The sequence below is a fragment of the Olea europaea genome, chromosome 3, assembly GCF_002742605.1.
Source record: "Olea europaea var. sylvestris chromosome 3, O_europaea_v1, whole genome shotgun sequence".
In the NCBI taxonomy this organism is placed as follows: domain Eukaryota; kingdom Viridiplantae; phylum Streptophyta; class Magnoliopsida; order Lamiales; family Oleaceae; genus Olea; species Olea europaea.
The window spans coordinates 2,856,078-2,927,995 of record NC_036239.1 but is presented as its reverse complement, the minus strand read 5'-3'; the positions used below and the strand labels follow the sequence as shown (position 1 = coordinate 2,927,995).

The 71,918-nt window shown below is 36.6% G+C and overlaps 5 protein-coding genes and 1 pseudogene across 9 annotated transcripts in view; 4 read left to right on the top strand and 2 right to left on the bottom strand.

The window, feature by feature from the left end:
- The first annotated feature begins 7,755 nt into the window (after positions 1–7,755).
- On the top strand, positions 7,756–10,997 carry LOC111382024 (annotated as a pseudogene).
- Positions 10,998–12,925: 1,928 nt separating this feature from the next.
- On the bottom strand, positions 12,926–17,184 carry LOC111382017. The gene is made up of 3 exons (XM_023005878.1): positions 16,681–17,184; positions 15,896–16,485; positions 12,926–13,782 (listed from the first exon to the last, which is right to left on the bottom strand). Exons 2-3 carry the CDS (start codon positions 16,436–16,438, stop codon positions 13,141–13,143), a joined length of 1,185 nt encoding a protein of 394 aa, XP_022861646.1. The 5' UTR covers positions 16,439–16,485; positions 16,681–17,184; the 3' UTR covers positions 12,926–13,140.
- A 1,619-nt stretch (positions 17,185–18,803) lies between these two features.
- On the top strand, positions 18,804–20,009 carry LOC111376946. The gene is made up of 3 exons (XM_022999964.1): positions 18,804–19,134; positions 19,228–19,503; positions 19,585–20,009. The coding sequence occupies exons 1-3, from the start codon at positions 18,804–18,806 to the stop codon at positions 20,007–20,009; spliced, it is 1,032 nt and encodes a 343-aa protein (XP_022855732.1).
- Positions 20,010–36,607: 16,598 nt separating this feature from the next.
- LOC111382003 (chloride channel protein CLC-c-like) lies at positions 36,608–45,159 on the top strand. Of its 2 annotated transcripts, XM_023005862.1 has the most exons (7): positions 36,608–37,040; positions 38,510–38,710; positions 40,355–40,532; positions 42,313–42,575; positions 42,909–43,178; positions 43,589–44,717; positions 44,879–45,159. In XM_023005862.1, the coding sequence occupies exons 1-7, from the start codon at positions 36,826–36,828 to the stop codon at positions 44,972–44,974; spliced, it is 2,352 nt and encodes a 783-aa protein (XP_022861630.1). In that variant the 5' UTR covers positions 36,608–36,825; the 3' UTR covers positions 44,975–45,159. The 2 variants fall into 2 exon arrangements, with proteins under 2 accessions (XP_022861630.1, XP_022861637.1); XM_023005869.1 differs by lacking the exon at positions 36,608–37,040 and having other exon boundaries at positions 38,635–38,710; positions 40,350–40,532.
- Positions 45,160–62,100: 16,941 nt separating this feature from the next.
- On the bottom strand, positions 62,101–66,733 carry LOC111381995 (NADPH-dependent pterin aldehyde reductase). Its single transcript, XM_023005852.1, has 5 exons — positions 66,388–66,733; positions 66,220–66,289; positions 64,204–64,397; positions 63,164–63,336; positions 62,101–62,375 (listed from the first exon to the last, which is right to left on the bottom strand). The coding sequence occupies exons 1-5, from the start codon at positions 66,667–66,669 to the stop codon at positions 62,306–62,308; spliced, it is 789 nt and encodes a 262-aa protein (XP_022861620.1). The 5' UTR covers positions 66,670–66,733; the 3' UTR covers positions 62,101–62,305.
- A 1,809-nt stretch (positions 66,734–68,542) lies between these two features.
- The window catches only part of LOC111381970 (zinc finger CCCH domain-containing protein 5), an 8,008-nt gene continuing 4,632 nt past the window's right edge, over positions 68,543–71,918 (top strand). For 2 of the 4 annotated variants that reach the window (XM_023005838.1, XM_023005814.1), the window contains exons 1-4: positions 68,543–69,097; positions 69,645–69,794; positions 69,884–70,027; positions 70,215–70,373. In XM_023005838.1, the coding sequence (XP_022861606.1) occupies positions 68,687–69,097; positions 69,645–69,794; positions 69,884–70,027; positions 70,215–70,373 (864 nt within the window). In that variant the 5' untranslated portion in view covers positions 68,543–68,686. The remainder of the gene's footprint in view (positions 69,098–69,644; positions 69,795–69,883; positions 70,028–70,214; positions 70,374–71,918) is intronic. The other 2 variants (XM_023005822.1, XM_023005828.1) reach the window with 2 other exon arrangements.

Genomic DNA, 71,918 nt, shown 5'->3' with positions numbered 1-71,918 from the left:
CCCTTCAGGTTCTTTGCTGTGTCTATATAGGCTACCTGTACATGGCTATTTATGTTCAAAGCTGACTTCAAGATTTGTTAATACCTATAAATTTCAAGTGAAGCAATTATAAGAAACCACAAGTAACAATTTTGAGACTATCTTAGCTAAAAGCTAGCCAATGTTAGCCATCGAAGCGCTACGATTATTGCTTCACTTTCCTTATATCTGAAATTTACTTGGTGCTATCAATGAGGGATCTAGGAAAAATGATACCTCAAGAATGAAACTCTTTGACTTGATAAACTAAAGAATATCAAAAAAATGGAGAAATAATAAACTACTTGAGTTTTACTTTTTTTTTTTCAACTTAATAACTTGCTCAAGCTAAGAACAAAATAAGCAGGTTCGAATGTGTTTTAAGGTTCTTTATGATTGCAATCTGTGCATGACTGGGTCTTGGTGATGCATTTAGTTTCCTAACTTGCAATTCCGTATATGTGATCGATATTTCTGGACTGGGCCACTATCTACTATGACTTCATTTTGTTCTTCACTCCCTCACTTTAATGTACATCAACTATAGTACTTACAAATTTCTTCTATGTGAGGTATATGTTCTATTAATCTCTAAATTGGCAATGCAGTTCCAATAATTTGTTAATTTCCGATTTAGATTCTGAAGACGATAGTTTTAGAAGATAATATGTATAATTTTGGTTAAGGGTTATGGATATTTTATATTCAAAGGACCAGTTCATATTTAAACTGAACAAGCTGGTCCATTTTTGTACTTGCTGCACTCCATCTTTATGAAGCCATAACCAAGTCCAAACATGAATGAATCAACTGAAAATTTCTTACATGTTTCTTTTTGCTATGTTACAGCATCGTTGACACAATCCAGAAATTTGTTCAAATTGAATTCAGCTTACCACCATTTCAAAAAAAGGGACCATTCTCAAAGGTGTAATTCCAAAATTTTCATCTGAATTCCACTTTTTAGGTAAGCAATAGCTTGCCCTAAGTAGCTATGTTAAAGATTGGAAATGTTTGAAGCCTTGCCGGCTTATATAATTGCAGCCTAATCGGCTTATATGATTGATTATTGTATGATAAATAATTGCACAAGCGCACATAGTAACTATATTGGAAACTATAATTGTGAGATGATTGAGATATTTTGTAATTGTTTTTTAGGTTAATCATTGGATATTAGAAATATATTCATACATTATGCCTCCTAAATATGAGTCTAGTGCTCAAAAGAGGAAAAGGAAACGAAATGAAATTGCATTAATTCAAAGTCAAGCAGGAGATATTAACAAGTACTTCAAAAGCAACAATGTGAATGCTTTGAATGAGGATGAAGTAGAGATTCAACATGCCAATGTTAATGAAGTAGATGATAAGGATGAAAAAGTGAGTCAACCTACCGATGTTCACGAAGTAGATAATAAGGTAGAAGAATTGATGAAGCCCGGCTCTAATAATGAAGAAGATGATAAGGAAGAAGAGGGTTGCTTTTCTCTAAATTTGGATGATCCTGAGAATTGGAAAATCATTGATCAAAGAACAAGCGATTACTTAGTTGAAAGGGGTCCAAAAAGAGTTGATGACATCTCGTTTTCGAAAAACTATGATTAAGATTATATGAAAGGTTAAGATTAACTTGCTTAGTATTAAAGATTTGGGACCTATTCACTATTGGAGCAATAAGATGGGGACTGATGGTGCAATTTTTGCAAACTATTAACCAGGGATTACTTACTAGAAAATAACCAAAATATGATATCAAAGGGGTTAAAAAAATAAAAAAAACACTAGATGTTGCAGGAATTTATTATTTCGAAGAATCAATCAAAGTTGGACATCAAAAGCTTGTTACATAAAGTTGGATATGTGAGAATTATATAACGATTTAATAAAAATTTGAATGAATTTTCATTATTTAAGTATTGATTGTGCAACTATAAAAAAATGTGTGAAACTAATACGTTAGAGACTGATGGTGAAATTTTTTAAAACTAATAATCAAAGATTAATATTAAATAGGAAATAAATGGGCATCAAGTTGAACGAACCCAATGGATAGGGACAGACCCAGACAACTTGGGCTAGAGAGTCAGAAATAAAAACTTTAGGTATCTTCTACTAAAAAAAAAATAAAAGCTTAAAAAATAAATAAAATTATAGCATTATGTGATATGGTGAACTGTTGTTTCAAAGCTGTATCCTTCTTCGGAGTGATACAACACATCTACAAATTATTTTCCTCTTCTACCAAGCGATGGAAAATTTTCAAAGATAATGTACAAAGGTTGACAGTGAAGCCATTATCACAAACACGTTGGGAAAGTCATGTTGAGAGTGTGAAGCCTATAATGGAGCAAACTGCACAGATAAGATATGCATTACTTGATTTGGCAGAAAGTAATGAAGATCCTAAAGTAAAGAGTGAAGCCGAGTCATTAGCAACACATGAACTTCAAAATTTTGAGTTTTTGCTTGGCATGATAATCTAGTACAGGTTGTTGCATGCTGTCAATATTGTGAGTAAATTTCTTCAAATCGAATCCATAGATATTGATCATGCTATTGACCTCTTACAAGGACTTGTTTCATTTCTTGAAGAATATAGAAAATTGGATTTGCTATTGCTAAGGATGAAGCGACAAAAAAGGCAAGCGAAATTGGAATTGAAATTGTATTTACAAAAAAACATATAATTCGAAGAAAAAAACAAATTGATGAAAACAGTAGTGATGAGGTAAAGCAATCAGCAGAAGAATCTTTTAGAGTTGAGTACTTTGTTTTTATAATTGATCAAGCTCTATCTTCTCTGAGAACCCGATTTGAACAATTCAAACAATATGATGACACTTTTGAATTTTTGTTTAATTTGAAGAGATTAAGGGGTGCAACTTTTTCAAGTTTGTTGAACTCTTGTATGAATCTTGAGAAATATTTTCAACATGATGGGCGTCCGGATATCAGTGGGGATGATTTATGTTCGGAGTTACAAATCTTGAGGTGTTATATACCAAGTGAAGCAACAAGAGCAATTGAAGTGCTACAATATTTGAAGACATTAAATGTTTGTTTTCCAAATACTTATATTGTTTACAAAATTTTGTTAACCATAATGGTTACAGTTACATCTGTAGAAATAAGTTTCTCGAAATTGAAGTTGATCAAGACCTATCTCCGATTCACTATGTCACAAGAAAGATTAAACGGGTTAGCTATGTTATCAATAGAGAAAGAAATGATTGAGCAGCTAATTTATTCAGATTTGATTGATATTTTTGCCTCTAAAACAGCAAGATGAATAGTATTTAACTAATTGTTTCAAACATTGTTAGTTTTGATAGTTTATAATATAAATATTTTGTACAATATATTTGGTTGTTGTTTTAATATTAGTTTTTCAAGTTAGTAATGGGTCGCATAATACATTGTTGAAGTTTGCATTTATGTTGATTTCGTCGGGGGGCCTAATTTTTAGACTTCGCCTCAGGCCTAGAGAATCACAGGACCGACTCTAAGTGGCCTTGGTGATGTTGGTGGTAGTGTTGGTGGTGTTGGTATGTGACCAACTATTTGGTTGATTTGTGACCTACCATTTAATTGTGACACAAAAATTCGATAATTTGTGACTGAAAATAATTTGTAACCAATTGATTTGAAGATCTGTGATCGACAAATAAATTGTGGCATAATTTTTTTTTTCGTTGTGATCGATGAAATAAATTGTGACCTTTCAAATTTTTTTATTGTGACTATAAAATAATATGCGATCAATTAATTTGATAATATATAATCAATAAATAAGTTGTAATCTATGTGACCATTGAATATATAACTTTCACCTTAATATATTTAATAATAAATATTTTCAATAAATTAATTAATACCTGAATTTTGAGTTTCAATACTTAAAACCTGGAAATTGAATTATAACATATTTAATGCCCGACTTTTGAATTTTTCCAATAATTTAAGTATCACTTTAGCACACTTCATTTCTAGCCCAAGTCCAATGTTAAAATTGTCCAAATTTAGTTAAATACCGGTGGAAATTACGTGAAATAATACATTTAGAGATCCCATTTCATAAATCAAATGTAAGGTTTACTATTTCAAAAATCAGATATTTTGTTAATTAATCAATATATTTTAAATATTAATAATTATATTACAAAATTTAATATACATATTCATCCTACCCAACCACATATACTAAAACACTAATCATTTTCATCCTCTCCATTCTTTCTTCTCTCTTTATCACTCGTCGTTGCCACCACATCGTCGTCACCACCATCACTAGCACCATCTCGCCATTACCACACTCAACCATCTCACCACACCCACCAAAAAATCTCCAATCCTGCAACTGCAATAGCAGTCGTCGCCTCCGTTGATGATATCATCACCACAAATCCACCATCTTCACCTCAACCATCAACACTGTACCAAACAAATCAAGAGAAACATATGAGATGGAAATATAGAAAATAGATCACCCCGCACCTCCAGCGACGTAGCAATTCACAGCATCGATGATGTCAAGATCTGGGAAAGTTCGTAGGAAATGATGAGATCTGGAGAAATGCCAGGATTTGCTGTAGCAGCGAACGATGGGATCTGGGAAAATTTGTGTCGCGTTGTGCACAGTAACATCTTGAGTTAGTAGCGATTTTTGTGAGGTTTTGGCGATGCTAAATACTTTTGTGGGTGGTTTTTGTTGGTTGTGTTTGTCGTTGGTAGTGGTGTGGTGGTGGTCGTCGCAGTGGTAGTGTTGGTGTCAGTGATGATGACGCCTGTGTTGTGTGGTGGTCGTGGGTGGCGATGTGGTAGTGTTTTCTGTGATGGGTTGATTTGTTTGAGGTGAAAGGTTGCTATCGGGAGGTGGTGGTGGTTCTAGCGACAACGGTGGCAGTGGTACTGCTAGACGTAGTGGTGAGATGGTGCTCGCAAGTATTGGTGGTGGTCACAAATTATTTGGTTGACTTTGACTATTAAATTTGTTAATCTGTGACTAATAAATAATATGTGATCAATGGAAAAGATAAATTGTGACCAATAAATAATGTGTGATCTAAAAAATTATTAATTTATAACCCATAATTTGAGAGTTTGTGACTGTATAATAAGTCGTGACTTATAAATATTTGTGATTTGTAATCAATAAATAAATTATGACTTATAAATTTTTTATTGTAACCTATGAACAAATTGTGACTTACAATTTTTGAATTGTGACTATAAAATAATTTGTCACATAGAAAAATTTTGATTTGTGATAAATAAATAATATGTGACTAACTAAATCGTTAATTGTTGACCAAATTGTATAGATATGTGGCCTTAATACATTTAATTAATAAAATAAATAAATAAATAAATAAATAATTATAAATAAATTTTAATAAATATCCATTTTTTGAAATTTGAAATCTTTGTTCTTAGTTTTAAAATGGGTGATACTTAACTTCTTAATTTTGAATTCTTTCCTAAATACTATGTAATAATTAAACATTCATCTATTAACATTTGTGCAATGTGAAAAAACTCATTACTTAGATATTTTATTTCATGTATGTTTGATCAAGTTTAAAAGGTTCACTTACAATTAAGCTCTCGTTTGTTTCTCATTTTTGGAAGAATGAGAATGAAAAATATAGTCGTTATGGGGCCCACACAAGATATAGAAATTCAAATTTGGTGGCTTGATATGATAGATAATGATCATATTTTTCATTTTAATGAAGAAATAATGGAATCCAAACAGGGGCTAAATAAGTAAATTTTATAATAACTCATATTTTTATTGAAGTTAAATGTAAATAAATTGTTTCAACATTAAGAAAGCTATATGTCTGACTAGGTTTAAAAGTAATTAAATTTTTCTCTATATTTGTTTACACATATCACTTATTCATACTTATAAGCAAAAAATTACTGATTTTTGAGCATTTTTTATGCCATGAATTCATTGAAAATTTTATAATTTTTAGCCCATCCTGATACCTTTTCTTGACTCTGCCCCTGATAATAATGTTCCCTTGTCATCTTATTTTCTTGCATAAACACTCTCATATGCCTATTGTCTCCATTCAAAATATTATTTATACAATGTCATTTCGAAAGATAATGCATAAGCCTCAAGTATGGATATTTATTAAAAAATAAATAAAAATTGTTCATGTTTCTTCGTGGATGCACATCGTAGACACATTAGATTTCATTGTATTCTGGAGTCATATTTGTGTTTTGTGTGCATCATGGAATTGGTGGAGACAAATAACAACATGTTAAAGCGAGCATCAACACGTGCTTTGAAGTTGAATTTTTATTCGAGTTTGAAAATCTACAATTTCCAACTTTCCTTTCTACTCGTTTTCTTGTATTATTTGAAGAGTTCTACGGTGTTACTTGAAGATTGAAGATATCCAATCAATTAGGACTAGCCAACTTGAATGGCTTATTATGTGATGACAATTAGTACCGCAAAACGTAAAATGTGGGAAAAGTCGAAAAATAATTGAATGCATTGAATTTGAGCAACAACCTAACATGCCCATGACCAGACGAAAAGTAAACCAGGCGAAAATGATTGATTTTGAGATTAATGATGGTGAGAATCAATATTATTTAAACAAAATAAGTTATACAAGAAAATGTCATATGTAAATAGTCAACCCTTGCAATTCCGCTCAATCAATTATAAGCAATAGGGACATTATCCAGCCAAACAGTTCATACTACTTTTTTTTCTTCTGAATTTTGTACCTTAATTCCGTGAATACCTTCACTGCCTAGTATCAATTCCTAACTTTTGTATTAATTTTTTATACAGAGTAACAGTATTGTGAAACTCTAGACTCATAAATGCAAGAGCTCGCCCTATTCTCGAAAAAATGATAACTCGAAAGTGACGTTCAATGCTACGGTAATAGAAACTATTTCATTTTAAAGTGTCCAACTCCACGAATTATATCACGACCGAAATTTCAATGATAAGTAAAAAGTGCACCAAATGTGATTCTTTTTATTCGACAAGTAGTATTTTCTTGTTTTAAAATTATGCCCTAAACCTAGCACAGGAACATAATTTTTTTATGTCCACAAAGAAAATATTATTGATTTGACGTATTTATGGTTTTAAGAACTATAAGTTTTTGTAGGAAACTTGAAAAATTTGTATGAAATTTCTATATAATTTCAAGATACGCATGCATTATTATTATTTTTTATTGTTCTAAAATAATTAAAATAATATTGAAAATAGAACAACGTTTTTATCTTTAATCCTTTTAGAACCTTGCTAATAAGTAATGTCATGCAAGTATTAAATTCAATTCACATTCTAAGGAAATAACCATTAGATATTGAGGAATTTGCATTTAGCAAATAATTCAAAGAGAGGCCATGAGCTTAGCACTTCAATTTAAATCCCAAATAATTCTGTGATGGACAGCACGACACGACTTCGAGAGAATATAATGTATTAATCTAAAATATATTTTAAAAGACTTAAATATGTTAATAATTTACCTATTAAAATATTCCAAGAAATGTTATAAATTTCAATAATGAAGAATTGCTTATTAACTTAATTAATCCATTTTCATCCACGACCTTTAAATGGGCCCACAAAACAATGGGGTCAATCAACTGGCAAATACCAAAAATTTGAAATTCTCCCGAATACACGTTCTCACACGATAGCGGAAAATAATAATAATAACATGGTATAGCAAGAATTCTACTCCTCCTATAATACATAGATATGTTCTATATTTTCTGTGTCCCTGCGTATATATACGTATGTATATTCAATGGGAGTGGTGTTGATGGGGAGTTTAGTTAGTCAGACAGAACGACGTCGTGTCCTTTCATTCACAGGACCATTAGCTTCATTTTGATCGGCGTTTTCTTAAGTTTTTTCACGCAATATGAAGTCCTTGAATTCTGTAACTTGTTTCTCTCTCTCTCTCTCTCTCTACATTGCTTGTATATATAATTCATGACTTATTTGTGTTAATTACCTTAATTAATGCTCAGGTTTCTGCGTTGTCGGATGCTAAAAGTAGATTATGCTTCTGCAGTTTCTTCATCATGGCCTCTTTGATTCTTGGTGTCTGCTTCATTGGAAGTGCATGGTTGACAAGAAATTCTTTCATGGTACATACGGACACAACTTACAGATATGTTTACCGATGGATGATGTGGCGAGATTGCCAATCTCGATATCAAAAAACTCCAAAGTTGTTTTCCTCTTCCTTTTTTGGCACCACCAACACGATCCATTGTGGAAAATCTTCGGACATTATACTTTTCTTGAATAGCCATCATGCTAAAATGATTGGGTCAAAACCTCATCGGCCAAATAATAAAACTCCCCCACTTTCTTTTTTACACCTCTTCAATCCGTAAAAGATTATGTAAATGGTGACGTACTTATTTTTCTTTTTTGCGATTGGTCAAAAATATTTCTTGTCATGGTTTCATAATCAATTTTGACATTAGGGTTGTAGTTGATTTGCAAGAAATATTCCTGCGACCATTCAAAAGAGACTCTTCAATGCTTAAGACTAGAATATATAGAGAGAGTTGAACTAGTCAAGCATGATTTATTTATAACAATTCTACTGAGACCTGACACTCGACTAATGGGGTAGCTACCTCTAATCTGCAGGTATACTCGACGGTGGACATAGAACTGAATGATGAAAAAGAGATTTCGCAGTTCAACAAATGCAAAGTTCGTCGAATTTATAGTCTTTCAGTAATACTTCTTGTTAATTATGTTTATAAATTTATTGCTTCCAGCTTAACAATTTGTTTTCTTTTAGGAGAATTGCAGGCCCTTTGGTAGTGAATCTTTGCCGAAAGGAATAGTTTCCACAACATCTAACTTCGAAATGCGCCCTTTGTGGGGTCCTGTTTCGGAAAATGTATGTGACACGATAGCAAGTCGATCACTTTTCTTCTATTTTTGGATGGCACGATAAAGTCATTCATGTCTCGGCCCCAAGCCAAACAAAAATGTATGGTTCTTAGATGATATTCCTACAAATGGAGCTACCCTCTTACTATTTTTTTTTTCACGCGGATTCTAAATTTCTTGACTGTGAACTGCAGGTGGTTCGCCAAACGGTTTCTACATCCAGATATTGTTTCTGAGTACGACTACATTTTTCTGTGGGACGAGGACCTTGGAGTCGAAAATTTTATTCCTAGAAGGTATTGCATTACTTAGTTATTCCTCCACAATGAAATGTTATTAAGATTTCATTTAAAAACTTAATATTTTTGAATGCAGGTACCTATCTATTGTTAGGCAAGAAGGGCTCGAAATATCACAGCCTGCTCTTGATCCTAGAAAATCAAAGGTGCATCATCGTATAACTGCACGTATGAGAGGATCAAAGTTTCATAGGTGAGACCAAATTTAACTAGCATAACATGCTACCGCGGTATTTCACTTGTTTATTGAGGTTTAGCCAATGTTATGCATCTAACTCTAATATTCATTCCCTTGAATAGGAGATACTATGATTCTAGAGGTGGTGGAAAATGTGATAACAATAGTACAGGTCCTCCTTGTGCAGGGTAAGAACTTAATTCTTAGCATCTACCAGTGTATTATCTTCTGTCTAGCCAAAGTTTAACTCTGCGTGTGATTTACGAGAATATCATCGGATAAGAAAACTTTGTTTCTTACACGAGAACTTATTATGTGATGCAGTTGGGTCGAGATGATGGCTCCAGTGTACTCAAAAGCAGCTTGGCGTTGCGCTTGGTATATGATCCAGGTACATGATTTGAAGAAACTATTAAGGATTCCATTTTAAAATGTCAAACTTATAAAGTGGAGTAACCTCAGTCCTTATATGTTTGTCTATGTTTATAGTCTTCGATGCGGGATTTCATCTCTTAACATGCCCCTCAAGATGGTGGCTCATTTGAAGAAACCAATTTTAAAATTCGCGAGCTCATTTTTTGAGTCTTAATCGGATCGAATTGCTCATTAAAACTTAATGGTCTCTTATACCATATTAATATTTGGGATTCCATCTTAAAATGTCAACTTTATTAAGAGGAGTAGTTCAAACCGTTATAAGTTGGTCCGTGTTTTTCATTTTTCTTCGATGTGGACTTTAAATCTTTGTTACCTTACCAAACAAGCTAGTAATGCTTCTTCTTTTTCCCACAGAATGACTTGATCCATGGTTGGGGCCTGGATATGCAGCTTGGTTATTGTGCACAGGTAAATTCTTCACTAGAATTAACTGTTCTATTTTGTTTGGAGGCACTCATAAATAGCGTTTATCATAGGGGGATCGGACAATTAAAGTTGGTGTGGTCGATGCAGAGTATGTAGTTCATATGGCTCTTCCCACACTTGTTGGAACTTCTTCGGATAGGCAACCTTCAAAATCAAATAACTCGTCTTCAGAAACAACGGTATGATTTCTGGGTCAAGATCATTTCTTATTGATGCGCATGATGAATAAACCCGAACTTAAAATTTTTGTTTTGATTTATAGGGAGCTTCAGCTCCGAACAAATTGGACAACAGATTTGAGGTAAGTTGATAAAAATAAGTGATACAGTCCACTTTACCAAACACGTCATTAGTCCCTTCCCCGTGGCTTTGCTTAGTTACTAGTGTATATGCAGATACGAAAAAGATCCTACAATGAGATGAGCATTTTCAAGAATAGATGGAATAGGGCTGTCGCAGAGGATGAATGTTGGGTCGATCCATTTCACTGACCGGCTGATCAGATAACGCATTAGCCTACGTGTTTTTCCAAGACCTTCTAGAGTAATCAAGGCAATGAGATCGCAAAACTTGTACAGATGCAGATATATGAACAACTTTCCATTTATTCTTTCCATGTATAAAGCACTCAAATACAACAGAGAGACGAAGAGAAGTACAGGATTTTTCTTGCATTGATCGTGTTATTTTTTTGAGAGTATAGGAATCAGTTTTCTTCTGCCGATTTTATTGGATATTCAACTTTTCTAAATGTAACTAATATTTTCAATGAAGAACCTTTGATTTTGTTGTTCAACATTGAACAATACACTTGTATGTTTCTAGTCTGATGATTGTGATTTAGGCATCGGCTGCAGAGAAAGGTGTCTTGAAATGTTTATGAATATAGCTTTTTAATCTGGGCCGAACATCATCAATACGTAACAAAACATGGCATTGTACATCTAGAGTTTTTTTATTTGGGTTTTGCTATGAGTACACCGGGGTTGATCGCATGATGTACTTCTCCCTTACAATGGAGGGCTGCGATTTTTTTATTGGACGTGGGTCCCTCCTATTGTGAGGGAGCTTTACACTGGGTTGTCAAACCCCGATATAAAAGTAGTAAAATCCTTTTTATTTTTCTATTTGAAATTTTAACTTTCCAATATGCAAATGTACATATTACTCGTGAAAGTCTTGCCTCGTGGATTTAGCACTTAAATAATTTTAAAAATTGGTAGCAAAATCGACACCGGGCACCCTACTTGGGGGACCATTGTGTCAAGTTACCTAGCTAGAAAAAGTGAACCGCCATAGACGATGATTATGAAGTTGGTGGAAAGTATCGAATTATGTTCCCCATCGCTTACGGTCCATGAAGAGCAGCGGGGGTGGAGTGGTCATTACCATTCTTGTCCCATTGGAGATTTTCTGGAGGTAATTAGCGCATAACATTCTTCCATTTTACTATTATTATGGAAAACGTCTGTACTTTTCATTTTTGACATTTTCATCCTTAATTACACATTTGATTGCGTAAAACATCATTTTCATCCAATTCCTATTAAAAAAAATGTTGTAAAATAATTAATATACCCTCCTATTCAAATAAAACAAAAAGAATAGAAAAATAAAAGAACTAATTGCAACCATAGTCTCAATTTTTATTTAAAAATTTCAAACGAGTCCCAAACAAGAAATGTCACGATTCCAGGTTTGAATTCGACCTAGATTAATTTTATTGTTCTCTCTGGCTCTTGAAAGTTTAATCTTGTTAACTAGTAAGAAAATACAAGCAATTTGTAATACCTGGGCATCTGTTTTCAATACCTTCTCTGTTGTATTGTATCCTATGCATATGGAATTCATTAGCATTTACGACAATCTAATTCGTTTGGAGCACGAGATTTTAAACTAATATAGCCAAATAATGCTATTCATCATTACCCTATTCATCATCAGTTGTGATCATGGGTAATGATTAATAGCATTATTCTCTTCCCTTGCCTTTGGAATTTTAATGTACATTGTTTTGTTATGTGTACTATGAACAATATAGAATCAACAAGGAGAGAGCAAGAAAGAAAACAAATATATTTACGTGGTTCGACGGTAGGCTTACATTCACGGGAATGAGGTGGCTATGATTTTCACAATGCAGAAATAATATGGTTACAACATATATATACGTGGTACAGTACATGAGTATTTTTGAATTTTTCCTAATATCTTGTACAGACTTTTTTAGTATACATATATTTCACGCTATATGAACCACATATTGTAACATACATTTACTTTAACGTCTTCAAGCCTCCCGTTGTACGAATCGTTCAACTAGTTAAGACCAAATATTGTGTCAGTTTTCTTCTAATTTGTTTATTTTGGTAGGCAATAAAGTTCAATATCTGGTGCTTTGAACATCTTTCTACTAAGCTCAAGCTGTTTCTTTCCTCTAGCAAAAGACGAGATACCAAACTAAACCCGGCTGATTAAGGATATTCAGATGCTCTTACCAATGCATGCAATGGGAGCTTTTACCCAGCCATTTCGACTAAATGAGACCGCAAACCTAGGATTACATTAGCAGAACAACACGGTACTAAACATTCGCTCATTCTATTTTCGTTTTTTACGAATATATCTTAATTTACTAGACAAGTATAAACCAGCACGTGTAGTGTAGCTCCTAAGATGTTGCTTCTGAGTGCTAAAAAATGATTAGTATACATTTTTGGGACCCAAAATTCTCCTGTATGCTATACATTTTGCTACGGAAATCACAAATAAAATTGTAAAAGGTTGAGCTCTACCAAAATCTAACAATTGCAAGAAAAGGGTGGGAAAATAGTACACCCTCACTTCTGCAAAATTAATCTTCAAAATCCCATTACTTTTGAGGTGAGATTCAGTAAAGGCTGTAAAGCACTGGGGTCAAACTTTCTAGCAAACAGGTAACAGATAGGTGTGTTTCCAGAGTTGTAAGAGCACAATGTGCCATTTTTCCTAATTGACTGCACGAAATTTTCTGTTATATTACCAGCCATGAAGGTAGCCGGGTGCGGACCTCCTAGTGACCAGTCAACGTAAGTCACCGTACGGTTAGCATTTAGTGAACCAAAGAACATTTGCAGATAGGTGGGAATAAAATGCTCATCGGGATAGCATGAAGGCCTGCAGTACTTCTTGAAGAGTGTGTAGTATTTGATGTCTGCTATTATTTTCACAGCCACAGCACGATTATGCTCGAACCATTGAGACCCTTTTCTCCAATCAGCAAGTTTAATATCGGGTAGCATATGCCGGCTGTAGCGACCACGCCCATAACGAGAGGGATCATCGTAAGCCTCGACAAAACTATGGGTGGATCCGGTGAGATACTTGTAGATAGTGAGGAAATTGTAAATAGGAATACAGCTCTCAGATAGAAGAATGAATCGCTCGTTTGAGAAGTCAAGAAGTGCATTGGCTAAAAGCCGTTTCTCCGCGTCAACCAGTGACACCGATCCCCATTCAACATGCTGCAAAGTTGAAAATAAAGGAGAAAATTTTACTGAACAACAATTGCAATAAAAAAACTATATTGGTTTTAATGCTGATTATATAGGAAACATGAAAGATGGCAAAGTCATAATAACAGATTATAAAGATATAAGATATTACAGCTTGGTGCAAAAATATGAAAGATTCAACCAATCAGCACTTTCCATCAAAATTTGGTGAATTAGTGTATTTTAAACGAATTTAAATACTTTGTTCCCGTCAAGGGGTCACCACATGTGTTGAAGAGGTAGCTGCTCATGTCTTAAAATAAGAAGGGACTTGGACCTACATTGACATGTGTAAAAAGTGGAACTTAAATTGATATATTACCCATCCCCATAATAACATTTTCTCACCAAGGCTCAACCCACCCCGTTGCTAGAATAAATTAATTGAATTGGTCAAGTGTCATGGAAAGTGTACGTTAACATGGTATACCACCCAACTGAAAGTGAAAAGTATCACAAGACTGGTGTGCAAAGGAAATTGGATAACCATAAATCATGGAATAGAAGTTGTTTAGGTAAAGCCTCCACAAAAACATTATTCATATTACACTAGCAATTTATGCTTGCTAATATGTTTCGTAAAGGCTCAATATGTTGTTTAATATCACATCAAGTAGTATTCTTCTTCTGCAAATATCATGGTTCGTGCAGGAGTAATAGAAGATGATCATTTCCTTGTGTCAAAGTTCTGATGCAATTAACTCGAGAAGATGAACTACTGCTTGTTCTTTAACATCAACAAGCTTCAGAATTCCTGATGTCTGAGAATCTTGGTAGTAGCAGAAAGGAGTACAAATGAATAAAAAAAGCTTCATATGAGGGGAATGGGTGGAAAGAAGTACATATGATTAAGAAAAGATCCATATTGATTGTTATCTTCTCTAATCCTCAAAACAGAATGAAGCCAGCATAAGGAAGTTCCAATAATTAAGCAAATGTACATATATGTGATGTCAACTGACTTCTCATAAATGAAAGTTCAAATTCTTTCTCCTTTAACCATCCTGTCATATCCCTAATCCCAGTACTGAATATGTTCAAATTCATTTTCTCCTAGATGTGGCTATCCTCATTCTTTTCTCATTCATGTCCGGGACCTAAAAAACTAGATCCACTTTGTTCCTCAATTCTCCATGAAATATTTTGTAAAATTTAACCTAAATAATTCATGCCTCGAATATCTTTGAGGTTAGATACAGTCCGGTTTTTCTGTAAAATACAGACACTTCAGAACTAGAGCATATTCAAGGTCTCCAAACTAGAGTAAATGGAAGGGCTTCACAAATTTTGCTTCATCATCTGCTTCAACCCTGTGCTGGTTGTCAAGAAGCGGGGCACATGGACCAGATATCACCAAGCTTTTGTTTGGGTCATGTTTGTTCCTGAATTGCCATCATCCTATGCTACCAAATGTGAGCAAGGTTTTGACTGCTTTTCATCCTAGACATCCCGTATATCACTCAAATAATATTAAAGCATTCCAACACATGCTTATATTGAATAACGAGGAAGAAGCATAATCCAAACCTCAATTTGAATTTTTCAAAATAATAATAATAATCATCGATCAAGTGCTCAACTTTAGACACGTGATAAGAATATGGATCCTGAAAAGTAAGCAGAGAACTTTTCAATTGTGAAATCAGGCTATCCCAAGATGTTGATTCCAGTCATGATTTCCAATTTCATCTTTCACATGATGAGGCTGCCAACGAAAAGTCCCACACATGGGATAGGCTCAAAGCTTTTTTTTTTTTTTAGATCTCCATCCATTACTCAACAAAAAGTAAAAGACTTCAAGTAACGTTGACTGTTGTCTGTCTGCTTTCCTAAATTCACTAAGAAAACTAAAAAAATAATAAATAAATAAAAATTCAATATTTTCTCTCTCAATGCAAGTGATTGCTGTTAACTACACACTTCACAGCTTACACATGAGATTACTCTAACAACCAAAACATAATCAGCACGCATATCATGCTTAAGGAAAGAAAAACAAGTTTTTCCACTGAAATCACATAAGAAGCACGAGATGTCATCAGCAGTCAACACAAATTATTGTTATTCACGAAAAGGATTATACCTGACTTGGTATCTGGCGTCTGTAAAAGACCGAAGTACTAGTCACATTGAGCTCAAATCCCGGAAGAGCATGCACATAAATTGAATATTTGTCCTTATTCTGGCCCTTGAAGAACCTCTCCCACAGTGGCAACATTGGCAATGGCCCTCGGGTCAAAAACATGAATGCCACCCTTGGTACTCTACTAAATGGAAACTCCTCCTTCTGGGGCACCAATGAAGCCCTCCAAAACAACTCGTCATCCGTCATACTGTGGCACAAGTTCCGTGGCCTGATGAAACTCTTCATGCTCAAACAATCCTCTTTTTCGCAATTCACCACAATTTGTTGTGTGGTATCTATAGCATGATTATTTAAACTAAACTGTTCCGTTTGAAGTGTGAAATACCGATCAATGTGTGAACTGGAAGATAGTCCTATAACTACGCCAACCACAAAAATTATCAAAATCGTGATAAGCTTCAGCAGGCTGATTGAAGAATCCTTCGTTAATGATGAATTTGACCAGCTCTCCAGATCTTCATTTTCTCTACTTCTCGCCATCTTCTCCTTCTCCTATTTCTTCTTATTTGGGGAAACTAACTGCTCTTCTGGATTATATTAACCCAACAAAAAATCTCTGTTATTTTTGCGATTTAAAGCCTAAATTCAAGTCTCCAAATCCAGTATTAATTAAAAGTCTAGAACCCCACTTAAAAGAAAAAAATTTAAAAAAATTAAAAAATTTTAAAAAAAAAATCAAAGATTCTAAATATCCAATTCACAAGATCAAATTCGAAAAACACCTGTCAAAATAGGACAGTAGTAGAGAGCAACAAAATCAGAATCCGGATTCTTCAAGAAAGGCAGAAAGGCGTTAAGTGTTTAATTTTATTTTCTGATCAATTGGAAGGCAATAATTGCGTTTTGCACTTATGCATCTTTATGAGAGTTTGATTCGGATCTTCGGAGGATTACTCAATCGTTACCTGCGGAAAAAAAAAAAGTGGATCCTAAAAATCCCACAAAAAGCAATTCGATGTACAATCACTGAGAGACCGGGAAACATAAACGGAAGGAGAATCACAGAGGGCTGGATTTATCAAGTGTGGATTTGAGTTTCACATACAGTGATCTGTGTATGAATGGGAAAGTTGGATTTGATACTTGAACAGTTTGTAATAATTTGCAAAAGTTAGGTTGTGAATGTGAAATTATCTCAGGTTTGTGGGCGGCAATTATGAAGTTGGCGTATCTTCGAAATTGTCTAATTGTCCCCTTAACGCCCCCGCACCCTCACCAGCCGCCCCATCTCCCTAACCAACCACTCCGCACACATTAATTCGACAAAATTGAACATTGTCGTGGACTCCTCTATCATGGATTTTGTAACTTATACATCAACCTCCTCATAATAGGGAGTGATGACTCAGGTTTGGCTACCCCGAACTCGACTTCATTTCGCCCACAAATTTCGACCTCGACCTATGACCCCTGAGTTGATCTTGGCGTGTCATGCCGGTATAAGGCCGGGGTTATTATCTAATTCGACCTTACCCATTGACTTAATCTCCAAAAAGTAGACCCCATCTAAATCTACTACTTCCCTTATTAGAACTCTAACAATGCACTTCTAATTAAACTCCAACACCTAGCCATAAGGGGAAAAGGACTCTTTCACTAATAGATTCTACAGCCCCCCCCCCCCCCACCAACACCTATAAATACTTGGCTAAGGCTCAACATCAAGGTATGCTTTTCATTACTGCAAATTCAAAACCTTCTCTCATCAATCTCCCCGTTTAACTTAAGTATCGGAGGAGCGACGAGAACACACCTCGTTACCTTTTGTTTCAGGTATTGGAAGACTGCTCATACTCATTTGTGAGACCCAAGTTCGGAGTTCAAACCACAAATTCGCGGTCTATCAGGTACAACTTTTTGGTAGCATCATTGGCGCTGTCTGTGGGAATCGCTACCAAAAGCCATGGTGAATACACGATCAGGTCTTCTACCAGTAAGCTCATCCGCTCCAAATCCTCCTCCTAAAGATCATCCTGTCCCTCAAGAGGAATCATCAGAGATGGCAGCACCACCACCGGCTGTCATTACTGTCGGAACTTTCGAAGAGCTCCGCCAACAAGTTACCACATTGACTCAGTTATTAAGCCAAAGGAATTCACACCCATCGCATACACCGACACCGGATGGTGATCTTATGGCAGCTTCTCAAGTTCGAGCTTCACAAAACATTCCTGATAACGGTGTTGGAACCTCAGGTGTACCTCCTATGACTGCGGCCTCAAGGGCAGTAACGATAGAGTCGGGTGAACTTGCCAGAATCATCCAAGATGGTATTACCGCGGGACTAGCACAGAAATCAAAGGGGGCAACAGACTTTATCCCTAGCACTCTCTTTACTCCTGAAGTATTGTCCTACCCCCTTCCGGATATGTTCAAGTATCCCAGGATAAAGGAATATGATGGGATCATCGACCGTATTAAACACCTCAATATATATACCGATATCATGAACTTACAGGTCACACCTGACGCTGTAATGTGCAAAGCCTTCCCTCAAACTCTTACAAACGCAGCTAGAGATTGGTTATCTACATTAGAGCTGAACTCTATCGCTTCGTTCGCAGACCTGGCTGATAAATTCTCCGCTTTCTTCGCAAGCAGCAAGCGAATTAGGAAAACAGCGGCATCACTTATACAGATGCGCAGGGGCCTAATGAAACATTACGCAATTTCGTGACCAGATTTAATAAAGAAAGACTTCAGATTCCAGATCTACATATTATAGCTGCGATCTCAACTTTAACGTACAACATAAGATGCGAAGCATTCAAGATGTCTTTGTCAAAAACCCCCCCCCCCAAAGACAGTAACTGACCTCCTCACTCGAGCTGAGAAATACATCAATATGGAAGAAACTCTAGCCCCAAGAAAGGACGCTTCACCTTTACTTAGGCCGGATAATAAGAGACCGCGTGAACCCAATCAACGAGACGACACTCCTCGGGTTAAGCCAAGACAAAACCCCCAACCAGAAACCTTTACTCCCTTGAATACATCAAGGTCCAACATCCTGATGGAGATGAAGGACCTCAAAGAGCTTAAATGGCATCCCAGAATGCGGTCATTACCTGAAAACAGAGACAGAACCAAGTACTGTGACTTTCACCAGGACCACGGACATACCACTGAGGGTTGTTTGGATCTGAAGCAACAAATTGAGGCTCTCATTAGGAGGGGTTTTTTAGGCTCTTACACTAGCCATGAAAAGCGCCCGAAGAACAATTAGAACAACGTACAGGAAAGGCGTGGTAGTGAACTGCCAACTGCAGGCACGATTAACGTTATTGTCGGAAGAACAGCTTCAGGAGGAGACACTAATAGTGGATGTAAGCAGTATGCTAGACAACTTCCAGCCTCCTCCAATACAGATCTTACTCATACGGAAGATATCACCTTCGGGTCAAAGGATTTGGAAGGAATGTCCTTTCCCCATGATGACGCCCTACTCATATCAGCTATCATAGCTAACTTCGAGGTCAAGAGGATTCCTGTGAATAACGGAAGTGCAGCTAATGTACTGTCTCATGAAGCTTTTGTTCAGATGGGTATCTCAGTAGAATAACTCAAGCCTGTTAAAACACCCCTCCCCCTCCAAAGATTTGGTGGCGGGGTCATTACCCCTGAAGGTATTGTTGGATTACCCATGACTTTGGGATCTGAAGATCGACAAGTAACCCATATTATAACTTTTAAACTTTTCCGAACTCTGATTGCCTACAACGCCATTCTAGGGAGACCATTGCTAAATAAAATCAGAGCTATTATCTCAACTTTTCACCTAGCAATGAAGTTCCCCACATGTAGTGGAGTTGGAGTCGTCCGAGGAAGCCAAACCATGGCACGCCAGTGCTATGTGACTAGTGTCCGAAAAACGAAGGGAGACGTCATGCAGCTTTCAGAGCTCGAGCTCGAGCTTGAAAATCGTAGGACACTCACCCCGAAAGAGGAGTTGGTCGAGGTCGAGCTCAAGCCTGGTAGGAAGGTGACAGTAGGACGTGATCTTGATTCAACCATCATGGCTAAACTCATAAGTTGTCTCTCCCAAAACTAAGACGTATTCGCTTGGACAATTGAAGACATGCCCGGAATTGACCTAGAGGTTGCAGTACACAGGCTCAATGTAATCCCAGGAACCAAACCTGTCAAGCAAAGGAAAAGACAGTTTGCACCGGAACGGCGCGAAGTCATACGAGAAGAGATTGCCAAGCTCCTCAATGCATAATTCATCCGAGAAGTGCAATATCCTGACTGGCTTGCCAATGTAGTTCTCGTGAAAAAGGCCAATGGGAAGTGGCGAGTTTGCATTGACTTCACTTATTTGAACAAAGCATGTCCGAAAGATAGCTATCTCCTATCCCGGATTGACAGCCTCGTTGACAACACTTCGAGTCACAAATTGTACAGCTTTTGGATGCATTCTCAGGGTACCATCAAATACCAATGGCCATAGAAGATCAAGAGAAAACTTCATTCATGGCCGATTCAGCCATCTATTGTTATAAGGCCATGCCATTCAGGTTAAAGAACGCGGGGGCTACATATCAGAGGCTAATCAACAAGGTCTTTGCTGATTTGATTGGAAAAACCATTGAGGCTTACATAGATGACATGGTGGCCAAAAGTAAGCAGGTGGATGATCATATCACCGATCTCGAAGAAGTGTTTTCCACGCTGTGGAAATGCAACATAAAGCTTAACAAGACAAAATGTGCCTTTGGGGTAGCATCAGGAAAGTTTCTAGGTTTTATGATCACAAAGAGAGGAATAGAAGCCAATCTCAACAAAATCCAAGCCCTAATATCTATGGAAGCCCCAAAGAGCAAAAAGGACATCCAAATGCTTACAGGTCAGTTAGCAGCATTGAACAGATTTGTCTCTCGGGCAGCGGACAGATGTTTTCCCTTTTTCAAAGTCCTAAGAGGCAACCAGAGCTTTGAATGGAATGATGAATGCGATCTAGCCTTCCAACAGCTTAAGCAAACTTTAGCTGTACCTCCGGTTCTTGCCAAACCAGAGCCTGGTGATACTTTGTTCCTTTACTTGGCTGTCTCTCGAAATGCCGTAAGTGGGGTGCTAGTAGAGGAAAAAGGAAAAGTGCAGCAACCCATCTACTAAGTCAGTAAAGTGCTTCTCGACACCGAAACTCGATATACCTTTGCGGAACAGTTAGCTCTTGGCTTGATAGTAACTGCTAGAAAGTTGCGGCAGTATTTCCAATCTCACCCCATAATAGTTCTCACCAATCAACCACTCAAGCACATACTTCAGAGGCCAGATGTTTCAGGAAGGTTATTAAGGTGGGCGATCGAGCTTGGCGAGTTTGATATAGAGTTCAAGCCTCGACCTTCTATCAAGACACAGGCTCTGGCCGACTTCATAGCTGAACTCACTCCAAAACCACAAGGGCGTGAAATCAAAAACCCGAGCAAGAGCTCAAAAACCTGGGAGATATTTGTCAATGGGACGTCAAATAGCTCAGGGCCGGGATAATTATCATCAGGCCGAACAAGGCCACTGAAGTTCAATGTGCGCTTAGGTTTGAGTTTGAAGCAACCAACAACGAAGCGGAATATGAAGTCGTGGTCATTGCTCTCGAACTTGCCAGAAATCTGGAATTAGAGCATATCAGAGTCTTCAGCGACTCACGGTTCATTGTTGGACAGATCGAAGGATCCTTTGAAAAGAAAGATGAAAAGATGAGCTTGTACTGCCTAAAAGTGCATGATCTTCAAAGACAGTTCACAAGTTGTGAAATATTGAAAATAGCAAAAGCAGATAACTCCAAAGCTAACGCACTATCCAGACTCATTTTCATGAGGATAGATGGACTCGACAGAATAGTACACATCAAGATTGTCACAGAGCCTAGCATAAACGTGGAGTTGAGCGTCATGGACATTGACCATGAGCCTTCCTGGATTGATCCAATAGTTGAGTATATAAGTAATGGAAACCTACCTCTTGACCCTCACGCCGCAAGGAGTATTCGGGCCAAAGCTGCTAGGTATTATATTATTAGAGGGGTGCTGTTTTGAAAAAGTTTCACACTCCCCTATCTAAGATGCCTCAAACCTTCCGAATCTCTCCAAGCCCTGACTGAGGTTCACGAGGGAATATGCGAAAATCACTAGGGAGCCAGAGCCCTTGCCTACAAATTAATAAGGTATGGGTACTACTGGCCAACTATAAAGAAAGATGAAGCTGAATATGTCAAAAGGTGCGACAAGTGTCAGAGGTTTGGTAATGCTATACATGCCCCTGCAAAAGTGTTGACCTCTATTCATTATTCGGCACCATTTGAACAATGGGAAGTTGACATCCTTGGACCTTTCCCCATGGCCTGAGGACAGTTAAAATTTGCTATGGTAGCAGTTGAGTACTTCACAAAGTGGGTAGAAGCCGAACCCCTAGCAAAAATATCAGAAGCCAAGCTCGGATCATTTGTATGGAAGTCGATTGTATGTAGGTTTGGAATACCCAAAGTTCTTATAACAGATAATGGAAGGCAATTTGACAATTCACAATTCATAAACTTCTGTGTCAATCTCGGGATTGACCATCGTCTGACATCAGTATCGCACCCTCAAAGCAATGGCCTCGCTGAGGTAACAAATAGGATCATACTTCAGGACCTTCGCACCAAGATCAGAAACGCAAGAGGTGACTGGCCCGATGAGTTGCCCTCCATACTATGGGCATATAGAACTTCTCATAAAACAGCAACAGGCGAGACTCCTTTCATGTTGGCCTTCGGCTTAGAGGCCACTATCCCCGTCGAAGTCAGTCTCCCCACTTTGAGGAGAGTTGAACCCGGCATGGAGGACCAAACAACCGAACATCTTGGCTTACTTGAAGAAGTAAGAGCAAACTTCACTGAGACTGCTAGTTACCAAAATAAAATGGCAAAGTACTTCAACACCAAAGTCAAGTCACGAGAATTTAGGAGTGGCGATTTGGTTCTAAGAAGAACAGAAGCAGCTGGACACCCTCCAGGTAAATTTGGACCGGTATGGGAAGGGCCATTCGAAGTCATACGAAGGATCAAAAGCGGAGCATACAGCCTTAGAGACACTTCGGAAATCCACTCCCAAGGCCTTGGAATGCAAATAATTGAAAAATATATTACAAGTAGAATAGCAATAGCGTCGTATTAGGGCTTGCACACCCACTTTATTTTTATTTTTCAGTAGCTCGGGTTTATGCACCCTTGAGCATTTTGTTTTCAGTAGCTCGGTAAGCTCGGGTTTATGCACCCTTGAGCATTTTGTTTTCAGTAGCTCGGGCTAAGTATCCTTGAGCACCTAATAATATTCAAGTTTCGTTCAACTAGCACTTCTTAAACTTTGGCGTAACGACGTGTTTCGGGTATGCAGCCAACTCTTTAACATTAGTGTAATGACGTGCTACGGGCATGCAACTAATAACTCGGGCATAATGACGTGCTTCGGGCATGCAGCCAATTCCTCAACACTAGCGTAATGACGTGCTACGGGCATGCAGCTAATAACTTCGGTATAATGACATGCTCCGGGCATGCAACCAACTCTTTAACGTTAGCGTAATGACGTGCTACGGGCATGCAGCTAATAACTTCGACGTAATGACGTGCCTCGGGCATGCAGCCAACCCCGTGCTCTAAAAGCAGTAACATTGGGTCTAACGTACAAACCCGAGGTCATGAACTGCCTTTCTTTATTTAAAATCAACAATGGCTAAGTTCGGGGTCGGGCCTCTTCGAATGATAAAGATCGAACCCAACCCCCTCTACGACCTAGAAACAGTCTCGAAGACCATCCGTGACAATAACTCCATATCATGACTGCGACCTATTATTTAACAATCGAATTCACAGGAGGCCAATCACACACGAGCCCAATGCCTTTTGCACGACAAGACAAATAACCTAATAATAGGTTCCCCGAGCTTAAAACACACAAGTTATAGTAAGTAAACAGCTCGAACTCATCATCTGGGTTATTTAATAACTTACAGGCTCTAAGCTCGACCTTAACAAGCACATCAAGAATCGAGCTCTAACATGCCTGATGTTCAACGTCAAAGTGTTGATTGAATTCAAAAGCGTTGTGCATTGAATGAAAATACGAGCTCGATTAAATTAAAAACAAACACAAGTAATATGCACGAACATTCATCGATTAAATTAAAAAACAAAAGTAATGAGCCCAGTTCGGGCAATATTACAAAAAGTTTCAAAACATCAGGGTTAAAGACCTAATCTATATCTACGACCCTGACATTGTCTCCTTGGTCGCCAGTCCCGGCGTCATCTCCATCACCATCATCATCATCATCATCCTCTTCGACCTCAAAGGCCGAAAGTTCGAGCTTCCCTGCAAGCTCCTTCACTATCTTCAAATCCTCGACCGGTGATTTTAAATCCTCAGGGACCTTCGTGCGGAGATAAGAACGGACAAGACGAAGCCCGTAATGGTAAGAGCCCGAACCATACTGTCCCAATAGGGTCCCAAACTCGTCAGACTTCTTGAAGTCTTCAACAGCCTGAGCCCGAACCTCATCACAAGCTTTTGCAAGCTCTTCCCCAAAGCACCTCTAGGACTGGAGAAGCTCGAGCTTAACTTTCTCGACCTCAGCCTTGGATGTCTCAAGTTCCTCGCGGGACTTCTTGAGGTCAGCCTCTGCAGCCTCGAGTGCCTTTTCAAGATCACGAGCTCGCTTTTCAGCTAGCTCTTTTTCCTTCGAAAGCTCCTCCATTTCATTCAAAATGTTGATACCATTCAAAGTAAGACCTTACTCCACACTCAGCGTCTGCTCAAAGAAGGAAAGGAAACCCGGAGTCAGTTCGATCAAAGAAGATTAAAAAAATAATAATAAAAATACAGTTAAGGTCGGCATCTTACGCTTAAGGTCAAAGCCTCCAGTGTCTTGACCCCTTCGTTAATGTTGACCTCCTTCTTGAACCTATCAACAAGGTCCTTCACAAGGGCACACTCTGTATACTCCTCAAGGGCACTGTCCGAAATAGGCTCGAAGCCTGAATCCGCAACTCCCTGACACCTCTGAGCTCGATCTTGATATTTCAACGTCCTATGAGGCGTTGAGGTGGGCTCCTTGATGTCGAGGGTTGACCCCTAGGAGGTGCCAGGCTCTCAAGATCCACTATAGGCACCCTAACATCGGGGGTATCTGGCCCTCTTCTTCCCCTTTTTTGGGACCGAGGCTTTGGACATTGGCCCCTTAGCCTTATGATGGACATTGGCCAACAATTTGGAAGGATCAAATGACATCTCTAGATCTGCAAGAAATAAATCACAAGGCATTAGCACAATCTCGACATCAGGAATACAATGACAGAGCATAAAAAGTCAAAAAAATACCCTCGAGGCCTTTAACATTTGCAAGGTCGAGGGTGTCATCCTCGAGCAAATAATCGATCTTCTCTGCCAAGGGGTCGTGGTTAACTAACCTTATTTTGTCCCTCTCTAGAACCTCAAAATACGCCTGACCCTTATTAAACCTATCTTTACCAGCGATCTCCCACCTCGAGCTAAAAGGATGGTCGGGATCTTAGGGTTTTACAAAGAAAAATCTCTCTTTCCAACCCCGAAGAGAGCTTGGGGTCTCAGGTGTCCTAAAGCCCTCCTTGGTTGACAAATACACAAGACAATTGAACCCTAGCGAGTACTTCATATCGTACACCATCCTCAGAAGGTCGAGCCTAGGCTCAATATCGAGGCATCTGCATAGTATAAAGAAATAGACTAACAGCCTTCAACCATTAGGGGCCAACTGGCCCGGACACATATAGAATGAAGTAAGGAAGTGGATAAAAAAGGGGTGAAGAGGCCATCGCATCCCAGCTTTAAGGGCATCCCTAAAAAACGTCATCTCCTCCTCTTAAGCTCCTAAGATATCTTCGATGCTCTCGGGAACCCTAACATCACAAATGGGCATCACCCCGAACTCTTTTGTTATCTTAATAATTACATGTTCCTTGTAGGTGGTCGAGTTCTTTGGATAAGTCAGCACCACCTTCCCTGGAGAGTGCGAGCTAACGGGAAAAGCTAGGGTGACAAGATCTCGACCTTAATCACCCGGAGTTTCGACAACCGTACTTGGGGCAGTAGGATTCTCATTATCCCCCGAGCTCTTAGAAGGCCTACTACTGCCACTATTACTCGACCCCTTACTATTACTACTACCACCACTACTGCTATTGCTCGACATTACTCTACTCAAATAATTAACAACTTAAAGGCTCGAAGTCTTACCTTAATGGCGATCGCTCACAACCCACTATCCTTGAACTCGAGCTTCTTTTTACAGAAAGTGGAGAGTAAAAAATGAAAAAGTGAAAATGAATAGTGGGGGGTATTTATAGGGGTCATGGGCATACCAATAGTCACTTAATCTAAACCCTTAAATAGGACACGTGGCAAACATCCAAGTTCGAGCTCTGACAACCAGCCACATGACAGACACGTGACATAACAGATCTCCAATAGGTAAATGACAGGTGTCGAGGTCGATATTAAACCACAGCATCCTTTTTGCATCTCAATCCGAGATCGTAGATTCTGCACGATCTACAGCTCAGATGCATGGGGGCCTATGATGACTCAGGTTTGGCTACCTCGAACTCAACTTCATTTCGCCCACAAATCTCGACCTGACCTATGACCCCCGAGTTGATCTTGGCGTGTCATGCCGGTATAAGGTCAGGGTTATTATCTAATTCGACTTTATCTCCAAAAAGTAGACCCCATCTAAATCTACTACTTCCCTAATTAGAACTCTAACAATACACTTCTAATTAAACTCCAACACCTAGCCCTAAGGGGAAAAGGACTATTTCACTAATAGAATCCTTCTACAGCTCCCCCCCACCAACACTTATAAATACTTGGCCAAAGCTCAACATCAAGGTACGCTTTTCATTACTGCAAATTCAAAACCTTCTCTCATCAATCTCCCTGTCTGACTTAAGTATCGGAGGGGCGACGAGAACACACCTCGTTGCCTTTTGTTTCAGGTATTGGAAGACTACTCGTGCTCATTTGTGAGATCCAAGTTCGGAGTTCAAACCACAAATTCGCGATCTATCAGGTACAACTTTTTGGTAGCATCAGGAAGGTTAGCAATTTTTTTTATTAAACACGACCCCGAATATTGTGAGGTACTATCCCGATGCACAAATAGCAAAACCTTTTTATAAAAGGTCTAGTCTAGCCATTTTAAATTTTTTTTAGACTTAACATACTATAGAAAAAATTTCGAAGCCTGTTTTAGGTTAAAATGTCCAAATTAGTTTCATTTTTCTTTAGAATTTTAGCTTTCTTCTTTTTCTTTGGTTTATCTATAATGTTCTATTTCTTTGTTCTTCTTTCTTTTTTATATCTAATTTTACTCAAAATATATAGAAGCATATTCAAAGAGCAAACCCTTATATTTCTACATTTTATATTAGTAAGATATTCTTCTCACTTTTAATTTTTTTTTATTTGTACATATATTCATTGCCATTTCTATTTATTTAAGTGTGTAAATGTATTTTTTGATCTCAAGTAGCTTTTGAAAGTAGAATCTCATATATTTTTAGTTACAGATTCATTACAAACGTTTTAAATGACTAAAACAACCATAAAAATGATTGCAGTTACTTTAAATTATTATGATTGATTACTTGCTTACAATATAAAATCTTACCATTCTAATTACAAATATGGACACAATTACATGGATTACTATATTTTATTTTGGTTATTTTGTTAATGATGATCAAGGAAAAGGGACATGAAAATGAAGCGAGAGTGATGAAATGGTGGACGAAGTTCCAATATCTTTAGACACTTCATATCATGATCTATATTGTAAAGTGCTAAATCTTTGCAAAGTTGATTCATTTTCGCATGAAATTGAGATGAGATCTCTTCTCCCTATAAATGGACAGTTTTCAGTTTCAAATTAAATTACTCCATACAGGCAAGTGTAGTGGTTGTTATCTCTCAACAAAAGATTCTCATTGTTCCATTTGTGTAATCCGTGTGAGCAAAGATCAATTCAACATCCAAAAAAGAAGATAATGATTCATTTTATGAAGTGAAAGACGAAGTTCATTGCGAAATGAGAAATAAAGGCGAAAATCTTCATTGTGAAATGCAAGTAGATGATGACAATGAAGTGGATCAGACTGTGAATATTAATTGGGATGAGTTGGAGATAGCCCGAGACAATAATGTAGATACTATCACTAAAAATGGTGACAATGTTGTTTTCTCTATACATGGATCCAAGATGCTTCAAAACAACAAAAAAAATAAAAAATAAAAATCTTTTTACAAATGAGCACTTTGTAGCTTTAACTCTTACATCACATATGATTCCGAAATATGCAGATTTAGAAGATTGCCTAATTTTCAAAGCAAAGAAAGATCTTATGATGGAAGTCAACATGCTAACAATGAAGTCATGAATTATACTATTAACTTGGATGAAAAAACTTGTACTTGTAGATGGTTTCAATTGGAACATTTACCATGCAAGCGTGCAGTAGCTACAGTGAAGAAGAATGGTTATTCAATTTACTTGTTTTGTTCTCTATATTATACTGTTGAATATTAGAGAGTACCTTATAGTTATACTATTTTTCTGTTGCAAATGAAGTCATTTTTAAAATTCTCGAAAATTTTGGCTTAACGGCGACGAGGTGGATGTATTAAAACAATGAGGATTCCATCTACTAAAAAGTTTCCCAAAAGACACAAATATACTAGGTGTGCTGCAATTGGGCATAGCCGATTAACATGTACAAGTTAGAGACATTTCACATATTGTTGTTCAGTCTCATAGGGAGAAGCCATCAATGAGCAGCGATTTTGGAGCTAAATAATTGACAAACAAATCATTTTAGCAATACTTGAGGTAATGTGCAAACGTAATTACAATTAAAAAATATACTCACTTGTGGATCATCCAAGGCTTCAGCAACATCCTAAGAATTAGGAGTAAGAGTTGATTTCCAACAACATATTCTTAGCAACTTGTTGCTAGATAACCTAGCAGGATACATGTTTGCTATTCAAGGAATACACTTGAACGGCCACACCTAGAAGAAAAAGTATAAGTTGTTTACAACTATTTAAAATCAAATAAAAATAATGTCTAAATCACAAGTTTTGACCATTTACCTGTATCACTAGTGAAAATCCCCCCACAATGAATATTTGGGGTTTGAATCCTTCAACACTCGAAAGAATGTATGTATAATGAACTTAAAACTTTTAGTTCTCCATGGATATCCATTGAATAGCTCTAAAATCATCAAAAATATTTAAGATGCAAAATCTATAGATGTCATTTTTTTTTTTTTTTGACCTCAACACAGTTTCATATATAAGCACTAAACTTAATTTGTATTTATTATCCATGTCTTCTATCTCTTTTTTTAAATGCCTCATTTAATTCTTTAGGCATAAGCTTGCTAAATGTTGGGAAGTATTTATTTCTTAATATACTATTTTCATTTATTTGGCTCTCATACTCATCCTCATTAGCGAGGCTTAATCCTGTGACGAGCATAAACTCGTATATGGAGAAATAGGCAACTCTTTCCGAGTCTAAATAAAACCTCAATTCATCCTCATTGATAGAGACAACCTGCTGTAATAAGAGGTTGTAAATTAGTTGAATAGATATATGGTTTCAAGAACATCTTCTTATGAATATCATCTAATGCATCATATACTTTATCCACATTGACACCTTAGAACGTGTCATGACCTTTGCATTACATCGATCATCAATGCTGTATATGTACTCCATCCTGTAAATGACATAAAAATATTAGTAACTCAGTTGAAGTAAAAGTATGTAAACTTAACATGCAATTAATCAATAAGAAAAATGAGCAAAATAATATAAAGATTTTGGTTTTAAACTCCTATTATTGTTAAATGGCACAAAGCAAATATTTTCTTTTGATTTGCAAAGGATAATAAGTGTACACAGGGAAAAAGAAATGGTGCATGCAGGAGCCATCTCAATTTGTGATATGTGATTTAATTGCAAGTTGTCATTTGGACAATCAGATAGCTGAAAGAGGATAAAAAAGGAACCTGTTTGTTCAATAGACAGATCATAAGAAACTTTTCAATTTTATTTTTATTATTTTTATTTTTTATAAATGATATGAAGAAAAAACATGGTATATATAGATTGTTATATAAATGCATATCACACATTTTCTCTTTTGTGAACGTGTAAAGGAACCAAAATAATTTACAACAAATAAAAATTCATTTGAAAATATGACTACAGACTCAATTCAATAATTGGCACCAGATTGGAATAAGTGGTTCAAAATTATTGCTTTTTAAAGTAAATCGGTTGCACTCTCAATTGATTTTTTTTAACAAATTCGATTTTCAATTTTTATTTCCATTTCTCCGAAGATCACCAAAGTGTTTATTTGGAAATTAAAGTAAGTTTCTCATATTCCTGATTACATTTATGAAAAAAAAAATAAAAAATAAAAAAAAATCATAACATTCAATTCATCTCAAATGTTTCTATTGTTATATATTTATGGTATAAATATAAAATGTAAAAGAAATAATCAAATTGGATAAAGTGCCAAAGTGGTGGAAAATGTGACATTTGTGTGGGACGTCAGGGGTTCAAGTCACTCTCCACGCAGATATTAAAATGTCTTGATTGGGGCACAAGTGGTTTACGATCGTTGTATCCTGGGAGTGATTGTCCATGAAGGTCGCAGCAATTATTGATGGGTAATTTCACTTTAGGACATTGTGCTGTCACGAAACTCGATCGGACGATAAATTTTATATTTCTACATTATATTGTTCGGATCACTGCTGCAACTAATTATTTTTTCCAACAATTCTATAAACAGTGGTAGTGATTTTTCCTTCGAAAATATCCATTAGAAAAGAACATAAAATAATGTTACCAGAGAGAATCTCCGGTGGATCCATTTAACCAACTGTACATTCAATTCAATTTTAAATAACATTTGCAATCAAATTAAGAAATCAATTTTTAACGCCATTATTTCAAACCTCAAACTCAACGCTCTAATAGTCCATTCTCTTAATAATTTTTAAAATTAAGTGCGCGTTTGATTTGTGTTTCTATTTTCTATTTTGAATTTATTTTCTGTTTAGCATTTTAAGGAATTATTTTAAAGTTGTAGAAAATGCATTTGGTTTTTACCATTTTGAAAATCTGTTTCTCAAAATAAAAAAACTAAAAAACGTGTTTGATTTAAAATTTTTAGAAATAATTCTATGATTTTTTTTTCTATTAATTTGATTATTTAGTAAATCATATCAATTTTCATGCTAATGTGTGATCGAAAATAAAAATTTTAAAGTTAATTTAAAAAAAAGGAATCATTGTAAGATTGAGAGAGCACCAGAGAGATCAATTTTCTTAGAGAAGCTTGAGACGAGAGAAAAAGAGTGAGAGATTGGTACTTGTATTTTGGATAGGTTTTGTGTGATTTTATTAATTATTTTAATTTTGAGAAATTTTTAATTTCATTTTCCTTCTTTTGAGTTGTTTGAAACATCAAAAAAAATCATTTTGAGTTTTATGTTGTAAAGTTTTCTTTGTTTTCAAAATCTCATTTTTGAAAATAACATACCAAATAGTTTTTGAGCGTTTTAGAAAATTGAAAATGAACTTAACGATGATGATTGATTTTAAAAGTTGCAACAAATATTTAGTTCTAAAGGTCGAGGACTAATTGCACAAAAAGAAACATTCTTTCTCTCAACTTGCCCAGATGCACGGAAGCAGCACGTATCATACTTCACGAGCCCTCAACCGAAGCTTTCTACTACCAGCATGGCCATCCGATGAGCCTAACTAAGCTTGCATGACTCACTGCAGAGTCCATCCACTTTTTACAGACCTGCTTTTTGGCCCTGGCTTTGTGGCCTTTTTCTATTTTTTATCCTCTATCACTCAATATCATCAAAGAAACAAATCCAAAGCAGCCCCTCATGGAATGGTCGGGTTGGTGAAGTAGGTGAGCGCAGAGGCTTTTAGTCACGAGTTCGATTCCCCACTACCAATACTTTCTTAGTCGAATCTATCACACTGGACTTGCCTAGTGTGGTTTACCTGACTGAGACTGACGTGATTTGCAGGCTATTGCGCCAGTCCAAGAGTTTACCTAATGCGCACTCGAAGGGTAACAGCTGCGGATTTCCCTGTCATCAAAAAAATAATAATAATAAAAATAAAAAAAAAATCCAAAGCAATATTAACCAATGACCAACAACTTTTTCCTTCAAAAGATTCATACGTTAAATTAATACAAAATAGCAAATTTTGCTTTCATGTAGATGGAATTGATTAATGATTATAAATTTTGTGGTGCGCAAGGAGCTTGCATGTAGTGAGCATCCATAGGCAATGATTTTGTCACCATAACTGATTCGATAATACATAATCTATGATTAATGTAGTAAGTAAATTTACTTTCGTTTCAAGAACTTTTCATTGGTATATTGCTTCATGCATCCTGATAATTTATAGGGCACTTTCAACAGTTGTTTGTTATTGTTATTGTGATGTTGATTTTGCTGTTGTTAATCCTTCTGATAGGAATTCTAGTACTGGTTATTACATTTTCTCTAGTTATTACCAGGTTTATTGAAACATAGGAAAAAATTTGTGATAGCTAGGTCTTCTACAGAGTTCAAGTATCGAGCTACGGGATCTACTCTTTCTCAAATTATTTGGTTCAAGTGACTACTTGACGAGCTTGGTACCCCTCAATCTGATGCTATTGCAATGTAATGTGACAATTAAAGCATCGTTCTGATGGGTAAGAACCAAATTTATGACAAATGTACAAAGTATATTAAAATTAAGGTCATGTTTGATTCACATTCTTTTGAAAAATACATTCTTAAATAGTGATTTGACATCATTTCAATCACATATTTTTCAATAAAATAATACTATACACAAATTCAAAATTTTTCCTTATTTTTTAACCACACATTTTTCATCAATACAGTATTCAAAAATACATTTTTATGAAAATAATGTGGCTCAAACAAGGGCTAATTGTTTCTTTATGAGTCATCATTTTTTCCGGCTTCATCTTTCTTCTTCACACCTCCTACCACACCAATAGGTTGAAACATCTGCTCTAATTTTATTTTATTTTTTTCCCCTTTTGAATTTAAACTCAAAGAGAGAAATACATGTATTTATTGATACGTCTATATTCCATATTTAGGTCAGGTTAGGGATAGTGAGGGATGATTATAAATTTATACTTATCACACGTGATCGTGTTAATAAAAGAAGTGGGTATATTTTAATCGACAAGGCAAGGTTGATTATGAGATTTTAAGGGTCTTATGCCAACTTGAAATATGGGACCCAGTAAATATTTTAAAAATATATATATAATAGTAATAAATAATAATTTTTATTAATAAAAATGTTTAAAAGTTATAAAAAATAATAATCTAAAATTTTCAAATATCTAAATTTACTCTTTTAGATTTTTAATATAAAACAAACAATTATACTATTACAATCAAATTAATTGTTTTAGAGCTTTTATTTCAATAGATACCATGATCAATCCATTCAACATTTCTTGTGATATTGTTAATCAGGATTTTATCGATTTCACTTTAAGAAGCTATTATCGACATATGCAATTATAATTGGTATAGTCAATGATATTTTTAAAAAAAATTCACACATTTAAAAATAACAGTCCATCATTTTCATTATAGTTTAGCACTTTAAACATCTTTGTGGTCCCTTATGACAAATAATTTCTCAAATTTTTAACTGAAAAAATTCTTCAAATTTATTACATCAACACTTCAAAGAATCATTATTTGCGGTCTTCAATTTTTTTAGAATCAAACAAAAACTCAGCAATATTTTCGTAATTTTGAGATTTTTCAAACCTTACTTAAGTGAAGAAAAAGCTTGATCAACATATATAAGATAATATCACTCTAAGAGTGTGTTTGATTGGCATGGAAAATATTATCTAGAAAAGAAAATATTTTCCATCTTTTGTGGAAAATAAAAACCACATCTACCTAAGGAAAATATTTTCCTTAAAAACAAGGAAAATTAGGTATATTTTCAAAAGTTGGAAAATGTTTTCCATGGAAAAAATTAGCAATCAAACACTTCAAATAGGAATTTGGTTGGAAAACTGATATTTTCCATGAAAAATAAATGTAATCAAACACACCATAAATGATTTTTCAGCATAAGTTTTATCTCATCCATGTACTTTTTCCTATTATTAATACGTTTTTCATGCAATATGTGTTCAACTTCTATTTGAATAGTAATTTTCAAATTTAGCTTCTCGATACATTTCAAAAAATAAAATAAGTGTTTTCAAGTGATTAATATCTAATTGTCAAAAGAATTCAAATTTCATAATGTCAAAACATAAACTTTAGTATCTTTAAATGCCTTAAGATCATCACATGTTTTTATCAAGTGTTCTAAAGTAGATTTTATTTGTGTCGCTTGAAATCTTATTACTTTAACATCTTCAATTTCACTTTCCCAACGTCAAAGATATCTATATAGTTAAGCATTAAATACTTCTATAAATAAAGACAGAACTAACCTAGCATTTATATTTTAATTAAAGATAATTATGTTGGCTAATTGAACAACTGTATTGACTTGGTTGATTTCATTTGGACTTAATTTTTTATGAACTATATGTTATGATTTTTATTGGGGATCCTCACAAAAGCGAGATTTTAGATGATCGTCTATTCCATCTATTGTTAGGACTGCCGTCGTGACATGATATACTCCACATGTTAGGTATCATTTAATTAATAAGTGCTCCATATCAGGGGCGGACCCACATGGGGTCAGATGACCCCACAAAATTTTTGGATTTTTTTTCTCCCAAAAAATGGTTGTTTTAACTCGTTTTCGACCCACTTTAATACATACTAAATGAAAAACGAAATATTGCATTTTTAATATTATTTCTAAGTATTCATGGCCTAATTTTTCACTTTTTAATGGTGTACGAAATGATCGATCATAGCAAAAGATACGATATATTAAACTTTTGACCCCCCAATCCAAAACTGCTGGGTCCGTCCCTGCTCCATATGTCAGTTATTGTTTAGTTAATAAGTTATCGGATATTTAAAGTAATTTTTTCAAGTTTCTTGCGGTAAGATTACACCTTTTTACCTCATCATTTCCATCTATTTTTTCTTTACAATGTGTTCTTTCCAAATATTTAATTATAGAGTTGTTACTGAGTGACAATTGAAATCTATAGTTATTTATGCAATCTAATTTTACGATTAGCCCACTGAAACAAATATCTTTCAGCATTATAAAACAAACGTGATAATGTAGTTCTTTTTTTAGCTTTTCTACTCAACTTTAGAAAAAGGAGTTTGACATTCACGTTTTTTCTGTGAAATCAATGACCCATTTAAATATAAATGGGATGGTGACACTTGAAAGCCAATTAAATATGCGTGAATGGATTTAGCATGTCTAGAGACTTAATTAACAAGAATTATGAATAGGTCATTAGTTGTCCCTCAATCTCATTTCTCTTCTATGTATCCATCTGTCAGGATCTGGTATTTGATTTTACTTTTGATTTATTGATATGATCAGATTGTATATTTATAGAAGCATTCATTATGTTGATGATAAAAAAGTAACGGGAGGATTTGCTAAGCAAAATGAAGTTTATAGGACGAGAATTTGGTACAATGTGTGATCTCTCTTGAAACGCTTTCTCTTTCGCCCCTCCCCAGCCCTTTTATAGGTGAGGCTTCCCTCAAACTGCATCAGTCATTTCAAGTTACAATACTTCTATTTAGTGATTTGTGATTTTTAGGCGACGCGTTTGCTGATTGGTGGAGGAGGGCATTGATTGGAATGATAATTATAAATTGAAATTATGGGGCCAAATGGGAGCTAAATGTCAAATAGCCATCCCCAAAGCAATTAAGATGATCATCTCATTGAGTGGCTATGGTAGTGGTGCAAGGGGTGGTCAACCTATAATCCAATTGACTCTCATTCGTTGCACTAGTGGAAGGACACTTCTCATTTAGCAGATTTGTTGATGCTAAAAATTGCTAACCGATCATTTTATAGAATAATTTTCACTCAAAATCGATAATCATTTATTGAATGATCAACAAGTGATCCACTGATGGTCAACCAATCATCCAAATGTTTTATAATGAATTAAGATGATACTTGATAATAGTTATAAAAACGGTGAGATTGTTCCAATGTAGTTAAAAGAACACGAGGAGCAGACATATCTTATGCCCAACTTCGCATCCTTGCCTCCTTCGTGAACGAAGTATCATTATCGACATTAATCAAGAATCTCGATGGCAATATAATTTAAGGTAATATTAAATTGAAAAAAAAAAAGAAAAAAAGAAGGGTTAATTGGTTAGTTCATCCTTAAACGTGCAACTTACTAAAATATCGGATCAAACCGTTGATATCAAAATCCTAATGGCAAGCAATCAAATCCTTCTCTCTCCTTAATAAATCATACTTAACCATAATTAATTTCCTTAATCAAAGCCCTGTGGCTTCATTAGATATGAATGAACAGTTGATCATATTTCGGGCATAATAAATAAGAGGGCGCCATTTATCAATTCTTTATTGCATACTCCCCATTCTTCTCTGTCTCGATCCTTCTATCAATGTGAAAACAAATTATATTTATTTCATTATTGTCCGCAGTAAATGGTAGCTCAATATCAAGAATTTTCGATCTGAAATCTAGAAAATCTATTTTGCTTAAAGATTATTTATTTAGTCTTTTGTTGAGAATTTCGAAGAAATTGATGGATGAAAATAGTTTTAATTTTAATCATGGAAATGACATTGAACATGATGGAGGAGGAGGTGCGTTTTTGGAAAGGAAAGAGAGTAATACGTCGACGTATTCTGATAGAGAAGGAGCTGTTAAAGAGCCGTTGCTGAAGAGCAGGGTCAACACAACATCTCAGATTGCTATTGTTGGCGCCAATGTTTGCCCAATTGAAAGTCTTGATTATGAGTAAGAATTGAATTTTGCTAACGTTCTAAATTTTTTGTCACGGTTTTCCTGGTGGTTATTTGAGGTTCTTGATTCATAATTTGTTTTGGGACTCTGTATTTGATATACTTCTTTCTGTACGGTATGTAGTTTATGTGTATTTTTGTTGCATATTGTCTTTTGTTCTGGATAATTCATTCCGTTTGTGCATTTCATATTCTTTTTCCATTTTTAAATTTATAATCTGTAGGAAAAAGGGATTTGAACTTTGGTTCAACTAGACAACCCGATAAGTGGGGGATGGATGGGATGGAAGGTCACCGTCTTGCTTAATTGAGGAAAGATATGTATTAGGCAAGGCTCTATTGAGTTCATTTATAGCAACCTTGACGTTGATTCTTTCTGCAAAAGAAGCGGAATTTTTGCCCAAGATTGGCCTCAACTTTTGTCTTTTTCTTGGCAGCAAGATTCTTCTTACTGCTCTTTCATAGCTTTTAAGCTGAGGCAAACATGCTCTTAATTTTTTCAAGGGAAGGGTTTTTTTGGGTGATTGTATGTCATATATAAAGAAATGATTTTACTATTTTGACCTTTTCTGCCTAAATTATTGTCAAGTTTTATTATTTTCTAAATTTGGCTTTAGATTTAAGGGATTGTCCGTTCATCTCAGTTTAATGTCATTAAAAAAAGATGTTTCTATACTTGAGATGATAAGGTAGCTGGCTTCAAATAAGGATTGGAAAATGTTTCATTGTTGATTTGAGTTTGCCCCTGCCTGGGAAAAAGAAATTCAAGCTGGGAAGGCAGAAAAATACTGTATGCAAAGAAGACCGTTGGTTGGGTACAACATGATTTTGAATGAAATGTGATGCTAATCGTTACAAGTTCAGTTTCTTTATCTTAGCTGAACCTTTATTTTTGTAATGCTTAGTGCTGTCTTACGATGACCCAGTTCCTAACTAGTAATTTGTGGTTCAGTTCATGATTTAAAGTTATGGTTCCCATTTTGCCTATTTTAGCGATACCAGTATTGGTTTTGTACTACCTTTGCCTATTTTGGTCTCATGTATTTAATTCATTATCCATGAATGAGTTTATTGTTTTTTCCATTAGTATCAGCAGCAGCATCTCTTTATGCTTTTGAATATAGTTTTCATTTCTTCTCTAGCATAAATAAAGTATTCATTAGATTCAGCAAAATTAATACGGTTTTAGATTCCACTAAAGAGAGCCTACAACTGTAGGCATGTAGTCTGATCCTGAAACTAATTCTCATTCTTCTTGGGTTCCATTGACTAGTAAAGGTTCGTTTTGATTGGAATTACGTTGGTTAGCCTCCTGGTGCGAATATTACTGATTAAAATGTTTTATTTCAGACTGTTGGATTCGTCATAAACCTTTCTTACTCTACACGCTAGGTTCTTGATGTTCTGTATCTATCTGGTAAGACAAACGACTTCCACTTTACTAGCTGGTATGTTCTTTTGCAGGATCGCTGAAAACGAACTATTTAAGCAGGACTGGAGGTCTAGGAAAAGAGTTGAAATATTTCAGTATGTTATTCTCAAATGGGCTCTTGCTCTTCTTATTGGATTGAGCACTGCTCTTGTTGGATTCTTCAATAACCTTGCGGTTGAAAATATTGCCGGTTTCAAGCTTCTGCTCACCAGTAATCTGATGCTTGCCGATAAGTAAGTCTAACTTTTACCCAGCACGGCATATTCTAGGTTCATATAAAATTGAACAAGTTTTCTGATTAGTCTCGGGGGACATTTGGTCCTTGGTGCATGATTGATTATTGGCATTATCACATTGTGTCAATTGCTATGTAACTTGTGGTTTCTAATAGCATGCCCCCTGATAGCATCCATTATATTCTCTAGCACCAGCCAAAGATGGTGCTCTTGTTTCTGCTGTGTGCCATTATTTTGTGATTGCTCTTTGTGGTTAAGCAGTACATTTAACATGGATAGGAACTGATGTAGGACAATCCTATTACGAATAGGATAAGAATTATTTATTGTAGGAGGATTTTGTTTCTTGTTTAAATCAGTGCTTTTTCTTTCCTTTTAATTCTTTGAGATTTCTTAATTCTACTTCTTTTAGGTTTTTTTCTTTCCTTTCATGGTATTGTTTCCTTACACCATTATCATTAGAAGTTTAGTTCTTTATTTGCCTATATAAGAAGGGGCTTGGCGTCCTTCATAATAATCGATTCATTACACTCCAATTATTCTCTGTAATTTTTTTTTTTAGTTTTTCAATTTTTTTCTTGTTTCAAAATTTTTAATTCCGCTTCGTCACTAAATTAATATCAAAGCAAGGTTTTGACCTTGGCTGATAACCATATATGGTGGTAGCGGCATGCATCCTTATGACTATGTTTGGAGGATTGAAAAATAGTCAACTTCGATCTAGAATCTGGAACAAGGATGGATAGGTTATGCTGCGACAAAAAATTGCAGACTTTGACTCATTTTAACTAGCCCATAACACTGTAACAGATGGCTGCAGATTTTTCTTGAGTCCAAGCTATGTTCGATTCATCACAACGTGATGGCAAAAATTTTGGATTATTTTCCTCCAAATTGATTAATTTTCTCTTCTTCAATCAAACTCAATGACAAGTTTCTAGTGGGGGAAATTGATGTAGAACAATCCTATTAAAATTGGTTAGAAATTATTTATTGTAGCAGGATTTTGTTCTAATTCTTTTAAGTTTTTTAATTCTACTTCTTTTATGTTTTTAATTTTCTTTTGTTTTATGATATTGTTTCCTTACACCGTTATGATTTGGAGTTGCGCTCTTTCTTTGCCTATATGGGAAGGACATATTTTGTAATAATCATTTAATTAAAATCAAATTATTCCCTATAAATTTTTAAGTTTTTCAACTTTCTTATTGGTCAAGAATTTTAATTCCACTTCTGCACCAGGAACATAGCTTTAGCAGTTCTCAGGTTGAGCTGCATTTTATTTTTTATGGATGCTCTGCTTCATTGTGTTCAGAGTTTGAATCGTGAAAGTTTAACATTTTTGAATGGGATGGAAATTTTTTAGTCTAATTGCTCAAAATACGTACTCACCAGGAGGCATTGATCTTTTTAAACGAATAATTTCGTCTGAAAGAATTGAACTTATTAACGAATCTTTTCAGAAACATTTTCAAAAAAATATGGAATGGAGAATTTCTATGCCTTGATTTCTCATGCACTTTATTGTTGCTATCATAATATGATTGGTAATACAATAAAACATCTCCTTCTGGGCAATATACATACTTGGTCAATCTCTTTTACCTTTTGAAATATGATGTAATATTGATTCCAGTGCAGGCATTATCAGGCATTTGCAGCATTTGCTGGTCTCAACATGTTTTTGGCCATTTGTGCTGCAGTGCTATGTGCACTCGTTGCCCCTGCAGCAGCTGGGTCTGGCATACCTGAGGTGAAAGCCTACCTCAATGGTGTGGATGCTCATTCCATTCTGGCTCCAAGCACCTTATTAGTAAAGGTTGGTATGGATCTTTCTGTGATGCTCCCACTTTTTTCTTCTGTATCTTACTTGCCCGATATACACATTTCTCCTTGCCAAACTTATTAAGTGGAATACTGTGGTATTTTCTGTGTACATGAGAAGTTACATCTACATCGTGTAGGGCCATTCAACAATTGCACCCTAGGCCCTACTACGAACTGAGAAGGAAACTTTTGGGGAGGTCTGTTTGTAATACGCCCTCCTGCTGGAATTGAAGGTTTTCTATTTGAATTGGCACTAAGTTTTAGTGAAAGTTGAAGAAGTGAATTACTTGGGTAATTTTTCCTTTTTCTCTTCATAAGTAATTATCGCAAATCTTCGTCTATCACACCATGTACCTAAAGAAGTTTTTTTTTTCCCCCTCATAAAAAAAAAATGTCTACTTCAAGAAAGAGAACATTATAGCTGAGAAAAGCCTTTTTTTTGGGGGGTGGGTGGGGGGAAGGAATGAATAGGTTTCCGTACATCTCAAAAGAAAATTGGATCTTCAAAGGCAGGTGAAAAAAATTTAGTTGGAACCATGATCAGGTTTACCATATACTATATCTAGAATGGATTAGCATAGGTTCGTGACAATTGTTTAAAGCTTCATTTGAGAGGAGTCAATTTGCTGGTGGTATTGTATAAATTTTATCTGGGTAACAGCTCAAGTGCGGGTGACACTATCTTGATGAAAATGCTATCAGTTAAGATGAAAGTGATAAAGAATGTAAAACTGAAAGGTTCAGCATATTCTTTAAAACTATGGATCTTGTATTTTTTTCCAATATGCTGTTGAAGAGTAAAAGTTACTGGCATCCATTTGGGAAGTGAATTACCTATGATATCCTAAGTTGTTGAACAAGGGTTACAGTATAGGACACGAATTCTGCGATGGACCAATGCTTTGACAATATGGTTTTGCAGTTTAAAATACATTGTTATTCTTATGGCATGCATGCAAGGAAGGTACAGTCGTATTGTTCACTTAATTTCGAATACCTTCTCCATTATTAAATTTAATTCTTAATACTTAGCCAAAAGCTGAGGGCTTATGTCAAATCACTCTTGCAAATGTTAACCAGGCGTCCTTTTGCAAATGTAAATAATTTGCTGCTGTACTTATTACAGATGGATATGGAGCATAGTTTACCAAAATTGCAGAAATTTGAATATCTTACTCAATGTATAGCTATCATCTAGAGAAAGTTCTTACAGTGTCTAGCCTTACCCGTATTCAAACTTTAATTTTCCGATCCATGATGGTGTATTGGACCTGCTTTCTAAAGTTTTACCACCCTGGAAATGCACCAGGACCAAAGGATGTACCTGAATTAATCCCAATGTTCTTCAAGAGACAGTAGTTTGGTTTATAATATGAAGCTTTATGGCTAGACTAACCCAAAGCATAAGTTGGTCAGATTTCATTATGTTACACTTACAATTTATGGAGTTAAACGTGAGATTTCAATCTGTTTCACAGTGTTTGCAATTCCTATCTTAAGATTAAATATCAGTGGCTAATGCTCATCAGTCATTATAAATGCCACATACACGCGTGGTTCATTTTGAAGGCATTGGTACCATTCTTTATGTGAATTATTGACTGCCAATTATATTTTGTTCATCTGTAGTTCTTTCCTTTGTTCTTTTTTTTTTTTTGCTTAATGTGTTACTTTTTAGGTCTTTTGACTGCTCATTCAGATAAACAGTTAGTTTTCTGGATTCCATTACAACTTTTTGTATTCAATATTACTAAAATATGCTAAATTTATAGATTTTTGGTTCCATTTTTGGAGTTGCTGCTGGATTTGTTGTGGGCAAGGAAGGACCTATGGTGCACACTGGTGCCTGCATAGCGAACTTACTTGGACAAGGAGGCTCTCGCAAGTATCATCTAACCTGGAAATGGCTCAGATACTTTAAAAATGATCGAGACCGCAGGGATCTGATTACTTGTGGAGCTGCTGCTGGTGTGGCTGTTGCTTTCCGTGCACCAGTTGGTGGTGTTCTTTTTGCTCTTGAAGAAGCAGCCTCATGGTCTCTCTCTCCGTCCAATCAGTGCATTTTCTATTTTTGCCAACACGTGTTCTGCTCTATTTAATTTCAATATATACTCTTATTGCATTGTTAAAGTATTCACATCACGGTTTTACTCCGCCTTTGATATATGTTATTTTTAATAAAGCATGCTAGAGGCATCTGAACTTTACTATGTTGAAAATTATCTAAAAACCTATGGCACTATAATAATTATTTGATTGGAGACGAGATTTTTTTTTAGCTCATTTTGTTACATTAGCAGGTTTTAGCTTGTGTTCATTCCTTCATGTGCTCAGTTTGAGGAACAAATTTTTTCTTCCGTGGTATTAGGTGGCGGAGCGCTCTTCTTTGGAGGACTTTCTTCACAACTGCTGTTGTAGCTATGGTTTTGAGATCTCTCATACAATTTTGTAAGAGTGGGAACTGTGGATTATTTGGACAAGGAGGTCTGATCATGTTTGATGTGAATTCAGCAATCCCTTCTTATAACACTACCGATCTACTCGCAATTATGTTAATTGGAGTTCTTGGAGGCATTTTTGGAAGCCTTTACAATTATCTTGTGGATAAGGTCCTTAGGACATACAGCATCATTAATGAGTATGCCTGTTGAACCCTTCTCTTATGCACTAATATTATACAACCATACAAATTTTTTTTTCATTGACTAGGATTTCAAATACTGTAGTTGCATGTTATGCATTAACCTATGTTTTTATTCCCAGTTTGTCAAATGGAAATTACTTGCCCGATATAGATTGCTCTTCTTCCTTATGGAATACTTTGTAAATCTCTTATTCTTATTCTAGTAATGTTACACTTATCAATTCCTCCACCTGGAGACTAATCTGGTGTCTGTTTCTTCTGAATCTTATTTTTAATTTTTGTTCATAATCATGGGAAAGATGCATGTTTTGCAGAATCGTGTTTTCTCCAATACACTTTGATTTTTCATAATTATTTATTTAAATATATGTAATCCTTTGCTGATAATTATCAATTACTTGTAGGAGAGGTCCTGCTTTGAAGATCCTGCTTGTCGTCGTCATTTCTCTTCTAACTTCTTGTTGTGCCTACGGCCTTCCATGGTTTGCAGCATGCACTCCCTGCCCCACTGGCTTGGATGTGCAGTGCCCCACAATAGGACGCTCTGGCAACTACAAAAGTTTCCAATGTCAGGAAGGGCACTACAATGATCTTGCCTCCCTTTTCCTTAACACCAATGATGATGCCATTCGTAATTTATTTAGTTCAAGAAACAAAAGCGAATTTCATATCTCCTCGTTATTTATTTTCTTTACTGCTATGTACTTCCTTGGTGTTATTACCTATGGTATTGCCATACCTTCCGGGCTCTTTATCCCTGTCATACTTGCTGGAGCCTCGTACGGACGCCTTCTTGGGAGACTCTTGGGATCTTTTGCCAGTCTTGATGTTGGTCTCTTTGGCCTTCTTGGAGCCGCTTCCTTTCTTGGTGGGACCATGAGAATGACAGTATCTCTTTGTGTCATACTCCTGGAACTTACTAATGATCTATTGATGCTCCCATTAATGATGCTTGTTCTTCTTATTTCAAAAACTGTGGCTGACAGTTTCAACAAGGGTGTATATGACCAAATAGTGAAGATGAAGGGTTTACCATACATGGAAGCCCATGCTGAACCGTACATGAGGCAGCTTGTCGCTGGAGATGTTTGCTCTGGTCCCTTGATTGCATTTTCCAGTGTCGAGAAAGTAGGTAACATATTGCATGCTCTGAGGATGACCAGGCATAATGGATTTCCTGTGATTGATGAGCCACCATTCACTGATGCACCAGAATTGTGTGGCTTGGTTTTGAGGTCTCACTTGCTTGTTTTACTCAATGCTAAAAAGTTCACGAAGAACCGTGTCTTAATCAGATCTGAACTTCTAAGGATGTTTCATGCTTTTGATTTTGCAAAGCCAGGATCTGGAAAGGGGCTTAAGGTTGAAGATTTGGACATCAATGAGGAGGAGATGGAGATGTATGTTGATCTCCATCCAATTACTAATACATCTCCATACACTGTAATAGAGACTATGTCTCTGGCCAAAGCTGCTGTCCTTTTTCGGGAACTTGGTCTCAGACACTTGTGTGTTGTCCCAAAGACACCAGGGGTAAGAAATTTCATTGTTTTCTATTATGTTCTTCGATATGAAAATGGAAATGATGCATCTCACATTCATATAGAGATAGAACTCTGTGAACTTGTTTCATTTCTTTGAGATGCTGAAGGAAATTGATAGATATTACCATGTGTTGGTTTAATGATTTGCAGAGGCCTCCTATTGTTGGAATCTTGACGCGGCACGACTTTATGCCAGAGCATGTTTTGGGACTCTACCCACATATCGTTTCGCACAAGTACGCTTGAACAATGAACTCCGCCCTGTTGCTGTCACGTGACATCTCTTAGTTGACATTAAACGTCTTCTTTAAGACAGATGGCCCAAATTTTTTAGGCCCTCACTTCCAACACTCGGATATATATATCACATTATTATGGACTTGAATTTATCCTAATATGTAGAAAATAATATTATCTTCACTCATTTCGAATTTTTTCACTGTGAAATAGGCATTTAAATTTGTTGAATAACATTCGGATGCTCATAGATTAGTTCTCTTGCAATTGCTGTTGCAAAAACATTTTATCACATTACTGAGATTATTTTGTCTTTCCTTTATCAACGACATTTGAGTCTTTTGTTGATCCTCCTTTTCTGCAATTAAAGCAAGGGAGCATTGCTTGGTCTCCTACTCGACCAAGATCATGATCGCTAAGCTCAAGTAACATTAGTATCAATTTAGTCTTGATTCCTGCATCTTAAAATAGAAATGCCTCTTACAAGCTACTCGTTTGAGGATACTGGATACCTATCCTTAGTCACAACATCCAGTGCTCTTCCATTTTCATGTCCTATAAACTGTGAAACGACTCCTGGATTTTCCTCAATTGTAGCTCCAAACTAGCATCCCTCTGAATTAGAGGATCTCCAAGAAGGCTAATAAACGACTCACTCAATATCTGCTGCTCAACAAGTTATACTTTGGAGCCTACTATGACAGGGAATGAGCACTGGATCCACAACTGCAGGAAAATGGTTTAAATTATACCGAGGCACTGAACTGGAAAAAGCTTCCCAAATGGGGAAGAATTAGGAATGAAATTTCCCATTTAAAAAATGGGAACAAGTTCCTGAAGTGAGTTCTTCCTCCACAAAGGAAAGATTAAGAAGTCCTCTTTCCCTGTAAAAAATGCAAAACATGAAATAATATGACAGAGTTAATACAGATGGGATGATTTGATACAGAATGGAATTAAGAATTTATGGAAGAGGAGAATGAGAAGAGGACGTTGCAGATGATTTAGAAGAAGAAGAAGAAGAGTGGGGATTTGATTCATATCACACTATCCAATCATGCACTTTATGTGCTAGTTAAAAAGACTCATTTTGAGAGGAATGTATTGCCTTTAAAAATAGAATGTCATGTAGGATGTGGAACTTATTGTTATTGTGCAGTCGTCTAGATTAATGCCGAGTATCATTGGAATTAAATCCATTACTCATTTAACTTTTATCGCAATTTATATCATTTTTGAAAAAAAAAAAAAAATAGGATTGAACTCCTTAACCTTTCACATGGTCTGATTATGGTTTCCCAACCTTTGGAATTGAAGTTATGGATTCCCAACCCATTTATTGTTATATATTTATGGTATAAATATAAAATGTGAAAGAAATAATCAAATTAGATAAAGTGCCAAAATGGTGGGAAATGTGATATTTGTGTGGGACGTCAGGGATTCGAGTCACTCCCCACGCAGATATTAAAATGTCTTGATTGAGGCCTTGGAGCCTTGGACTCTTGAGCTTTCTTGACTAAAATAAATATTTTTTCTTTATTATTTAATGGGTAAAACTAGTCAGTATTTTCTGACTGTTTGTTTTTGTAACAACCCACTAATAACCATTAAAACATCCACTACTCAGTTATTAAAATTCTGCATTAACATGGTGAAAACCGTTACTACCATTTTGCCTATATAAACCCATATCTCGTTTTGAGAAAAATACACACAAAAAAAGACAATAGAAAAATCGTCTTGCATCAACCCTCCTTTCCATATTCTGAATTTCTTATATTCGGATTTTTATATTTATTTTGGAGTACCATTGAGAGTTCTAGAAAAATCATTCGTGATTGCTGCACAAGTGGTTTACGATCGTTGTATCTTGAGAGTGATTGTCCACGAAGGTCGCAGCAATTATTGACGGGCAATTTCATTTTAGGACATCGTGCTGTCACGAGACTCGATCGGAAGATAAGTTTCATATTTCTGCATTATATTGTTTAGATCACTACTGCAACTAATTAATTTTTTCCAACATTTATACCTATGAATTTGCACCTCCACATGATCGAAGCTGTCAATTTGGCTGATAAAATTGTACGTGACTTTCATGTTACTTAAATTTTGAGGGAAAATTTGTTAAACAACTTAATATCAAAATTCAATTGAAAGCCGCTTGCAATTTTATCATTCACATTTACATTTTCGATTACGTAGGGCTCGAAGTCACATATTTAAATGAATAATGCTACGCACCCCCCATTGAGGTTACAATTTATTCTAGGTGACGCTAAATGATACGTTGAATAAAAGGTCAAATTAAATGGCTTAATTTATTTTCACACATCATTTAATGTCATGTTAACGACACTTAAACTGTGATTGTAACCCTACTGAGACCAAATATCATAACTCTATTTAAATTGGTTTGAGACTTAGAACCTCACTTACAGAGGTTGTAGACTCGTATCTTTATCATATAAAATGTTGAGAAGCTCGACCCTAATTTTTTTTCCATTTCTCTTCTTCTTCCTTTCTTTTTTTTGGGCCAAGTGGGCCTCACAAACCGTGTTTGTGTACAAATTAGGATCATTCCTTTGTAATGTGGTCACTGATGTGGAGTGAACTGATAAGATTAGAATATGAAACTATACACACTATTATTTGGAGGTGCAAATTGCATACGCGTCCAAAAGTCCATGTGCAATATACGTGCACTTGTTTTACGATACGGGTTATATTTTTTTGAATCATGTAACTTTGTTGTATTATCAATATGCGTTTAAATAAAAATCAGCAGGCAGGAATTCATTATGAATACATAATGCAAAAAACATGACGAAGAAGATGGTTGTGTTGACTCTTGAAATAAGGGAAAATTGCATCAGGGCTTTCAGACATTTTTAAAAGTGTAGTTGAGTCCCAAATCCTTTATTTTTGGCACTTTCATCCTAAATGTTTGCAAAAAAATCTGCAGTTCAAGGACTTCTGGATGGTAAACTTCTAGAAGTCCGCTAAATTGGTATGTGTATGATTTATTTTTCGAAGGCTAACTAAGGAGTTCTTAATTTTGTTAGAATAACCGAAAAAAATAAAGAAAAAGGAAAATAATATAATTTTTATTTATTTATTTATTTATTTATTTTAAGTGTAGTTTCCACAAACATGTCAGTCTGCCTCTGCAAGTCGAGTTCATTTAGATCCCACCATAATTTACTCAACATTTTGTCTCCTACTTGTGTCCGCATTCATCTCGCAAAAATATGCCAACGGACCCTGTTTCGCGCGAGTTAGTCGCTAATCATTAAAAAGGATCAGACGATTGTGTAAGTGACAAACCTCTTGAGACAAAGTCCTAAAAATTGGTGTTCTTTTATTGGCGATGACTTTACAATTGGAAATTAAAATCAATGTGCCTCCAAGGGACGCAAACACACGAGTTACTGAAAGAAAAGTGTTTAAATCTAAGCTAAGGAAATTAAAATTACATGTTCTCTATTCGAGAGTTTTTGATTCGGTTCTTTGCTCTATGTCTTTTCTCCCTTTTATACTTCATGGACGATCTCTTTGTGATCAACCGCCCTAAAAACTGCTTGATCGTCCTATAACTGTCCACTTTCCTCGTAATGGCCAACTTGTCATGAAAACTGCCTTTTTTAACTGCTGCCATTACTCTTCGTCGTTCAACCGCTTTCGATTGAATTCCTTGAATCGTGGAACGTGATAGGGCTGCTTTAATAACTGCTTTGATAATTGCACTTCTTGATAACCACGACGCTTTATGTTTGTTAAGACCTTGGGCGACTTGAAAGTTTGGGTGAGAATAGAGTAACAGCTCTAGGCGACTGTATGGTACTCCATTCGCTCAGATTCTGGGCGACTTGTAAACTTGGGCGATGGCGTTACCGCGTTTTTGGGCCTCCCTATTTGGGCCTTCATCTTGATTTGTTTGATTGGGTTTCGTTCTTTGGGCTATCTGATTTGGGGATCCTCCAATTGGGCTTCACTCCTTGGGCCATTCGATCTGGGATGAATTTTTATGTGTCAACAATTACCCCCAATATGGCAGAATTAATAATAATTATTAAATTTTGCCATATTCACTTTGTGTTTTCAGCAACATTCAAAATTCCCAAGAATTTCAATCATTGTTTTCTTCTATAACTTGAAAAGGTGCTTCGTTTTGCAAACCCTTATAACCCCCAAACACGCTATTTCACTGCACCACTAAATCACGCCTCAAATTTTTCGCGTCTCTCCCACGATTTACTGTTCATCTTTTGCTTCCCTGCTACGTAACCCTGAAAAATTTCGTTCCATCTCAAATAGCTACTTCACAATTTCAAGCTGGCGACTCCTTTAATTTTGATGACTTTTAGAAACTCCTGAGCCGTCCATACATAACTCCAAGTTTTCTCGCGCTCGTCGATGTTAAACGCAATGAGTTCTACTTAGGTCCTTTCTTCAACAATGCAGAGGCAGTTGAACAGGCGGCGGTGGGTCAACTGTTTCCTTGTACTCAAAGCCCTCCATTTCTAAACTCTCTGCCACTGGGGCCACTTCGCGAAAGAGGTATTCGCACTTGGCCTAAATCTGATGTAACTTTCCGTAGGTGGCATGCTCGCCTTGTGGGTCATGGTCCTACTAAGCTACTTTTTGATAGCGCTAGGATTTCTGATTTGTTAGAAATCTCTATTCGCCCCCTTACTTTTGATTCAACACTTTTTTCGATTGCTTTGAATTTTTGGTCTTCCGAGTATAATGCCTTTATTTTCCCTCTTGGCCCCATGTCTATTACCTTAAGGGATGTTGGGGCCCTGGTGAATCTACCACCTTTGGGTGATATCATTTTTCCTGGTATCTTGGTTTCTGGTGCCGCCCCAAAGTTTGGTAAAAACTACGCCGAATCTTATTCAAGCTTGCAAACCCTTCACAATCATTCGAGCGCTGAGCCTTCCCATACTGAGCGAGTGGCCTTCCTTCTAGTTTGACTTTGTAAATATGTTTTGTGTGTGCCAAGTATAAAGCCCTCCCTGAGTTACTTACCCATAGCGCACGAATTGGCGCGTGGCAGGCCTTTGAATTTATGTTCTTTGTTTTTGGCTGCCCTTTATAGAGGCATGGTCTCTCTTCAAACTCAATTGAAGAATGGTGCATCTTCCACTGGCAGTGAACCTCTTTGGTTCACTCAACTGTGGTTGAGATCCTATTTTCCATTGCTTGGTGCTCCATCAATTTCTCGCTCCTCTTCTAGCTGTTATGGGCTAGCCATAGAGCCCTTGGCTCATGTAAATATGTCCAGAGGGGACATTTTTTCATTCTTTTGTTCTTTGGATTCAATCTCTTCCTTTTTTCCTTTTCCTCCTTTTTTGACTCCAAACTACATACATCCCCCCTCCACTATAGACAACGCGAACACTTCCCTGCTTATTTGGATCCAGTTTTTAACCGGGAGGGAGTTATTTCATGATATTTTAACTGGGGCCAATGCTAAGGCGGGGGTAGAAATTTATGCTCCTCAATTTTTTGCTCGCCAGCTTGGTTTCGACCAAACTTGGCCTGTTCTTCCTTGCTATTCAAGGAACTTAATTGACCGTTTTCATACTATTAATAAGGCGGAGGCAGAGGCTATAAATGCTAGCAATCTTCTTTTAACCAGCCATTTTTCATTAGCCCCCTTCAATTCTAGCCACGCGATTCACCCACTTTTTGAACAGCTCTGGCCGTCAGTGAAGTGCAGATTATTTGCGACTGACGCCAATCGTGCTTTTCATTCACTAGACCAGCCAAGCATTTCTTCCCCTCCTCCTGTTTTAGTTACTTCCTTGTCCATTCGGAGTCCTTCTCCTTCTCGTCGTACTAAACAGTCTGCTCCTCCATCTTCTTCTCTTCCTGCCAAGCCTACTACAGCTAAGAGTGCCCCAAGCCGCAAACGGCCGGCCTCAGCATCTCCCATTTTGGAGGATGATGTTGATGATGATGACGATGCCCCTCTTATCGTTAGGAGGAAGGTAATTAAATTGGTTTACTCACAAGCATACTTTTCCTTACTTGAAACTTTTCTGTGTGCTGATGATCTTTTGGACTTCTCAGAAAAGCTCAGCCTCTCCTTCAAAGGCTTTGGCATCGACAGCTCCTGCTCCATCATCCTCCGCTGAGGCTGCTTCATCCAAACCGGTTGATGAGGGGGCTACGCTTAAAGAGACATCTTCAGTCCCAGAGTCCTCATCACAACCCATGGATGAACCACCTTCTTCCCAGGACGTCAACCCCCCAAACATCGAAGTAGAAGGTAATTCAGTTTTTTTATGTCTTACCTTTGCTTGTGCTGTTGGTTTTTGATTTGTTGCTCTTGAGTTTTGCAGATACTCCTATGAGTCCGCCCGTTGTGGCAACATCTTCTCGCTCAGATAAGGAGAAGTCCTCACGAATGGAGGAGTCGTTGGTGGTAGACTTGGCTGAGGACATGCCATCTTCCACGATTGTTGATGAGGTAATCTTTGCTTCACTTTTATTTCTATCTTGTTCGTTGTAGTGAGAATCTTTAATATTGGCAACTTTCTTTGCAGGATGCTGACAAGATTGTGCGTTCTATCCAAGACTTGTTCGCTTCCTGGGAGCAAGTCCAGACGTCTCGCCCTGCTCCATCTGATCGTCCTGCTACTTCTTCAGAGGAAGATTTGAAGTTCCTCAAAGAGTCGATATTTGAGTACGTGTCCTTCATGGATATGGACATTGGAAGGGCTAGTTCTGCCAGACACAAGAATAAACTTGAGCATTTGAATGCGAAGTTGGAGCAAGCATTGATGCTTCCGTCGCTCAATCTTTCTGCCGATTTTAAAGCGACGTTGAAGGTTATCCACTCCGAGGTCCTTTCTTTGCTGGCCAAGAATGTTGAACTAAAGGCCAAAAGTACTCAATATCTTCGAACTGTATCCGAGAAAGAGTCTTTGCGTATGGAGATTAACAAGGCTGAGGACGAGTTGAAAGAAATCTCTTCCGAAGTCATGGTTGAAGACTCTTTGATGGTTAATTTGGCTGCTCAGATGAAGGAACTTCAAGCCAAAATGGACGACTGCAGGGCGAGAATGGCTGCTAAAAAGTGCAACGCCTCCCAGGAAATTGAGCGAACTAAGTCCTTGGTCGAGCAGTACAAGAAGTTGGAAGTTGATAATGATGTCGTAGCCGAATTGAACATCACTTCCTCTCGACAGAACGAGGATTGGGAAAAACTTAGAGAACGAATTCGTTCAGTATGGGGTGGACTGTAATTAAGACATATGATGTCTTTTTTTCTTTTGTAATTTGATTTTCCCTTTGTAACTTTATTCATCATTAATGAATATTAACTTCTTGTGCATTTATTTGACATTTGTTTTTAGTCGTCAATTCTTCAAGCATTTAACTGCTTTGTGCTAAAAATCTTGTCCATTTTCTTTTGATATTTTCACCACTTTTCCCAAAACTTTGGGCTATTTAATTCCATTTACTAGGCAGAAATGTGGTTGTTCATATTCTGTCTCTTCATCTCCACCCCCTATAAATGCTTCGCATTTTTCATTTTCCATCTTCATCTTCATTTTCTTCTTCGAAACTAATTTGCTGCCATTGCTTGGCAGTCTGACAATCAATCCGATCCGAAAATGGACTATTTAGTCCGCCCATTTTACTATTTGCCTTGATATCACCTTTGGTGTGGGAAGTATAGGAAATATTTTCTGGCCAGCAATGAAATTTTTACCATCGAAGTTCTTCCCATCGTCTCTTTGTCCTTTACAAGGAGTCGATGATAGAAGTCAATTTTTGGGATGCTTGCGGGCCACTTTGTTTGCTGAGAGTGCTTCTCAACTTGCTTGCTGAGAGTGCTTCTCAACCTCTTTGCTCGCCATTGCAGCGATGCATTTAGGAAGGTAGTGATGCCAGTCCACCCTCTTACTCGGCGATCCCACCATTGTAGCGATGCATTTAGGAAGGCAATATGAGGCTTATTCAGCTATCAACCGGGAGATTAGCTTACTTTTAATTGTATTTTGTAGAGCATCCATTATTTGTATTTTGCATTTTTGTAATGAACATTTGATAATAAAGGACTTCATTTGAACGTATTTCGCTCTGACCTTGTTATCCTTTAATCGTTCAACATATTTGATTATGATTTTATCTATTCATATTTTGTATGGTCCTTCCCAATTGGGCGACCACTTCCCCTACTTTGGATCTTTGCTATCCAAAGGGAGTATCGTCTTTCAAACTAGTTCACCCAGGCTGAACGATTTGGCTATGACTTTTTTATTATAAAACTTAGCCATTCTTTATTTTTGAACTTGCAATCTATCTAAGACATCCAACTTTAATTCGTCTAACCCCAATAAATTTTGAACTAGTGATTCGGCATACTCATCATCATTCAACTTATGTTGCAAGCACACTCTAATAGATTGCACGTTGATTTCCATAGGAAAAACGGCCTCCTGTCCATAAACAAGTTGGAAAGGAGTATCCTTGGTACTTGACCGAGGTATGTCCTATAAGCCCATAAGGCCTTGTTCAGACATTCGTGCCAATTTCTAGCATTTTCATCTATCATCTTTCTGATGATATTTTTTAGATTCTTTGCAACTATAACAAAAGTATGTTGCTTGGACGATGGGGGATAAATCTTCCCTATCAGGTCTATCGCCCAACCCTTGAACGGCTAAGGTTTAATAATAGGTGCCATCTCTTGTGCTGGTGCCCTTTGTATTGGACCATGTTTTTGGCATGCTAAACAACTCTTTGCATACTGAACACATAATTCTCCCATCTTTGGCCAAAAATATCCACTCCTAATAATTAACCATCTCATCCTTTGGCCAGCTTGATGAGCTCCACATATCCCTTCGTGCACCTCAGCCATGATCGTCTTGGCTTCTTGCAAGCTTACACACTTTAGTAATACACCATCAGAGCGTTTCTTAAACAACTCTTCATCTATTAGTGTATAGTTCAGCAAACACGGCTTCATTTTCCTACTAATCCCTCCATTAGGTTCTTTAAAGAACCCTTTAATCTCTGTTCTCCAATCCATTGCATTTTCATCTTGTATGCAGTGACGTTCAATTTTTCTTGCCCTTCTTTGAGTCACGGGCAATATGATTCCATACTCACAAGTAGACTTCCAATTCAAAACCTTTGAGTACCCTGAGGCCATTTGGGCTAACTCATTTGCCACGTCGTTATATATCCTATTAACGCATTGAAATTCTACTTGATCGAATTCCTCTAATAATTCATGGGCGATCTCATATTGACTTATAATGGAATTACGTTGGCATTTAAAATCACCGATCAATTAATGGATCACCAATTGAGAATCGTCCCTAACGATCACATTTTTTACTTCCATATCTATCATTAGTTCTAGGCCTACAATTAAGGTTTCATATTCGGTCTGATTGTTGGTGCATATTCTGTCTAAAGTGAATGCGAACTTGTAGCAAATCTCTAAAGGATTAATCAATGCTACTCCTACTCCTACACCTTTAGAGGTTTTTGACCCATCGAAATACAACACCCAAGGTTTTAACTCGAACGAATTGATTTCTAGTTCGATTTTTTCAGGCATGTCAAGGCATGGATGATCGGCTAGAAAGTTAGCCAAAACCTGATTTTTGACTGTCTTTTGAGGTATATATTGTATTTCGAATTCTGATAAAATTAATGCCCAAAGGCCTACCCTTTGGTGTAAAATAGGGCGCGAGAACATATACTTAACTAAATTTATTTTAGAAATTAAATAAACTGTTACAGGCCGTAAATAAGCCCTTAATTTTGTACATGTGAAATACAATGTAAGACATAATTTTTCGATAACAGAGTAATTACATTCACATATCGTTAACCGTCTACTTAAATAGTAAATTGCCCTTTCTTCACCAAATTGGTCTTCCTGTGCCACCATTCCAGCTATTGATTTTTTTTTCAGCTGATACATACACTTTCATTGGCCGTCCTTGGATTGATGACACCAACACTGGTGGACTTGATAAATATGTCTTCAGACTTTTAAAAGCCTTTTGATGTTCTTCTTTCCAGACGAATTCGTCCTATTTTTCAGCTTTAAGAGCGGCGAAAAGATTTTAGTTCGCCCTGCACAGTTAAAAATAAAGCGTCTTAAAAAGTTTACTTGGCCTAGAAATCTTTGCAATTCTTTTTTGTTGTTAGGTGATTTGGCCTCTAAAATGGCATTCGCTTTATTTTTATCAAGTTCAATCCCTCTCTTGTATACTAAGAAACCAAGAAAATTCCCTGCATTAACACCGAATGCACACTTCAAGGGATTCAACTTTAGTTTATATTGCTTCATTCGCTCAAACGAATATCTTAACTGTTTGAAATGGTCCTCTTCTTTAATGGACTTGACTACTATGTCATCTACATACACTTCAATAAACTTGCATATCATATCATGAAAGATTAAATTCATTGCCCTTTAATAAGTTGCCCCTACATTTTTTAGGCCGAAAGGCATAACCACCCATTCAAAACATTCTAGAGACCAGGGCATCTAAAGGCAGTTTTGTGTATGTCTTCTTCAGCTATATAAAGTTGATTGTATCCTGAATACCCATCCATGAAAGAATACATGACATGTCCGGCAGTCGAGTCTACTAAAGAATCCACCGTGGGCATTGGATACTCATCTTTGGGTGTGGCTATGTTTAAATTCCTAAAGTCTATACACACCCTTAGTTTACCATTCTTTTTTAGTACTGGCACGATATTGGACAACCATTCGACATATCTGGCTGTTCTAATAAAATCTGCTTTCAATAATCGCTCTATCTCTTTCTTAATCTCAGGGAGCACATTAGGAGCAAAACGCCTAAGAGGTTGCCTATGAGGTTTAAAATTAGGCTTAGTTGGTTCCACCAAGTCTCTATCTAAACCAAGCATTTGTTCATAGTCCCAAACAAAACAATCTTTATACTCTTTTAGCAAAGCGATTAATTTGTTACTAACCTCTGGATCGAGCATTTGGCTGATAAATGTTGGGCGATCTTCTCCTTCATTGTCAATATTTACTTTGATCAGAGGGTCTTGTGCTTGAGCGTATCCAGGTTTGGCGATCCGCATCACTTCGTCGTCCAGTTCCCTTGTAAGTACTTCCTCTTCCAAACAGTCCACCTTGTTGACTTCTCGGCCAATGCTTTGCTCTAACTCGAATACTGCCAACTTGTCTTTCAGCGCTTTTAGGGCTGTCTCTTCTTTCGCCTTGTCATTGCATTCCTTATTGAAAGCCATCAATCTGGCTTTGAAGACCTGAATGTTGGCCATTTACTTTTATAACATAGAATTCATTCAAGACTCCTTGATTATTCTTTTGCTAATTACTGGCTCTTCCAGGGCCACTATATTTGGCCTCATTTGTTTGAACATTTCAGTGAGTGCGTCCACTGAGAACGGTTCTTTGCTTTGCGCGACAACCTGAGTTTCTTCCCCATCTTGTACTACCCTGACAGGTCCATAGTTTCCTTCGTACATGAACTTTTTCACCGAGTTTGCTTCTGCGACAAAAGGCCTATGATCGGCCTGTACCACCTCTGCTTCGCCTTTGTTATTTCAAAAGATCAGGCATTGATGGAGCGATGAGGGTATACAGCGACTTCCATGTATCCAATCTCTTCCTAGTAGCACATTGTAACTAGTAGGACCATCTATTACAAAGAAGACAGTGGTCCTAGTAGTCGTTCCTATAGTTATGTCCAATGGCATAACTCCCTTAGCTGAAGTTGCTCCTCCATTGAAGCTAGTGAAGATGACTTCTGTAGGAATCATGTCACCCTCTGTCTTTGCGAACTTCCTCATCATCCTAGATGGAATGGTGTTTATAGCTGCTCCATTGTCGACAAGCACTTTTGCCACTGGGACGCCGTTAACTAGAGCTTTAACGTATAATGGTCTCAAGTGTTTAGTCAATTTCATGACTGACCGTTTAAAAATAACCTTTTCGGCAGCCTCTATTTCTACTTCCTGCTTGTTTTCTGTCGAATTATCCCCCTGTGATAAGCGACGTGCAGTATATCACGCTGATCCTCTATCTCCTGAACTTCCTTCCTACTTTTTTCTAATGCTTACTCATCAGTTACCCAACCTTTGGGAGGGGGCATTATTCTTGGAGGTGACCCATACTTTTCAAAGCGAGGCACTCTCTTCTTCCTTTTGGGTGTCCCGTACAGTACGTAGAAATCAAAAGGACGCCCAGATGGTTCCCCCAACAAGTCTACTTCGCGAACTCCCTCTCGATGTAGTTGCTTCAACAGAGTATTGCGAGATACTCCTCTCTTTCTTCTTTCTGCTTCTAGGTCGATTTCTTTTTCAATGTCTGTCATCCCGTCGTCCTCTTCATCATTGTAGGCCTCTCTAGAAGTATGACCTTCTTCACATACCAGCACGCAAGCTTCTCCTTCGTTGTCCTCCCTCTCTTCTTCTTTTTCTTTATTCTTGAATTCATTGGCCAGTAAGTAATTATTGGCCACGACAGGAGGTAACGTACCAAACTGGGTGATAAGGGGCTGATCTTGATCTTCTCCATCCCTTCTGTCTCGCTCGAACTTTGATCTCCCAGAAGAAGTTTCTGGCAATTCCTTCATTGATTTATCTGTACCGGTCTCTTCACTATTTTTGAAGACATTTTGATTGGCTACCTTGAGTAGTTTAGGCGTTTTAGGACGTGGCACTCCATGTTGCTACCTCATCATCCGTCCATAATTTCGTTGGAAACGCCTTTGTTGGGTTCTAGTCATCTCGTCGAAGGGTATTGCCCTTCCTGCATTATACTGGAATGAATGCCATACATTTGGCTGACGAGGTTGCGACCTGAATGTTCTTCCATTATCTGCTGGCCTGAACTGCCTCTCAAAGGGCGGTCCTCTGTAGAATGATGTACCTCGCCCTCTACCAGGCTGAGTGTTTGGGAAGAAGGTAGGGCGATAGGAATGCTGCCATATCCCTGGTTTCTCCGTATTGCCTTTCATTTCTCTTTTACATTTTGCACACAGGACGTCTTCGTCATTTTTTGGTTCTTTCCCTTTGATTCGTTCAAAGACACTGGGATATGGTCTAGGGTCCTCTTCTCTATCATCTACGACCAATTTGAATTTCGGCAACTTGTTTTTGAATCCAAATGTCATCATGTTCACTCCAAGTGGCTGTGGAAAAGGATTTTCATCCACTGCCATCTTTTTCTTATCATCGAACGTAATTCGTCCTGATTCAATGGCATCCTGCAATACATGGCGAAAAACCAAGCAATTGTTAGTCAAATGTGACCATGCATTATGCCACTTACAATATTTTTTACCCTTAATTTGTTCAGGGTTTGGCAATTTATGCTTGTTGCTCAACTTTATCTGCTTATCCCATATATAATTTATCAAATATAAGGTCAGCTTTGGTTACATCGAACGAGAACGTTCTAGCCTTTATGTTTCCATCTTTTATGGGCTCATCTTTGCCCGATGGTCTAGGTTTAGCCATTATGGGACAAGTATATGTATCTCCTTTGATCAATTCGGCCAAACACATTTCGGCCTGGTCGTATGACTCGTCACTGATGGTATGAACATCAAAATTTAGGTCTTTGTAATAAGTCCCTTCACTAGAATTTTTCATCTATTCTTCCTCTCTTATCAGTCGTTCATACCTAATCACATTCGCACTCAACTGGAAAAGGTCAGAAAATTTCTTGTCCTAGAATTTCTTTTTTAAATCAAAGCTCAATCAGCCCTGAGCGACTTTGACAAATTCTTTTTCGGGCAGAGGTACAAAACACTTACTTCGTGAAATAACTGTTCCAATTGTTGCCATGTTTAAACAGAGTTCACTGGCAAGTTAATGAACCAGGAGAAAGCTACTCCTGTTAACGAACTAGGGAAAAACCTCATTTTATGGTAATCGGTTACATCACCACTTTACAATGTGAATCGTCCTATGTGTTCTAGAGTAGACACCTCTCCTAAACCGGTAAACAGTGAGAATTCTGGCACTTTGTACCCTCTAGGCCATGGATATGCTTGGTCTACCCAATCAGGATATGGCTTTGTGTACGTCGGCCTAATGACGGGACGTACCCCAAAAGTCATCTGATCCTGTACGATTTCCATAATCTGATTTCTCAACATGACGTTGGGATCATATAGAATTCCTACAGGCTGATTAACCGGTTGATTTGCATGAGGCCTGATGTTTGCTCCTTTATTGGCAACAAAATTATCATAATTAGGGCCCTTACCATTAGCCTGAACATCTATTCCCTCACTAACACGTGGGGTGTGCTGTCCATTGTTTAGAACATTATCTCTTATGTTTGGATTACCCCCCAAGTTGGGCGTACCACTACCATTGTTCTGATTTGGCACTGCAGTACCCCCTTGGTTTGAAGTAGAGGGACCAGAAAGTGGTTCTACCCCTTGATTCGGATTTAGGACTGAGGGATTATGTCCCACAATTGTCCTGTTTTGAAAGTGATTTGCAAGAGGTATAACCGGTTGACATATTTGGCCTACTAACTTATTCATTGTTTCGTTCAAAGTATTTAGTTGTTTGGCCATATTGTCATAGTGTGCATTCCCATTTTGGGTAAATCTTTCCATATTATGAATACTTCGAAGATTTACCTGTTCAACAACGCCTGTGTGAGTTCTCCAAGTAATGCATGCATGGTTCGAGGACTCAACTCCGTCATTGGTTCGTAACGACTGTTACTGCTCTGATTCTATCCATCTGTTCGTGGAGAGGCATGCTGCTCCTCATATCGCTCGATCACAGACTGGATTCTTCCCTGACTTGCTGCTTCCTTATCGAATCTCTGAGGTATATTGTTTCACCTTTTGTACTTTCAACACCAAACACCATTGTTCCACCGGGCGTGCCAAATTGTTTCGCACGGGTTAGTCGCTAACAATTAAAAAGGATCAGACGATTGTGTAAGGGACAAACATCTTGAGACAAAGTCCCAAAAAGGGGTGTTCTTTTATTGGCGATGACTTTACAATTGGAAATTAAAAACAATGTGCCTCCAAGGGGCGCAAGCACACGAGTTACTGAAAGAAAAGTGTTTAAGTCTAAGTTAAGGAAATTAAAATTACGTGTTCTCTGTTCGAGAGTTTTTGATTCGGTCCTTTACTCTATGTCTTTTCTCCCTTTTATACTTCATGGACGATCTCTTTGTAATCAACCGCCCTAAAAACTGCTTGATCGTCCTATAACTGCCCACTTTCCTCGTAATGGCCAACTTGTCATAAAAACTGCCTTTTTAACTGCTGCCATTACTCTTCGTCGTTCAACCACTTTCGATTGAATTCCTTGAATCGTGAAACGTGATAGGGCTGCTTTAATAATTGCTTTGATAACTGCACTTCTTGATAACTACGACGCTTTATGTTTGTTTAGACTTTGGACGACTTGAAGGTTTGGGCAAGAATAGAGTAACAGCTCTTGAAGGTTTGGGCGAGAATAGAGTAACAGCTCTGGGCAACTGTATGGCACTCCATTCGCTCAGATTCTGGGTGACTTGCAAGCTTGGGCGATGGCGTTACCGCGTTTTTGGGCCTCTCTATTTGGGCCTTCATCTTGATTTGTTTGATTGTGTTTCGTTCTTTGGGCTATCTGATTTGGAGATCCTCTAATTGGGTTTCACTCCTTGGGCCGTTCATTTGGGCTGAATTTTTATGTGTCAATAGGCCCAACATGACACCATCAACTACCAAGTCAACTCTCGTAAGGGTGAACACAGTTCGATTCGAACAATTTGAGACAATATTTGAAATCAAATCATTTAAAGAGGTTTGAAATTTTTCCAAACCATTTTTTTCGGTTTGGTCTGATTTAAAACCACGGTTTAACAAAAAAATAATAATAATAAATTAATATATATTAAATATGTTAAATCATAAATATTAGTCTAAAATTTTATGTTAAAACATAAATTGTATTATTAAAAAAATTCCAAATCAAAGTTATATAATTATAATCATTATGATGCAACAACACGACATAAATTTTTTAAACTCTTAGTCGATACTTATGGCGTCCTCTGCAATTGTAATACGCGATTCATTTTCTTCATAAGTATAAAAATATAGTGCATGAATTCATTGATTATAGTTGAATGATATAAAATATTAATAATAAAAAATGAATAAAAAATTTCAAATACAATAGTACCTAGCTACTATGACTTTTTGTGAATCATTCAAAACTTCTACTTCATCTAAACATTGGCGAATTATTTTAAGGAAGATCGACAATTATTAGAACAAAACAACATAACTGCCAATAAAAATGTAAAAACAATTACCAAAAATAAAAAATAAAATTGTAATCTAGCTTGAATTTAAGTAAAATTTGAGAAAAATATTAGAAGAAAATGAAATGTGTACATTTGAATTAAAATCTAGATTTTATTGTCTGTTCAATTGTAATGGAGAATCAATGAATATAGTTTAACATCAGTTATTCAACACTTAACCCAATTTTAGGGTTTTTAATTCATAGTTGTGATGACTCATTAATATTTGAATATGATTAATTAATTAATTGAGATGTATAATTGTCGAATTGAGATTAATTAAATTATAAATTTTTTTAACTGAAATGTGTTAAGTTTTAACTGGATTACATAGAATTTAGATTAATTTATTTTCAATTCAGTTATTATTATTATTATTATTTTTTTTTGTAAATGGTTTGACGATTTGAAACGATTGACAAAAATTGAAACTTAAACCAAACAACTTTGAAGCTGTTTGGTTCGATTCAAAATCAAAACATTGACAGATCCACGTACAACCAAGCTAACAGTTTTAAGAAAACAGTTTCAGTTAAAATTTGCGATTTGACGGTTTTGTTGTTTAGCCCTAAACCCTCAACTCGACGACTCCCCTTTTTGGGAACGAAAATGGATGAAATAGTGTTGTTTTGAAAAATGAGTGGTTGAAAAAGAAGGAAAAATTTTCAATTTAAGGAAAAATTTTCAATTTACATGTAATATTATTTTATGGAAGATTGTGTGGTTGAAAATAGAAGAGAGAAAAACGAAATGTAATTTAATGAGTACCAAACGGGGGCTCGAGGTGATTGGCTTAATAAAGGTTCGCAATACATGACAACAATTGACAATTTTTAAACAGCAAGAAGGATTATCATCTAATGTGCAGAAAGCTAATTATTATATAATGTGCAGAAAGCTCCTCATGTCAACATGACAACAATTGACAACTGTTAAACAGCAAGAAGGATTATCATCTAATGTGCAGAAAGCTCCTCATGTCAATGAATCTGCAGCTGTGAATGTGTGCATGTCATATATTATACAGTGAGGGACGCCCCATTGTCCGCCGATGTAAGATTAAGAATCATTGTAGCTGCATTTGGAGCCCTGTTGAAAATGAGGTGAAAAACTTAACTTAGACCCTATTTGTCTCTCTTTAAAATAAAATTCTTTAATTCTTGTATTCATTTTCAACCATACATTCACATTATAAAAATTCTGAATGCCTTCTCTAGTTTTTAACCACGCATTCTTCAAAAAATCAATACTTAAAATATCAATTTTTCAGAATAATGGCCATCAAACAGGGGCTTAGAAAGCAGAACATGTACACTTCAGCAGTAAGTGAAATTCTCAACCTGAAATCCCTGATTTTGATAAAACAGAAATTTAGAAAAAGAAAAAAAAAATTCTCAAACCGCCATGGGGTCAACACCATCATTTCAGAAAGATCATAGTAAATTTATTTGCTTGAAAGTATAATTGAAGAATCCCTTGTTTAATGATTTAAAAGAAAAGAGAGACTTTGACAGTATACTAATTTTCTTAATTTAGTTCTCTAACATACCTTCATTGCTCGAGAAGGCAAACACAATATTATCACTTGTATATCCCTTATATTTAGTAATTTTATTGTAAAAGAAAAATATCTCCTAACTAAAAGGTGTGTATGCTGCAGAATTTTCAAAATAACTAATCAACGATCAGTTTCATGTCAAATTTATGCCTAAAAATTAATGAACCTTGCAATTTCAGATCCTTAGATTTGTATATTAGGATAGGACTGGTGTTTCTAAGTTAACAACCAATTCTGAAACTACGGAAGAAGTTTTAATTCACTAAATCGTACTGATGCACGACTCCAAATTCATGAGAGAGAGAGAGAGAATTTATACCATGAATCTGGAGTTTGATACAGAGCAGCTGAACTGCCAAAACATGATTGAAGCATTTCAGTGTTTATTACCCCAGGATTAAGCGCAACAATTGCCATTCCAGGGGGTAACTCCTTTGCTGCTGCCCTTGTCAAACCCTCCACTGCCCATTTTGAAGCACAATATGGTGCTACCTGTAAGATTTTATAAAGTTTCATCAAGTAATTAACATGGCCAGGAGGCGAGGAACCAAAAGCTCAGGTCTTCAATAATTAAGATTTTGAACTATAAATCTGGATCATCACTCATATCAAAAGCAAGTTGAGGTGAGAATAGTAGAACATAAACTCCACCACATCGATAGAACATACAGCTTAAGTTAAATCATCAAAAAGCATCAAGCCTGTGAATATCGACATATTGGAAATGCAATGAAAATTATTCTAAATCCTAGTATAGTGTTAGTTAGGGCTTAGGGGTAGGCGAAAATATAACTCGAAAGCAGATGAACTGGACTGGATGGTGTTGTTAGTTCCTCAGAAGTAAGAGACACAGATTATATTTTGACTGTCTTGGACTGGGAACTGGACAGTTTGGTTCAGTATTTGGAGTCAACAGTGAATAATATAACAATTAACTTAACAGGTTTTCTCGATTTCTTTTTCCTTTTTTTTTTTTTTGATATGTCAAATTTTTTATTGGTAGGTAGGTTTAATTATGATGGACCCATCCACACCTAATCTCGCCCATCTTTTAAGCCCCAAACTGCTCAACTCTCCAGTTCAGTCTGGTTCAATTTTCTTCTGTTATAGACATCAGACTCATTTTGTGTGAAAAGAAACCAAATTTGACCAGTTCTTATATAACTAGACCGTGTCCACCCTAGTATTAGTTATCAACTAATATTGTTAACGATAACAAGACCCCCAGCTAAAAGAACACTTGTATCTAATATATCAAGCAGTATAAAATTATCTGCAATGACATATTGTTTCATAAGATTAGAATAAACTGCACAAGATATAAATTTGGAGAAAGATAAACATAATATTCCAAATTACCTGGGCAGCAGCAGATCTTCCCCATCCAGATGACACGTTCACAATTATCCCTTGCTTCTTCTCGATCATAAGGGGAATGAAGTGACGCAACATATTTGCTATACCCTTGATATTAGTATCAATGACAGCATCAAATTCATCTATTGGAACTTCCCATATCCTATTATTCCTATTTATTGTGCCAGCATTGTTCACTGGAAAAGATTCATGTGTTAGATCTAGCATCAATTAGTAAAATGACAAGCCAAGTGATGTCTAAAATGCAATTTAGATAAACATGAATCTCCTGTAGCACTTGCAAAGGAAAAGGGAGAAGGAAACCGTTTTACCCTTAATATAGGGTGGTTGATGCCTTAAGACATCAGGGCATATGTCTTCTCCATATTAGCTTCTCATATGATATAAATAAAGAAATGTGCAAGTGAAAAAACATCATCAACAAAATGTCTAATTCAGCTGTGTGTTATCACAAAACACAAGAAGTGGTACCCTTAAAACTATAATGGTTTTCAAAGAAGGGTGGCAAGCAGCACAAGATTGTTGAAATCTCAGTTTATAACCTGCAGGTCCAACACTCCTATGCTATACAGGGCTAGGTTTCAACACCATTCACAGGTAAGGCCCCACATGTAGCATTCCCGATGGCGGCTATCCCGAGCTAGCCATGCTGCTACAGTTGTCTTATGCGCTTGGAGAAGATGGACCGGCAAGAGGAGTTAAATGGTGAATCGGGAAGCTAAGCCTTACACACAGAAGGCATTCGGCCCATACCCAGTCAGACCAAGCTAGTCGCCTTACTTAGTCTACCTTCACTTGATCGGCCTTTCTTTCCTTTGTTTGGCTTGAGCTTGATTTCACTCTCGTAGCAAAGAAAGAAGCAATGCTTATCATATGTCATTCTAAAGATAAGGAAGGGAATAAAGGTGGGGCAAGTTAAGTTAGGGCATCAGTGGGAAAATTAAGGCTATGTTTGAGCCACATTTAAAAAAAAAAAAAAAACATTCTTAAACAGTGATTTGACATCTCTTTAACCACACATTCTTCAATAAAATAATATTACACGCAAATCCAAAACTTTTCTTTATTTTTTAACCACACATTTTGCATCAATACACTATTCAAAAATGCATTCTTAGGAATATAATGTGGCTCAAACAAGGGCTAAAAATAAAATCTAAAATCTTCAGTAAGTAGTAATCCACTCTTAAATCATTGTTTTGTTTTCCTCCACTAACTGAAACTAGACATTTTTCTCTTTCATTGCATTGTTGCATGAAGAATACAACTTCAGGGGTAAATGTTTGAAAAGCCTGTTGAACACTAAACTGAGTTGAGAAGGAAGACGAGCAATATTCACATAAGACTATTGGCATAGTAACTTTACAGAGACTTCTCATCAATCAGTTATATCAACTGATGTGAATAGAACCCATGGTTCTATTTTCTTTGATAATGCCTAATGTACCTTCGAAAATTACTTACATTGTACCTGGGGATTTAACTCTTTTTCACTTGAATTCTATACTTCTGCACTGGGACTTTATTCTATTCTAGGCTAGAGCCAAAAGTATAATAAGGGCAGTGAAGCCGGGACCATACCCAGTCAGACAAAGCTAGTCATCTTACTTAGTCTATCTACCGTCCCTATATATGTCTTTCTTTCCTTTGTTTGGCTTGAGCTTGAGTGGTTGATCCCTACTAACAGTATGATGTTAATCCACAGCAAAAACCTCCCCAAATGATATTGTTCCCAGATATTTCCATCTCTATATTGTGCAACCAATACCATCATTGTAAAGTAGCACGAGATAACCTTATAGCATCCAAATTCTTTTAGTAAAATCTGACAAACTAAACTTATCCGCTAACAAACTATATAACCTTAACAACCACTACATTGAATTATCCATAGCTCGCGGCATTGTGCCACTAAAATATCTCCCCTAAAACATGTCTATGAACATTCTGCAATCTCAATAACAACCAATTATATATAAAATTCTGAATCAAATGTACCTATAATATCAGGAAAGGCCTTCTTTTCCACCACTGAGCGTGCCAACTCTTCGACGCTGCTATTAGACCTCTACAAAGTTAAACCCCCGCGTCAAAGACAGTTATATCAGCACCGAAATCAATTAAACGCATACAGAAACGAAATTCTATAAATGCAAAACTAATTACCACATCTACATTCATGACAAGGTGTTCATTCGTACTCTTGCTGGCATCGGAAGACGCGGAGGAGGCTGACGCAGAGGATAGCTCCGACTGGAGTGCGGATAGCTTATCCTGAGAGCGGGAGCAGCCGATTACAGTGTGGCCGCGCTTGGCCAGTTCTAGTGCTAGGGCTTTGCCGAGACCTCTGCTCACCCCCGTTATTAGCACCGTTTTCTGAGCGCCCACTGCAGCAGCTCCTACGAAGTTCATGGCTTTTGCTGCTGGGGGCAATGGCGGTGTAGTCATGTCGCTGCACTTCTATCTTTAAATTGCGACTGTAGCTGCTTTGAGGAATAGAAGGGGCCGCGGTTTAAAAAAATACTTATTTTTTTCTTTGAAAAAATAAAAAAACTATTTTTGAAAGATTGCGATACCAAATCTCTCAATTAATCTGGAATGTTTTCAAAGATAGGTTGAATTGACAGTTTTCCTGGATAGCAGTAGTGCCTAGGATATCAATTTTACCAAACATTGATATTTTGATACAATTCGATTTGTCAATTTGATATATGGGAAATTTCGAACGACGTTGCTTCACTTTATACTGTTAGATCGTTGTTGATGTTATAATGTTCATGAGTGATTCTGTGAAATCGAATGTCTAGCTTTTCTGATGACAATGATGGATTCTAGTGACTATCTATAAAGAAGGTGCAAGAAGAGAGAAAATTTAAGGTGAGAAAATTTTTTGATGGTTGATGATTATTAAACGAGTGAAATGAAAAATTATCTCGTATTTATAAAGGTCCGATGAATATTATTGATATGATGGTAGAGAATGGTGGGTCACATGATTTTGCATTGTTTGTTTTGTATATTGTTCTTGTAATCGATTGCATGATGATGATATATCATCAATCAATCATCAAATATTCGTGAGATTTCACCTTTTGGTACATGAAAAGTCAACAGATCATAAATACTCATCGACCATCACCATGGGAACCCAACAATCAACTATGCTACCATCACTAGACCTCATACTCATAAGACAACTGTCATCCATTTGAAAGTAATATATTTTGGTCCATCTCTTTGTTCGATTCTATGTCTTATTGCTTTCTTCACTATTGACTACTTGTTCACAATGTGTTAGATTTCTAATGGGTGCAACATATATCACCCCTAGCACCTTCGATGTCATGATACATTAATTCTTGTACGACTTCGACTCTACACGCGAATCACATTTATCATTGGCTTTATTTAATGCCTCGCCATGTGGTGTGCATATTCGACAATGCTAGCACTTTTTTGAGCAGGAAAGACCTTAACCCTACCGTCGATGCATTTTCATAAAAAAAAAAAAAAAAGGTTAGAAGAGGAAAACTTGTTTCCTTCTCCCAATACCTATAACATAGTGTACACTCCAATTTTGCCCATAACTCTATTTTTTATTTATTATTTATTGACAAAAATCTCCACCGAACCTTATAAGCACATTCCGGGAAACTTTTTTTTTTTTTTTCAAATCCCAATATCTCCAACATCCTCATCCTTCTTATGATTGAACTTTCACTCAACTCGTTGGGATCCATCTCATCTTCAAGCATAGCGACGCCAAATTCCCTAGACATCACCAACAATCCCATCTAGTCGGATGCTCAATCCACTTTTTTAGAGTGGTACGTTTTATTGTATTTTTCTTTCTTCATCTTTACTTATTTTAACGTATCTCGATTGTGTATTTATCATAATTAGACATAAATTAGTTGAATATGATGCAAGCGATTAAGCATGAACAGCTGTCAACTAGCTCCTCTAATTATTACTTGAAAAAGGTCTCCCTCAGGCATATTTCAATGGTGCAAAGGATATGGGTGATGTAGTTTCAGTCTTACTCACAATCGCAGTGTAAGGATTCGATTCCTGAAATATGAAATTTAACTCTTTATGAGCATCAGTGTACGAATAAACTCTTATTTCCTGATTTTTTAGGGACACATCTCGTTATCTACCTTCTTCACGATGTTCCAAGAACGAGGTGATGGGCGCCCTCAATATTAGTGTTCAACCTTTTTTTTTTAATTTTATTTTACATGAAAAACGAATTATTTACTTCTTATGATATGTCTTTGTCTATTTCACCTTGCATCGGAAATATGAACAATTGGCAACTAGCCCATCTAATTTGACGACATTATTGCAATTAGCCCCGAGGCATCTCCTGTCAACGACTCAATAAACGGAGAGAGTCACGGTTCACGAACGGAAAAATTGAAGTCCCCAGGCAATAGAACCCTAGAACAAGAACGTAACGTCGATGACTGAACAGTCGATCGCAATCCCTGAAGAAGCAGAAAATGATAATCATACCAAAAACGGAAATGATAATGATGATATTAACAACAATAATGAGGAATCGGGACGTCTAATGGCGAAGCGGAAGGAGAGGCGAAAAGCGGCGAAGAAGGAGAAGAGGAAACAGAAGCGGAGGGAGCTGGCCGAGCTGGAGCGGAGAGATGAGGAGGCCCAACTCAATGATCCTGTTGTGCAACTGCAGCTTCAGGTTGAGGAGGAGAGAGAGAAGGAAAGAGCTGAAAGAGAGAGAAAAGAGTTCGAGGAGAGAGAGATGATGTTGCTGGAAGCATGGGAGAGAAAAAGAGCTCAAGAAGCCGAAGAAGAGGAGAGGAGAAAAGCTCTTGAAGAAGAAGAAAAATTGAAAAAAAGCCAGGTATGTACTCTGGACCATCTTTCTATATCTATCTTTATTCTATGTCAATCTAATTACTGAATGCAAACTGGAGAAGCTTAGTTAACAGAAGTGGGATTAAACTGCACGTCAGTTGGACGAAACACTTGATGATTTGAATTGGCGGGTGTATCAGAGTGTTTCTTCCTAAAAGGGAGTACATATATAGTATGAGACAATGGAATTGAGGTTTATTGCTGTACAGACTGACAATGTTAGCATAGATGAAAATTGAGAAGAATTAGATGTTTGGTGGTATAAAGAAAGGTTGATCATTTACCAGGTTTCACGTGCATAAACTAGGATAGTGCACTAGATGTGATTTGTCTAAATCCTGACTGGGTGCTTTAGCAATTTACTACTTCTGATATTTGTCTTCTACCTATTTAGTCTAAAGCTTTTACCATTGATGTGAACAAGGAAATTCCTTTGCATATAGTGAAGACATCTCCCTGTTTGCATATGTTCATACACGTGTGTATGTAATAATTTTACTTAGCTTTCAGTGTATTCTGAATTACTTAAGCAGGTTGGATATGAGGATGAAGTCGACGAAGATGGTTGGGAATATGTGGAAGAAGGGCCCCCTGAAATTATCTGGCAAGGAAATGAGATAATTGTCAAGAAGAAGAAAGTCAGGGTGAAAAAGAACAACACAGACCTGCAGATTGTGAAAGAGGTTTTTGATACATTTTTACACTCCATTCTCCAAAATTTTGATGTTTTCTCCCCCATCAAATGGACAAACATTTAAAAATGTCTTTAAAGTTGCAGGATCCTAACAGACCTACATCAAACCCCCTCCCTCCGCAATCAGAAGCCTTTGCTGATTACAAGAATGAACCTATTCTTTCAGCTAAACAGATATTAGAAAATGTTGCCCAACAGACTCCTAACTTCGGAACAGAGCAGGTAGACTTTCCTTGATTTTTTTTTCCTCACCCTATGTCTAAATTTGTGGTAATCACATGGTACATGTGCCTGTAAGTTCTGAATCCGTGCCTTGAGAAGTTCTGTTGTTTCTTCTGCATCATGCCAACCCCTTTTTTCTCTTCCCCGGGGACAGTTGTATCTCATCTATTTATCATCTCCTTGGCAGGACAAAGCTCATTGTCCTTTCCACCTCAAAACAGGAGCTTGTCGCTTTGGATCATCCTGCAGCAGAATTCACTTTTACCCTGATAAGTCTTGTACATTGCTTATCAAGAACATGTACAACGGCCCTGGCCTATCCTGGGAGCAGGATGAGGGGCTCGAGGTCTGTTAATGAAGTCTTCATGTGACTTTAGTATCCTGATCTGTACCATTTGCGCACAATTACATAATTTATGATCTCATTTCTGTTCTGTTTCGCCTTGTCTTCTTGTCTTTTTGCCTGAAAGAAAAGATGTTTATGCCTGCAATATTGTTTCTAGACTGTGTCAATACATGAAGATGATTGATTTTCATCCATTGGTTCTCTAAATTTTCTCTTATGATTATTGTTTTAGTTCACTTCCTCATCCTTTTGTGCACTTGAGTGCAAACTTTATATCATTGCTCTCCGATAAATTTTATCTAATCTATTCTTCTAGAATTTTATTTATTTGTTGTTATGTGAATTTTGTAAAACAATTTTTTTCTGCTCCTTGCTTGATTAAATCTGAACAATTTTCTGAATTAAAGACGGTGCGCAGTTTGTTCCCTGCAGAGTTCCCCTCAAAAGATGTAGTACTTTGTATCCTACTTCTCCAACATGAGCATCAATTATTGCATGTTAAAACGTTATGATTATTTGATTATTAAGTTTATAATTTTTTTAGTTTCCAAGTAACTATTTTTTTTCCTCTTTTTCTGTATCATGCATATCCTTCCTCTATTTTGGGATTTATTCTAGGTTTATCATGGTTATTTAAACATATCTTCTCAGTTTGGACTATACTTAAGTTTTCTCCTGATGATGCTAGTCAGGCATGTTGATATTTTTGAACACTTTTTGGTACTTCATTAATTATATGCCTTTTTATTTATTTATTAATTTATTATTATTTATTTTTTAAACCCTAAATGGATTCTAGTTCCTTGACCATTGCTAGTATAATTGGGAGCTTCTATATCAAGGATGTCAGAGATCTCCGGTGATAGATGTTACTTCTTAAGGTTTGAGCTTGTGCAAACTACAGGATCTTGTCTTATATGAATGCTTTAGAGAAGAATTTGATCTTGACTGTAAGTGCAAGTGTATAATCAGTTGCTATGTTCTATCAATTAATAAGAGGCAAAAGACATCGCTGAAGTAATTTTATTCTGTCTATAATGGAAGAATTCAGACTGTCTTGACTAAAATCTTGTTCTAGACCTGCTGTTCTAAATGAAACTCGATTACATGTCCAAAGTAAAATGCCTTCACACAGTAAGACTTTTTAAATGTTAAAGCTTAAAGGATGTCATAATGCTTAGACTTGCAATGGTTTATCTGTTATTTGGCTGTAGACTGGGGTCCTTTTTATGTTATGGATTAATTTTTTAATTCGTGTATCTTGGCTGCTTACAATCTCACTTTTTATCTGTTATTTGGATGTACTTCTCTTGTAGCAAGTGTTGTTTAACTGAACGTGGTCACGTTGCTAAGTTTTCATGGTGAGTAGAGCCTGGAGCTCTAAAAATTGAATTATTCACAATGGTTGAGAGACTTTGTCTCTATTAATTCATGGGCTCTGCTGGTATATATAAATTGTTCACCTGCTGACATTTCATGACTTTTTTCAAAATATACTGGAAACAGGAGTTTAGTTCAGTTGTTTTATTCAAAAGTTTCTTTTTC

What these genes read in the sequence shown, in the direction of transcription:
- LOC111382017 (XM_023005878.1), bottom strand. Translation starts at nt 16,438, where the DNA reads ATGGCGAGAAGTAGAGAAAATGAAGATCTGGAGAGCTGGTCAAATTCA. An exon ending in GACGCCAGATACCAAGTCAG is followed by an intron (nt 13,783 to 15,895) that starts GTATAATCCTTT and finishes TCAACTTTGCAG; the next exon opens with CATGTTGAATGGGGATCGGT.
- LOC111376946 (XM_022999964.1), top strand. Translation starts at nt 18,804, where the DNA reads ATGGAAGAAACTCTAGCCCCAAGAAAGGACGCTTCACCTTTACTTAGG. An exon ending in TGAGGCTCTCATTAGGAGGG is followed by an intron (nt 19,135 to 19,227) that starts GTTTTTTAGGCT and finishes TGCCAACTGCAG; the next exon opens with GCACGATTAACGTTATTGTC. An exon ending in TGAAGCTTTTGTTCAGATGG is followed by an intron (nt 19,504 to 19,584) that starts GTATCTCAGTAG and finishes TTACCCCTGAAG; the next exon opens with GTATTGTTGGATTACCCATG.
- LOC111382003 (XM_023005862.1), top strand. Translation starts at nt 36,826, where the DNA reads ATGGATGAAAATAGTTTTAATTTTAATCATGGAAATGACATTGAACAT. An exon ending in ATTGAAAGTCTTGATTATGA is followed by an intron (nt 37,041 to 38,509) that starts GTAAGAATTGAA and finishes GTTCTTTTGCAG; the next exon opens with GATCGCTGAAAACGAACTAT. An exon ending in CTTGAAGAAGCAGCCTCATG is followed by an intron (nt 42,576 to 42,908) that starts GTCTCTCTCTCC and finishes CCGTGGTATTAG; the next exon opens with GTGGCGGAGCGCTCTTCTTT.
- LOC111381995 (XM_023005852.1), bottom strand. Translation starts at nt 66,669, where the DNA reads ATGACTACACCGCCATTGCCCCCAGCAGCAAAAGCCATGAACTTCGTA. An exon ending in GGCCTTTCCTGATATTATAG is followed by an intron (nt 64,398 to 66,219) that starts GTACATTTGATT and finishes AATCTTTTCCAG; the next exon opens with TGAACAATGCTGGCACAATA. An exon ending in GAAGATCTGCTGCTGCCCAG is followed by an intron (nt 63,337 to 64,203) that starts GTAATTTGGAAT and finishes AAAATCTTACAG; the next exon opens with GTAGCACCATATTGTGCTTC.